Source organism: Eretmochelys imbricata, chromosome 2 (assembly GCF_965152235.1).
Source record: "Eretmochelys imbricata isolate rEreImb1 chromosome 2, rEreImb1.hap1, whole genome shotgun sequence".
Lineage (NCBI taxonomy): Eukaryota > Metazoa > Chordata > Testudines > Cheloniidae > Eretmochelys > Eretmochelys imbricata.
Window position 1 is genome coordinate 66,284,375 of NC_135573.1, and position 72,089 is coordinate 66,356,463.

At 42.3% G+C, this 72,089-nt stretch overlaps 1 protein-coding gene across 1 annotated transcript; it reads right to left on the minus strand.

Annotated features, from left to right (window-relative positions):
* Nucleotides 1-21,835: 21,835 nt before the first annotated feature.
* Nucleotides 21,836-50,029, minus strand: UBXN2B (UBX domain protein 2B). Its single transcript, XM_077808991.1, has 9 exons — nt 49,916-50,029; nt 47,342-47,445; nt 44,039-44,110; nt 41,619-41,784; nt 41,178-41,264; nt 37,250-37,359; nt 33,298-33,435; nt 28,323-28,484; nt 21,836-23,512 (listed from the first exon to the last, which is right to left on the minus strand). The coding sequence occupies exons 1-9, from the start codon at nt 50,027-50,029 to the stop codon at nt 23,350-23,352; spliced, it is 1,116 nt and encodes a 371-aa protein (XP_077665117.1). The 3' UTR covers nt 21,836-23,349.
* Between the last annotated feature and the right edge of the window lie 22,060 nt (nt 50,030-72,089).

The window sequence follows — 72,089 nt, forward strand, 5'->3', positions numbered from 1 at the left end:
CAAGCGGCCTAAAAATTAGACATTGCAATGCTGACCATTGCAACATCTGAGTCCCTTTGTAGATTTAACCCTTAGTCTCCATGCACATTCATTTCTCTGCCTCTCTGTGCGTACTCCAAGAGCACTAATAAGGATGCTAGTAATTGTGAAGCAGAATTTATTAGAACTGATGTCTCTCTTTCAGGTCAACAAAACAAAATAGCTACATGTGCTAAATAAAACATAGCGGACTGAGTGTGCCTGCAAACATACACACGATAGCACTCTGGATCAAAAAGTTATTTGATGATAGCATTCAGCCTTGAGCATTTAGCCTTGAACAGCATTTGTTAAGGTCTTCCACTACTCCAGCTATCTCTAAACATCAATACAACAAACTGCACTTTCAATTAGCCTTGAACCTTTGTGCAGGTGTTTTCCAATAAATAATTGCCAGAAAATATGTTATATTTCAAGCTTGTCAAATAACAGCTAACAGCAGCAGCTTAGGTAAGTATTAATATTTATTTAGTGTCATAAATAAAATATCTGGTAACTATAAAATAAATAAGATGACATGCAGTAACCATCTGATTATGATAAAGAGATGTTAATGTTTATGGTCCCAAGTTAGATTAATCTGACATTTAAAAACCAATTTAGAGGGTTTTTTTATAATCTTTTTTTACCCTCATGGCATCATTACAGGGCGGAGTTGAGACTGTCTGGCTGCTTTGACTGTACATTTCCAGACATTGACATGCTTGGATTTCTTTTACATTTAACCCTAACTCTGAATTTCCTTTGTAATGATTGTTGTAATTCTTCCCAAAAACATTCTCATGATTTTTTTCTCCTCTTAAATTACTGATACGGATGTTCAGCTTTAACTTCATTTTTGCATAGTTTTTTGCATGTGAATCGTTTATATTATGTACAATTGTAATAGACTTATCAAAGGCTAAGCCAATAAAGATAGACTGGATGAGTATGGCAATGAAAATAGGATAAGTATACATGCATGAAAAAAATATTATAAGATGCTACATGTATATAATATGATAAAAATATTGCATGATATTATTTAAGAAATAGTGTAAGATGCTGAAATTAAGGGCTATGGATAAAATTTTCCGAAGTCCCATTTTCACAAGTGACCAGTGGTGCAAGTAGGGTGGTCCAGTCCAGTATGCTGTACCAGTAAGCTATTTATAGCTGGTACACCGTAACGGAAAGACACAGGAGGAGCAGAATGTAGGGCCACGGGGTGGCCCCACTCCAGCAGCTCCTCTGGTGTGGCTGTACTTTCCCCAGCCCTTCCATGCAGCTGCGTCTAGTGTCTCCTGTCTGGAGTCTGTAGGCAGCCCTGCCGGAGGACAGGGCTGGGGGCGGTACAACCGTGCCGGAGGAGCTGCCGGTGCGCAGTCGCCGGGCAGCCCCATGTTCTGCTCCTTTCACCACTGCGGTTCCCAGGAGAGCCCTTAACCGCAGGGGTCTCCTGAGGACTGCAGCAGAGAAAGGAGCAGAATGTCAGGTGGCCCCATGCCGGCAGCTCCTCCACCTAGCCTCGCAGGCCCCGGACAGGACTCAGGACACACAGCTGTGTTTAAGGACTGGGGGTGAGGCTGGGGGCAGTACAGCCCTGCTGGAGGAGCTGCCGGCATGGTGCCGCCTGGTGGCCGCACATTCTGCTCCTTTCACCACTGCAGTTCCAGAGAGCTCTGTGGTTCAGAACTCTCTGGCACAGCTGGAGGAGAGCGGAGCCCCCTCCGCTCCCCCCCAGGTAACATGGGATGGATCATGGGGAGGGGTGGGGGAAGAGCACGGGGCCCTGGGCTGGGGGTGGAGTCACATGAGGTGTCATTTTCCATGGGTGTTCTGTGTTGGTCTAACTCAGCTCCACATGGGAGTTTTACCATTGATTTCAATGGTAAGAAGTCAAGGCCAATACCAAGCACTCTTTCAAATGCCACTTCTAACCTTTAGCGGAAAAACGTAGGTAGCATTTATATTCTTTTAAAAATCAGAGGAACACCCCCAGGTATTTTGGGAGCAGCATTCTTTTAATAATTTTGTATCTGTCCTTGATTCATCAGAACATGCAAAGACAGGCCACTCAGTTGACATTACACTTATGTGCACAGGTCACATGACTGCAGCAGCCATTGTCCAAGAAAAACAAATGTTGAAGAGTGGTGAGATGCACTTTGGATAACCCGTTTATGCAAAAGGTTGGAACAGCTCAGAGGTAGGGCTCTATCTTTCTTGTTTACTTTGAAATTTACCTGAAAAGAAGTTAAATTAAGGCCTAATCAAAAAGCAAACCCAATGATTGTTATTTCATTAGGCTACGGCTTTTGTTTGCTGTTTATAAAGATAAGGTACTCCTAGCTGATAAAATTACCTCTGTAGCTGCTGACTCACAAAAGCTTTCTGGGGCTATATAAGAGAGGAGATTTCTCCCTATTTGGGAGCCCCATCAAAGCTAGTGTCTCACAGAGGGTGAAGCTACCCCCATTCTGACTCCACCCTCTTGAGCTCATAGGAATTACATCAGACTTTGTAGGGAAGAATTTTAAACGAGTCTGAAGACACCAAGGAAGTCCCTGGCTGACAATTTCACTCTGCTACAGAAAACAGTGAAGGAGAAGAGTAGTATTGCCATCCCCAAAGGCTAAAACAAGCAGGAATCAGACCCCACCCACCCACCCAAAATCATGAGACTTAAAAAAAAATAATCTTATGATTTGGGGCCCAAAGATTATATTGTGTTTTCCTTTCTGACCCTCCCTCTGCCCAGCTCCAGTGTGTGCGCATGTGACAACATGGCCAGCACTCCCAGATTCAGAAACTATCACGATTCCAGCCCTGCTGCAGGTGCACTTGCTGGCTGCCCCAAAGTTCTAATTAATTAATACTGGGCCCTGCATCTCATTGGTCATCCCCCAGCCCAGAAGTTAATTCTGTACTCGCAGCCCCACACCTGTCCTTTGCCCCTCATAGAATATCAGGGATGGAAGGGACCTCAAGAGGTCACCTAGTCCAACCCCCTGCTCAGAGCAGGACCAATCCCCAACTAACTCATCCCAGCCAGGGCTTTGTCAAGTCTGACCTTAAAAACCTCTAAGGATGGAGATTCCATCACCCCCCTAGGTAACCCATTCCAGTGCTTTACCACCCTCCTAATGAAAACGTTTTTCCTAATATCCAACCTAAACCTCCCCCACTGCAACTTGAGACCATTACTCCTCATTCTGTCATCTGGTACCACTGAGAACAGTCTAGATCCATCCTCTTTGGAACCCCCTTTCAGGAAGTTGAAAGCAGCTATCAAATGCCCACTTATTCTTCTCTTGTGCAGACTAAAGAATCCCAGTTCTCTCAGCCTCGCCTCATAAATCATGTGCTTCAGCCCCCTAATAATTTTTGTTGCTCTCCGCTGGGCTCTTTCCAATTTTTCCACATCCTTCTTGTAGTGTGGGACACAAAACTGGTTACAGTACTCCAGATGAGGCCTCACCAATGCTGGATAGAGGGGAATGATCACGTTCCTCTATCTGCTGGCAATACCCCTACTTATACAGCCCAAAATGCCGTTAGCCTTCTTGGCAACGAGGGCACTGTTGACTCATATCCAGCTTCTCGTCCACTGTAACCCCTAGGTCCTTTTCTGTAGAACTGCTGCCTAGCTGCTCGGTTCCTAGTCTGTAGCAGTGCATGGGATTCTTCCGTCCTAAGTGCAGGACTCTGCACTTGTCCTTGTTGAACCTCATCAGATTTCTTTTGGCCCAATCCTCCAATTTGTCTAGGGCCCTCTGTATTCTATCCCTATCTTCCAGCATATCTACCACTCCTCCCAGTTTAGTGTCATCTGCAAACTTGTTGGGGGTGCAATTCACACCATCCTCCAGATGGTTAATGAAAATATTGAACAAAATCGGCCCCAGGACCGACACCTGGGGCCTTTTGCTTGATACTGGCTGCCAAGTAGACATGGAGCCATTGATCACTACCTGTTGAGCCCGACGATCTAGCCAGCTTTCTATCCACCTTATAGTCCATTCATCCAGCCCATCTTTAACTTGCTGGCAAGAATACTGTGGGAGACCGTATCTAAAAGCTTTGCTAAAGTCAAGGAATAACATGTCCACTGCTTTCCCCTCATCCACAGAACCAGTTATCTTGTCATAGAAGGCAATTCGATTGGTCAGGCATGACTTTCCCTTGGTGAATCCATGGTGACTGTTCCTGATCACTTTCCTCTCCTCTAAGTGCTTCAGAATTGATTCCTTGAGGACCTGCTCCATGATTTTTCCAGAGACTGAGGTGAGGCTGACTGGCCTGTAGTTCCCTGGATCCTCCTTCTTCCCTTTTTAAAAAGATGGGCACTATATTAGCCTTTTTCCACTCATCCAGGACCTCCCCCGATTTCCATGAGTTTTCAGAGATAATGGCCAATGGCTCTGAAATCACATCAGCCAACTCCTTTAGCACCCTCGAATGCAGTGCATCTGGCCCCATGGACTTGTGCTCGTCCAGCTTTTCTAAATAGTCCTGAACCACTTCTTTCTCCACAGAGGGCTGGTCACCTCTGCCCCATACTGTGCTGCCCAGTGCAGTAGTCTGGGAGCTGACCTTGTTCGTGAAGACAGAGGCAAAAATAGCATTGAGTACATTAGCTTTTTCCCCACATCCTCTGTCACTAGGTTGCCTCCCTCATTCAGTAAGGGGCCTACTCTTTCCTTGACCACCTTCTTGTTGCTAACATACCTGAAGAAACCCTTCTTGTTACTCTTAACATCTCTTGCTAGCTGCAACTCCAAGTGTGATTTGGCCTTCCTGATTTTGCTCCTGCATGCCCGAGCAATATTTTTATACTCCTCCCTGGTCATTTGTCCAATCTTCCACTTCTTTTAAGCTTCTTTTTTGTGTTTAAGATCAGCAAGGATTTCACTGTTAAGCCAAGCTGGTAGCCTGCCATATTTACTATTCTTTCTACACATCGGAATGCTTTGTTCCTGCAACCTCAATAAGGATTCTTTAAAGTACAGCCAGCTCTCCTGGACTCCTTTCCCCTTCATGTTATTCTCCCAGGAGATCCCGCCCATCAGTTCCCGGAGGGAGTCAAAGTCTGCTTTTCTGAAGTCCAGGTCTATATTCTGCTGCTCTCCTTTCTTCCTTGTGTCAGGATCCTGAACTCCACCATCTCATGGTCACTGCCTCCCAGGTTCCCATCCACTTTTGCTTCCCCTACTAATTCTTCCCGGTTTGTGAGCAGCAGGTCAAGAAGAGCTCTGCCCCGAGTTGGTTCCTCCAGCACTTGCACCAGGAAATTGTCCCCTACACTTTCCAAAAACTTCCTGGATTGTCTGTGCACTGCTGTATTGCTCTCCCAGCAGATATCAGGGTGATTGAAGTCTCCTGTGAGAACCAGGGCCTGCGATCTAGTAACTTCTGTGAGTTGCCGGAAGAAAGCCTCGTCCACCTCATCCCCCTGGGCTGGTGGTCTACAGCAGACTCCCACAACGACATCACCCTTGTTGCTCACACTTCTAAACTTAATCCAGAGACTCTCAGGTTTTTCTGCAGTTTCATATTTGAGCTGTGAGCAGTCATACTGCTCCCTTACATACAATGCAACTCCCCCAACTTTTCTCCCCTGCCTGTCCTTCCTGAACAGTTTATATCCATCCATGACAGTACTCCAGTCATGTGAGTTATCCCACCAAGTCTCTGTTATTCCAACCACATCATAGTTCCTTGACTGTGCCAGGACTTCCAGTTCTCCCTGCTTGTTTCCCAGGTTTCTTGCATTTGTGTATAGGCGCTTGAGATAACTCGCTGATCGTCCCTCTTTCTCAGTATGAGGCAGGAATCCTCCTCTCTTGCTCTCTCCTGCTCATACTTCCTCCTGGTATCCCACTTACCTCAGGGCTTTGGTCTCCTTCCCCGGTGAACCTAGTTTAAAGCCCTCCTCACTAGGTTAGCCTGCCTGCTTGCGAAGATGCTCTTCTTCCCTCTTTCCTCCTGCAGCACATGGGGTTCTTCACCCCCATCTTCCCTTTCCTGGTCGTGCTGGGGCAGGGAGGAGAGAGAAGTCTGACCCATTGTTCGCAGAAGGGGAGGGAGGAGGAAGGGGCAGAGCTTCCTGAAATGCTGGGCTCTTTCTGCTCTGTGAGAATAGTGTTGGCTGCCCCTTCTCACTTCTCCCCTCCCTGACACCTCCTCTCCACTCCTGAGGGGGGATGACAGCTCTGTTTGATTCATGCCTTCCCCACCTCCCAGGCAAGAGCAGCCAGGCAGGGCTGAAATACAACAAGCTGGAGCATTTTACATCACTGGGATATGTTGGCACCAGTAAGGGCCAAAACTCCATTACTCACAATGAAATTGTGCAGACTGGTACTACTGGAAGAGAGATCCCTCCCCTTAGGCTGAAGGTTTCTTGTACCCTTCCAAACCAAAATGATAATCAAAGAGTGAGGCCCCTCAAGGATTCAGATGGTTGGGGAAACTCAAATGGCAGAAAAGCATTGGTTGTAAGGTTCTGTGGGGACAGGACTGGAACCTGGATCTGTGAGGTGCGGGATGGCTAATACCTGCACACCACTATCCAGCAGCCATGGTAAACCTGCACGTGTTACCACATAGATCCTGTGCAGATAAATACCACAGGAAGTACTACCTTGGAAGGCTGGATTGACAGCCCTGATTGGTCCAGGCATCCTATTTAAGCCCAGGAGGAGTTTTAGGAAGTGTCTGTGTAACAAGGCGAACTCCCTTGTCAGCTCTAGCAACAGGGCAGGCCTTACCATGAGGTGAACAGAGGCGGCCACCTCAGGTGCCAGACTGTGGGGGTGGGGGGGGGCGCCTCTAGGACCCAGAGTGCAGAAAACTGTCTGCTGCTGGTGCATATGTATTCTCTCTGCTCTAGATGGACAGAGACGGTGGAGTGCTGTGCTGGAGGAAGGAGGGCACAAGGGACATAACAGGCAGGCAGGAGGAAAGGTGAGAGGGAATAACAGAAAGTAGCAGGAGCTGCAGGGAGAGAGAGAGGAGGAGGAGGAGCCTCTTATGGACCTCTCTAGCACCCCCAGGAGCCTGGGCTGATTAACACCAGCTTCTCAGGGAGCTTCCTGTTTCCTGCTGCTTCCCTGAACCCACTTGAGGAGAACAGGCAGTCAACTGAAGTAGTAGGAGCCAGTTAGGCCCTTAAGTCGCTGATATCTTTCCTCACTCAGGCCCGGCTACGAGCCTGCTTATTTGTCCCCTTCAATTGAGTGTTGAGAGTCACTATAGCTGGCACAAAACAGCAGTCATGCGTGAAAGAAGAAAACGCCCCTCTGGGGCGGCATTCAGAAAAAGAAAGCAAGCAAAGGAAGCTTTTCTATCTAAGCAGGAAGGAGCTCTCCTGAGATACATAGACACAAATGTTCTGGCCCCAGTGAGGATGTGAGTGGTGAGGAGATGCCTGATCTTCCAGTTAGTCAGAGTGCAGGTGACCTGGCAGCTACTGCAACATCCATATCTCCATCTCAAAGGGATGTAACCATGCACATTCCTGAAGAAAAAAGTGTAGATCAGAGAAGAGTCTGGTGGAGGCACAAGAAACAGCTGCTGCTGAGTTTAGTTCCTTAAGTCTAGATGATCCAGGACTGTGGACCCACTTGAGCAGTAGCCTGAGGGACTTCCTTGTACTGCATGGGCCACAGCAAGTGAAAAACTTCATGTTACCCAAAGACAATGAAAATAGAAGTTTCCATCCAACACATTACTGGTGTGAAATCCCCAATGGTGACAAAGTGGAGAGGCCATGGTTTATGTACTCAAAAACCACAGAATGCTGCATACTGTTTTTGTTGCAAACTCTTCCAGTCTAATGTTCCAGCCACATTGGGTTCTACAGGAACAAAGGACTGGAAAAATCTGGCTAGAAATCTGGCATGCCATGAGAAGGCAGCAAATCACCAGAGAACATTCCATAGGTGGAAAGAGCTTGAGATGAGACTAAGGTTAAAGGCCACCAGAGATGATCAGCATCAAGAGATGATTGCATCAGAGTCTCTTTAATGGCAAAATGTTCTGAAAAGGCTCATTGCCATTGTGAGAATGCTTGCTACCCAGAACCTAGCACTGCATGGCACTTCAGATCAGCTGTGTGTGCCAAACAGTGGAAATGTCCTTAAAACTGTGGAGCTGATGGCGGAGTTTGATGCTGTACTCCAGAAGCATCTAAGAAGAGAGTCACCACCCAAGAAAAGTGCACACCCCACTACCTTGGAAAAACAATTCAAAATGAGATCATGCAGTTACTGGCAACAAAAGTCAAACAGAAGATTGTGGCAGATCTGAAGTCAGCAAGATATTACTCTGTTATTCTGGACTGCACACTGGACATCAGCCATACAGAACAAAATGACTTTAATGGTGCGTTTTGGAACAACAGAACCTAGTGAAAATGTCCCTGGAATGGTGACTGTCAGAGACATTTTCTAGACTTTCGTGACATTGATGATACTACGTGAGCTGGTATGACAAATATGCTTCTTAAAAAGCTGGAAGATACGGGAATTGCGATAGCTGACATGAGAGGTCAGAGGTACGATAATGGTGCCAACATGAGAGGAAAGAACAAAGGAGTGCAGACACGGATCCGAGAGTTAAACCCTCGAACTTTTTTTGTCCCATGCAGTTCTCATTCATTGAACTTGGTGGTCAGTAATGCAGCATCAGCTTTTTGTGAGGCTGCTGAATTTTTTCACGTAATTCAAAGCATCTATGTATTTTTCTCTGCATCAACAAATCGATGACAGATTTTGAAGCAACATCTGGTAACATCCTCTCTGACACTGAAACCACTGAGAGCCACAGGATGGGAAAGTCGAGTGGAGGCGATAAAGCCTAACACACACACACACACACACACACCCCCACCCCCCCCAAATTGGGAAGATAGATGATGCCATAGTTGTCATTATGGAGGATAATGCTATGACAGGAACTGTTCATGGGAGAACAGTGGCAGTGGGAAATGGAATCACCAGAAACATACATAACTTCACATTTCTGTGTGGCTTAGTGTTGTGGCATGACATACTGTTTGAAATAAATGTTGTAAGCAAGAGACTCCAAGGTATTGATCTTGATAAATCTGGAGCAATGGAACAACTGGACAAAGCAAAGTCATACCTACAGTCTTACCGGTCAGATGAGGGATTTCAAAATGTTCTGAAGAGTGCACAGAAGTTGGCAGAGGAACTTCACACTGAAGCTATTTTCCCATCCATTCAGGAATACAAGAGTCACCCAAGAAGATGATATTTTGATTACGAGGCACAGGATAATCCCATAAGAGACCCCAAACAACAATTCAAAGTTGAATTCTTTAACCAGGTGCTAGGTTGTGTAATACAGTCAGTTGAAGAACGTTTCATGCAGCTCAAGGAACACAGCAGTATATTTGGGATGTTGTATGATATTCCAAAACTCCTCGCTATACCTGAAGAAGGCCTACACCAGTAATGCAGGGCACTAGAGACAGCGCTGACACATGATGACATGCACAATATTGATGCGACTGATTTAGAAGATAAATTTCAGCAGGATCAATTCCAAAGGCTGTTCTGGAATATATGTGCACAGATAAGATGACCACCCTCTTTCCAAATGCTTTTGTTGCTCCACACATACTTCTAACACTTCCTGTGGAGAACGCAGTGGAGCCAAGTGGAGAACGCAGCTTCTCCAAGCTGAAGTTAATAAAAACACATCTGCGCTCCACAATGACACAGGAGAGGCTGGTCGGCCTTGCAATCATCTCAATAGAGCATGAGCTGGCCCAGACTGTGGACCTTCAGCAGGAAGCAGTTCAAATCTTTGCAACCAAGAACGCATAGAAAGCACCACTTTGATATTCAAGCAGATAAAAATGCCAGTGTTTACTATGCAGACAAGAAAAGTTAACTTTCAAATGCCTAAACAGCAAATGTAAGTGTTACTTAAAATTTTTGAACAATGCATTTTTAGTTGTTAGTTCTCCTTTATTGGGGTAGGTAGCAGAGCAGTACCACGAGACGAGTAGAACAGGAAGAAGGCAGAATTGAGACCTTTTAAAGTTTTGGCCCAAGTGAAGGGACATGGGGGCGTCATTTGAGCTCCGCACCTCAGGTGCCAAAATGTTGTGGGCTGGCCCTGTGTAGCAATGGTCCTGCCTCTTGAATCACTCTTAGACTCCTGACCCCTTGTGCTGACTCCAGCTCTGATTCTTGGTTCCTGACTCCAGGTCTGACACTTGATTCTAACACCTGCTTCCCGACTTCAGATCTGTTTCCGGTTTCTTACTGCTACCACTCTGATCACTAGGTCTGACCTCCCAAGCTCCAGTAGTGACAGTTTGGATAGACCCACACCTAACCTCCCGCACAGAAATGGCCCCAATTGGGGGAATGAAAGCAACAGGCTTCCTACTAACCAGGGTATTCCAAAGGGCAACAGAACTACAGGAGTGGGTTGCCCACCTCCAGGCTGAAAACCGTGCGCTGCAGGCTCAGGTGGCACAACTGTGGCTGAGAATCAGGGCCTTCGAAACAAGTGGCCTGCTTACACAAAGAAAACACTTCACTCTAGGCATGGATCATGATCCCATCTTCTGAAGAAGCAGCATACTCACCATGTTAGAACCATCCTAGAGAGATTGCAACAATGCAACCTGAATGTGAAGTTGGAGAAGTGCGTTTTTGACCAAACCTCCAAAGAATTCCTACGGTTTATCCTACCTCCACAGAAAGTATTGAGATGGATCAGAAAAAGGTGGAGGCCATTCACAACTGGGCAATGCTCTAGTGCACCTGAGACCTCCAACACTTCTTTGGCTTCATCAATTTCTATCAGTGTTTTATCACAGACTTTGGGCAAATAGCACCTATGACCACCTTCCTCCATAAAAATGGAAGATTTATCGAGCCCCTGAAGCAAAACATTTTGCACAACTCAAACTTACCTTCATCACTGCCCTAGTACATCCACATGTGTGAGTTGATGCATCCAACATGGCAATTGAGGCAGTGCTCTCTCAGAGGCACGGTCCCCAACAGTTACTACACCCGCGCACCTACTACTCCAGGAGACTCACTGCCATAGAGCAAGATTATGAGATCTTGGATGCAGAACTCCAGGCAATAAAAGACGCTTTTGAAGAGTGGTGTCACTACCTCAAAGGAACCCCATGTCCAGAACAGGTCTATACTGACCACAAAAACCTTGAACATGTACGCAAGGCCAAAGTACTGAACCAGAGACAACTCAGGTGGGTTACATTCTTCTCACACTTCAACTTTATCATTACCTATCTCCTGGGGGACAAAATGGTAAGGCCGAGGCACTATCCCAAAAGGGGGAATATCACGTAGGCCCAGAAAAAGCCTAGCCAGAAGCTGCCCTACATTGTCAAGCCCCAATATTTCCTGAATACCATCATTCAGCAAGATCTAATCACCTTAAACTGTCTGGCCTCAAGGAAGGGGATAGCTCCTGAAGAGCTACGAGCAGGGGGAAAGGGACAACGCTCTATGCAGGATAGGATAATATATGTGACTGGTTGCATATATGTCCCATTGGGACTTCCCCGGAGAGTGGTGATGCGTCTGTACCATGACACTCCAAGTGGGGCATTTTTGGTCATTTTAAAAACTATTGCTTAGCCTTCCATTTCTTCTGGTGGCCTCACATGCAAGCCGCAAGCCATAATACAGACTTACATTGACTCCTGTGACTTGTGCATCCACTCCAAGACACAATACCACAAACTGCTTGGCCTTCTCCTGCCCCTAGAGACCCTGCCAAGGCCCTGGATGTCATCATTCATTGTCAAACTCCCTGAAGCCAGTGGCCTCACAGTAATCCTGACTGTTGTGGACCAACTTACCAAGATGGCACACTTCATCCCCTGCATCCACTACCTTTCTCTGAAGAAACAGCTCAGCATCCAGAGAAACATGTGATCTGCCTTCATGGGCTCCTGGACCATGTTACTTAGGACTGAGAACGACAGTTCATCTTATGCTTTTGGCATGAAACTTTCCTGCTCTTTGGAGTCTGCGTTTCCACCTCTTCAGCATACCACCCACAGACAGATGGCCAGGGTAAGCCAAATATTACAACAAATACCTACAATGCTTCATCATTTACCACCAGATCAAATGGTCTGTATTCCTGCCTTACATGGAATGCACATATAACACTGACCATAACTCCACTGGGCCAATATATATATATTTGGTGGCCAATTATGGGTTCCACCAAGCATTATGTGTGACTTCCCCAAACTTAGCAGCCACTGACTGGATTCAACAGATTTACCATGCCTCTTTGAGGAAGCAAACACAGCCTGCAAGTGATATGCAGACTGTTGCTGAAGGGAGAGACCAACACTTTCAGTAGTCCAAAGGTGTGCCTTGCCACAACACCTGTGCACAGATAGGCCATCCCGTAAACAAAACCACCAGTTCCTTGGGCCATACAGAAGGAAGAAGCTGTTCTAGATTTGATTTTCACAAATAGAGAGGAACTAGTTGAGAATTTGAAATTGGAAGGCAGCTTGGGTGAAAGTGATTTAAGGATGATTCTATGGAATGGTGGAAGGGAAAAGAGCAGAATAAAGATAATGGATTTCAAGAGGGCAGACTTCAGCAAACACAGGGACTTGGTAGGTAAGATTTTATGGGAAGCAAGTCTAAGAGGAATAACAGTTTGAGAGAGCTGGAAGTTTTTCAAAGAGACATTATTAAGGGCACAAGAGCAAACTATCCCACTGTGTAGGAAAGCTAGGAAGTGTGGCAAGAGATATTCAATGATCTGGAGTACTTTTCTTTTTGCGAATACAGACTAACACGGCTGTTACTCTGAAACCATTCAATGATCTGAAACTCAAAAAAAGAGCCCTACAAAAAAGTAGAAACTAGATCAAATTATAAAGGATGAATATAAACACCACAAGCATGTAGGGACAAAATTAGATAGGCCAAGGCACAAAAAGAAGCTAAACTAGTTATAGACATATAGGGTAGCAAGCAAACATTCTACAAATACATTAGAAGCAAAAGGAAGACCAAGGTCAGGGTAGGCCCATTACTCAATGAGGAGGGAAAGACAATAACAGAAGTACTAAATGACGTTTTTGTTTCAGTTTTCACCAAAAAGGTTAGTGGTAATTGGACGTCTAACATAGTGACCGCCAGTGAAAATGAGGTGGATCAGGGCCAGATTTCCAGGTACAGTAGGCACGTGCCTAGGGATGCCAGTGTTCTAGGAGCACCTAAAAGTTAAAAGTGGGTTAAAAGTTTAATTTTTTATGGAAAACATGAAGATCAGCTATAGGCAGGAAGGGTGCTGAAGATGCTGTGCTTAGGGGTGCATAAGGCGTAAATACGCTCCTTGGTAGGATCTGAGGATAAAATAGGGAAAGAACAAGTTAAAAATTACTTAGACAAGTTAGATGTCTTCAAGTCAGCAGGACCTGGTGAAATACATCCTAGAATACTCAAGGTGCTGACTGAGGAGATATCGGAGCCATTAGTGATTATCTTCGAAAACTCATAGAAGACGGGAGAGATTCCAGAGGACTGGAAGAGAGACAATATATGCCCAGCTATAAAAAGGGGAATAAGGACAACCCAGGGAATTACAGACCAGTCAACTTAACTTCAGTACCCAGAAAGATAATGGAGCAAATAATTAAGCAATCCATTTTGCAAACACCTAGAAGATAATAAGGTGATAAGTAACAGTCAGCATGAATTTGTCAGGTTTGACATGATTTGTTCTTGACTAATTCATGCTGCCTGTTACTTATCACCTTATTATCTTCTAGGTGTTTACCCTGATAAGGCCTCAGCTGGAGTATTGTGTCCAGTTCTGGGCACAACATTTCAGGAAAGATGTGGACAAATTGGAAAAAGTCCAGAGGGGAGCAAAACAAATTATTAAAGTTCTAGAAAACATGACCTCTGAGGGAAGATTGAAAAAATTGGGTTTGTTTAGTCTGGAGAAGACAAGACCGAGTGGGGACATAACAGTTTTCAAGGACATAACAGGTTGTTACAAGGAGGAGGGAGCAAAATTGTTCTTCTTAACCTCTGAGGATAGGACAAGAAACAATGGACTTAAATTGCAGCAAGGGAGCTTTAGGTTGGACATTAGGAAAACCTCCTGTCATGGTAGTTACGCACTGGAACAAATTGCCTAGAGAGATTGTGGAATTTCTGTCACTGGAGCTTTTTAAGAACAGGTTAGACAAACACCTATCAGGAATCGCCTAGTTATTATGTAGTCCTGCCTTGAGTGCAGGGGACTGGACTAGATAACCTATTGAGGTTCTTTCCAGTCCTACACGTCTCTGATTCTATGGTATCTCATTGACTGGTGAGGTTACAGCCCTGAAGAATGGTCCTGGGAACCAGCTGCCCATATCCAAACATCTGACCTTGTGGATGCCTTTCATAAAAACGACTCATACAAGCCTGGTTCAGCAGGGCTTTAGGGGTGCCCCGGGAAGGGTGATGTGAGGTTCTAGAGGGAGAACCAGGGTCTGCGGAATGGCTCACCCCTCCATGTCGCTATCCAGTGGCCAAGGTAGGGTTGCATGCATTACCACATAGACCCTGTGGAGATAAACACCACAGGATGGACTGCCTCAGAAGGCTGGACTGACAGCTTCCCTTGTGGTCTCTCTTAGGTCCAGGCACTCTACTTAAGCCCAGGAGGAGTTCCAGGAATTGTCTGTACAACAAGGTGGACTCCCTGCCAAGCATAGCAATGGACCTGCCTCTTGGCTTGCTCTCAGACTCCTTGTTCCTGATTCCAGCTCGGAACAGATGCTGTTCCTGAGTTCTTACTGCCACTGCTCCAACCACTAGCCATGACTGCCCAAGCTCCACTTGTGTCAGTGCAGGGGGTGGGCTCACAGCTCTGATCCATTATGGGAATGCCTGATTGCCAACTGCTTCTATGCTAACTCATGTCTTCCTTTTGGGTCTAATAAAAGCCCCCTCCTTATCTCTAATACCCACTGTAGCCTTTTGCAAGCCACTTCACTTGGAGATGCCATTGGTTTTCATGCTGTTTGGACCAAGAATGAGTGAACTGAGAGGGTTAGGTTCCAGGCACATCTTTTACTTTCTCTACCTCCCCTTAGTGGTTAAAAGACTTTGCTCTCTCTGGGGATGGATTATGTGAAACACCCACACAACAGTCACTTGTTTAAAACAAAATTTATTAGATAAAGAGAAGCAGATCAAAATAAAAGAAATTATTCACATAATATACCGCATCCCTTAGCTTCATTAAAAGAGAAGAAAGGAAAATAGAACATGAAAGCAGGTCCTATCTGTGACCCAACCCTGGTCAAAACTGAAAGCCTTGCATAGCTGATTCTGGAGAGAGAATCCCCCCCTAACCTAAACCAGTTTTCTCCAGCTAGATACACAGAATAGAGGAGTTGGTGAGCAGTTGCATTGTCTAGGGGATGTGCCACTGAGGATCAGAGGACACTTTAATGGTGCTAATGGCGGTCTTTCAAATGCTTAACCACCAAACTCAAGTACAGCCTTGCGCAGTTCATTTGGTCTGGCTGTCTCCAGTTTATCCAGGCTCCATCACTTTTCCCTTGCTGTGAAGTATAAATTATTGATAGAACCCAGACGCTCCATCACACAGATGAACTCAAAGCAAAGCAGAATCAGCCTAAACAGCCAAATTTTGACTTTTTTTGAACCAAAGCCATAAATCAGCCCCAATGTGCATGACAACTAGCCAAACTTCAACAACACATGCACAAGCCTTGGCAAATCCTACCCTACTTTAGAAACAAAACTCTAATCCAGTTTTATTTTGCCTGGTTGAGAGTTTTATTACAAAACCAGCATACTGTTTTGATTGCCTTAAACAGAAATACAAAATACATTCATACAGAATGCAGTACAAGAAACAGTATTACTGAATGGAATGTCATGTTATTATATGGGAAAGGTTATCTGTAAATACTCTGCATAAAAATAGATTTCAGTACTCGTAAAATACAATCTACTTCTCTATGATAGAGTTAGACCTCTATCGCAGCAACATTTAATGAGGGTTTAATTACTGTACTTTTCAGAGACTATTCAGTTAGAGTATCTGAGTTTGCAGCAGATGGGGCTTTAAGAACTCTACTCCATATGCCACAGTTCTAGGAAAAGTCCAAAAATGAAACTTGTTTGTAATTGGCCTTGGCCACTACTGAAGGTCATTTGGAAATCACTAACACCAGGTCACCTCTACCTGCTCTGCTTGCGCAGTAGATTGGGTAATAGCTGCCTGTATAGGCTTTAAGGCAAACAGACCTTGCCAGGTTGGCATTTTCTGAATTTTTATGGGCTGAGCTAAATGATCACTTCAGAAAAGAGTAAAAAAACAAATGAATAAAGCAAATGAACAAACATTTGGGTTTATTGGAGAGCATCACAGAGATAGCTCTTGGAGTATAATATACACTGTTGTTGGCTAATTTTGCTTGCCCATTAACAGCTACAGATGGAGAAACTAAATAAAAAATTTAGTAAACTGTATTGTTTAATAATTATATTTTAGTAGCATCCAGAGGTCCCAATCAGAACAGCAGAGCCACTGTGCTAGGTAGTGTACAAACACATACAAAGACCTGTAGAAAGGACCAGGTCTTCAAGGATATCAATGGGAGTTAAGCACCTAAATAACTTTGAGGTGCTGGGCCATACAGTTGACAATCCAAGCTCCCAGTCCTGCAAACATGCCTGATTTATGCATGGAAGTGGTCCCATCCATTTTAATGGAATTACTCATGTGTGTCAACTTGTGTGTGTGCATAAGTGTTTGCAGGATCAACATCTATGGAAACAGCATGAATATTGAGCCTGTTCAGCAAGTCAGGTATAGCTGAATATCCACCAGAAAATATTTGGCTGTATAACAAAAGAAATAGTCAGTGTGGAATGGAGAAAAGATTTGGAAAGTAAAACTTCTCTTGAAATATCTTATCTGTATTGTGTTCAAAATCCTCTCAAATTTGTCTCCTGACAAATGTGGCCACACCCATATTTTATATATGTATAAATAAAATATACAGATCTGACCAGCTATTTACTTACCTTTTTAATGTAGTCCACAAAGTTTTACAAGAAGGGATAAAACCAAGCAGAGCTTTCCTCATCACCTCTAAGGCTCAGATCTCAGAACAGGGTTTGCTTAGATCTGCAACAACGGAAATATAAGCACTATATCAGTAATATTAGTACTATATCAACAAAGCTCTTGCCCTGCTTACACATCAGTGGGGATCAAAGTCCAGATTTATCGGATTAACTAAAACAAAATTAAGTATCAGCTGTCAAGTGAGCTGTAACAGGGTGTAAAACCAGCACTGTATAGTCTGGAGTACAAAATGTATCTAACAGGGTATATTGCCATCCAACAATGCCAAAAATGCTTTTTAAATTAAATTTTAAAAATGTTTTGGGCAGCCATCTTTTAAAATAACTCAAAGGAGCTTCTTTCAGCCAAGGTTTTCCCTTGCGTATGTAGAGGGTCTGGTTGCTATAACAGGCAAGGTTGAGAAAGTGAGATTCTGCAGATGGGACCTAATCCTTGATAAAATTAAGATTGACTTTAGTTGGCATTATGTCAGACCCATAAAACAGGAGGAAAACTCCTGTTTACTTTTGTGGAAGTTGGATTGGGGCTGTAAACCCCTTCACCAGCAGAAGCTACATGACAAGATCATTTAACATTTTCAGCCCTTAAAAATTTAGCTTAATCGCCTTCCCATCATGAAGTTTCAGAATTTTGCTGAAAGCTACAGAAATACAGTTTTGTAAAACCTTTGGCACTGAGCAAATAAACTACTAAGTTATTGCTGTATTTCAAAGAGCTTTATGGTATATTTTAATTAGCCTGTCAACCTACTCCTCTGCTGTTCAGTTACTCATGTCTGGCTAAGGAACAGTATGCTTTTGTTTGGGGACTGGCATGCTTAACTAGCCAATGGGAACAGGGTGGGAGTCTGCTGGACAGACTATATTGTCTGTAGAACTACGCAAATCGGACATCGTGGTGGCTCCAGCTAACTGAAGTGTTTATACGTCAGCTTCCTAGATTCATGAGTAAGAGCTAAATAAGCAATTACATTGACAAAACTCCCATTCTGTCCATCACCTGTATGTATACAACTGCTGCTGTAACATCCTTGCACTTGGCTGCCTCCTGTCCCCACCCTTTGTAAGCTGCTGTGACAGACCCAGACCAGTGGGGTACAAGAGTCTGGTAGAAGGCAAATATACTGGCCACTGAATGAATAGTTTTCTCTAGTGCAGCCCCTGTTCTGGTCACTCAGTGAACAGAAATCAGGAACCTGCTAGAACCAATTAAGACAGGCAAGCTAATTAAGACAGCTGGAGCCAATTAAGAACATACTAGAATCAATTATGGCAGGCAGACTAATTTAACCTGGTTTAAAAAGGACCTCACATGGGGAGTGAGGAGTACAAGTGTGATCAGGCTTCAGGAGGAAGATCCTGTGGTGAGGATAAAGAAGGTGCTGGGGGGAGGCCGTGGGAAGTAGCCCAGGGAGTTGTAGCTGTCATGCAGCTAATACAGGAGATGTAGACAGCGGCTATCCACAGGGCCCTAGGCTGGAACCTGGTATAGAGGGTGGGCCTGGGTTCCCCCCAATTCCTGATCGGACACAGGAGTTGACTTGATCTGTGAGCAACACCAGAAGGGAAGGTCTAATTTGGAAAGGGATCTGGCCTGTCCCTGATCCACTAGGTAGGGCAATAGAGAGACTGAACATTGTTCTCTATTTCCCCCATGCTGGCCAGTGATGAGGTTAGCTGAGTGAATGGCAGGTTCAAGCCTCTAGCAGAAGCAGCCAAACTGAGGGCTGCTGTGAACCTCTGAGATGAGCAAATCTGCCAAAAAGCGCAGGACAGAGGAAGAACTTTGTCACACTGCATATAAAGAGCATGTACAGTGGCCTATTGTACAGCTGCATGGTTTCTACTTGCTGATCACAAGGTTCACTGAATAGCAGGCATGCTTGAGGGGAGACCAAATGTCTTTCAGAGCAAAAGTATGAGACTAATAATAAAGGGGGTTGGATTCCTTAGCAGCTTGGCACCTATGACTAGATGTTGCTGAGCACACTGCTAGCCAGTGTCTGGGCTGCACACATGATAGGGGCCAGGGTAAAGAGAATCAAGGTGTGGTGTGCAGGGGACTTCACAGATGTTTAGCAGTAAAATTTCCAAGTGTGCCTACACATTACCTGAATGTCCACGGGTAGACGATCCCACCCCCTACAGGTGTAAGCAGGGCCAAAAGAAAGCCCAAACACCCAGAATAGATATCCTCACTGGGAAATGCTTGTTGTAGCAGATTAAGTATTAGTGTCCTGCTCCAATAAACTCTTTGGAGAGAGAGAGAGAAAACACAGAGAGATGTGGTTGAATATTGTGGTTCAGATCTAAGATGCACAGTGGCCTGAAAGAGGAGCCTCTACCCATATCACACTGAGATCAAGGAAGACCCTCAGAGGGTCTTAGACCTGGTTTTAGGGGTAAAAGCATCTCCTCCTATCCACCTTATTCTCCCCCTTGTCAGACTCCTTTCCTTTATTTACCTCCTAGCATACAGAAGTCCAAGCACAATGATGTGTTGCAATGCAACCTTGCTCCCTGATGCTGTACTCTCTATACCCACCCCCAAAGCACCAGTATGTGAGCTCCCCACCATTTTCACTCCTCCCCCACTTATTCTGATCCCTGCCTGACTCCACCACCTATCTCTATAGTATTTATAGCTACTCTCAGCTGCATGTCTGTGTGGATCCCTACTCCATGCACTGTCTGCTTTAAGTGTGTCAATACTCCAAAGCAGCCAGTGAGACACGGCTGCTTGAACACCTTAACCTGTGCCCCTTTACTTAGTTATGCTTCAGATACAATTTCGATAGAGAGTACATGGGATGAAACCCAGTGCCTTGGCAGCCCTTACCCAGGCCATTCTTGAACATCCATCATTACAGTACTCAACTTGCTGGGCACCCAGACAACTTAGTCAAGAGCAGCTACCTGCAGTGTAAATGTGCTGGCCAACCAACTCTAACTGTTATCCAGAGATAGCTGGCTAAATGGCTATTTATGCCCATACAAGCTTTTGAAAATGCAGGTGTTTAGTAAAGGTTCTGTGGCTTCCAGGTATGGCACTCAGCTCCCATAGGGTGGGGGAGATGATGTTATTCCCAAATACAGAAGTTTTTAAACTGACGCGTGGCCCTCCAAGGGGTGTGTAACAGGACACACACCCCTCTTGTGAGCGCCCCCTTGGCCAAGTGCATGTGCCTGCACTCTGTTTGTGGTGAGTCTTCAGTGACTCAGCCCTCCAGCAGTCTCACACAGTTGGTCTGTGAAAGCAAAGCAAAATCCCTTCTGGGGTACAAGTCCTACAGGGGTGTATCTCAGTGCTCTCTGTAACATCTCCCTCAAGTTGCCCAGCTCTGGGATAGAGCGGTACTAGTCGTGCTGCTGCTCTAGTTCCCTGGGCCACTTCTCCGCGGCATCTTCACCTTTACCTCAGGGCCTTGTCCCGATGGAGTCCCAGCAACCCTCTCGGAGCTCCTCGCTCTCACCAGCTTCTGGCAGCACTGCCTCATCCAAGGTCCTGCAGGTCCCTCAGCCAGCCACACACCATCCATGCTCCTCCAGCAAGGAACTGGCCTTACTCTAGTCCTGCAGCTCCTCTTATACTGACCTACTGGGCTCTGATTGGCTGTGTCCCAAACAAACACTCTAGGCAGTTTCTGGGCCCTTTTCTGCAGTGGAGTGTGGCAGGGCTGTGAGGCCTTCAGCAGGGGGCCTCAGAGGGTCTGGTATACTCTGTCACAGGGGGGCATGGAGGAACATTTGGGGAGGAGAGTGTGAGTGGCAATGCCTACCTTGTGCAGTGGAGCATGGGGAGGGAGTACAATCTCTACCCCTTGACTTACCTCAGCAGGCCATCCAGCCCGTGGGTCAGGGCCACATCTGCTGTGGCCACACCCAGCACTGGCTCTGGCCCCAGAGACCATTGCATGCACCTTCCCCAACCCTGAAAACCTGAGGGGGGAGTGGCAGGTATTGGGTCTATTTTTGCCTGGGTTGGGGGGGGCACAACCCCAAATTGTAACTCAAAGTGGGGGGGGGCGGGGCGGTGCGCTCAGCTCAAAAAGTTTAAAAAACGCTGCCTGAATACCTCCAAAGATATTAATAAATACAAATGCATGCTGTATTTTCTCTGAGCGCTTTAATCTTGAAGTAAAGACTTTTACCCAGATGTTACAAAGCTCTTACATCAGAAGTTCACTGGCTATTTAAAATAAAGAAAGGGTGACAACATGTAGTTAGTGATGTCTTAGATTCTCATTTTTCAGGGTTGTTCAATTTTTTTATGTAACCACAGTTCCTTATGCATTAAACTGTTCAATTTGTTATTACCTGAGCACTGCTTATATTTTATTAGGTATGGACGTGAAGCTAATCCTTGATTCCAAACACGCCCAAACTTTGTAGTGGTTCAGATCCACATCAGAACTCTGACTCGGAAATCTATATTTTATGTACCAAGTATTTACGTCTAGTATATTGTTTTAAACATATATTTCCTTCCTCCCTCACCCCAAATACACAACACTCACCATGCAAAACACACAAACAACTCGTTTGTCACAGCGTAAAAAATAAGAGAATATGAAAAAGTTGTCTGGAACATTTTTAACTTAAAATGTTTTCTTTATTGATTAGCACACACAATGTATTTGTGATTGTTTAAATCATGCAGATATTTGTCTTACAAAACATTTGACTTCCTAAATGGTTGCAAATGATTGAAAATTACTTATAGTTGGAAATGCCTACTCTGAGGTAAGAACTTAAAATAAATTCTACTGACCAAGGGTGAGCGAAGTATAGTGAAATAAGTTTTCAAGTTTTTGGGAAATAATATTAAAGACAATATTCTATACATACTGGCACATGGGAGGCAGCCCATTCTCCTCATCTAAGATTTGATCCTCTCTTTTGACTCACGGTATGCAGATTTATAATATCTGTGGCTGTATAAATACAGGACCCCATTTTCTATTTCACGCTATTTCTATCTGCATAGCAGAATGAAGGATTAAACTCTTTGAAAAGAATATATTTTCAAAGAATTGTCATGGTTTAATCACGCAGCTGCCAGTGAGAATAAAGAAAATTGCATAACTAAATTCCCATTGTACTACTTTGAAAATTTAACACTTTTAGACAAAATATCAAATATGAAGAGCTAAAGTCCAGGTGCAAAACTGCATGCACAACTGCACATCTTCTTTTGTGCATTCAAATGACTACATAAACAAGTCTTGTGTTTGTGCACACATGTTATTTGAACACCTAAATAACTGCTTGTGCATGGAATTATGTATCTGCATAGGTCTCACTTGCACGTGTGTTTGAATGTGATCATCAAGCCAATTCTTTGGAAAATATGGAGCTTTGTTTGTCCATTAGTTGCTATTACTCTCTACCATTTCTATTTAAAGTAAATTCTTTCCAACATGAGAATTACACCTGGAGCACAAGTGAGAAAAATATTAAATATGAGTGAGAACAATATTAAATATATTCAGAAAAGGCTGAGATTTGTTTTTCTTTTGTTACGGATCCATTCATAGTGACGGTTATAGGATAACTTACAGGAAAAATATTTATAGGTTATTTTATGTAATTATACTGCACCAACAAAACACTACAAACAGAATATTTTAAAATCATATTAGGGCATGTAAACATGTCAACTTACAAAGAATACTTGAAAATCTATGTGCTAAGGGAGGTAAACATATCTCAGCCTACTGGGTTAAGTTTTCAAAAGGCTGTTTGTCAATGCAGCATAAAACATTTCCTTAGTGCAAGACTTACCAAGTGTGTAAAAAGACACTGACTCCCTGAAAAAACTCCTTTTCTCCCCTAAAAATATCTGAATAATAAAGTGATATCTGTGTTTCTCAAGTAGCTTATTAGTTCTTGCTGAGTTTTGGAACATACCCATTTATACAAGCTTAGTTTTAAAACTGTAAAAACATTTGGTGAGAAATCACTCTAAAATCTGATTCAAATATGCTATCGTTGGAAGACAGAACAGAAATAAAAACAAAACTGATCTGTGCAAGTGAAAGAAGACGTTGATTTGATTCCCTCCCTCCGCACCACTGGAAGCATCCTTGTATGACAGTTTGGCACATTACCTATCCACAAAAGCTATATTGGACTGACAGGTGCAAGGTTACTTTAGTTGTTGAAGAATCACAGTGTTAAGTATATCTGCTTCTTGTAGTGTCAGACTTTCATCTGTTAGTTCTTTATTTGGAAATGTAGTCACAAGAACAAAGTCAGATGCTGCAAATGCAGGACGGGACTGGATAATAAAATCTCGAACATCCATAATCCTGTTGAAATAAATATGATATAAACACTGAAAATTACTAATGATTTAATTTATACAGGAATCAGCTGCCAACACCAATAAAGGCAAAAAATTTGAATACTGCAAATACATCATGCACTATTTACGAATGCACTTTTGATTGTATACCTATATTTTGATTATATTCGCCAGATTAGGATGATAATCTAGGGATTCTTGCTTTCTGAATACAAGGACTGAAAAGAAGAGTAGATGTATGGTTTGTCTTATATAATAGAAAGTTACTCATCTTGTAAAATCTTGAGCTGTCTCCCTCTATAAGTGCTCCACTTCAGGTGTGCAGGTGCCTCTTGAGTCATTGATCAGAGATTTTCAGCTATCAGTGTCTGTTTAGCCTGTGCATTCGCCTATGCCTCCTTGTGCCAGACACCAAGGCTATATAGGTGTGTGCAGGCAAACTGGCCTCAGGTCCTTCTCTACCCAACTGTCCCCCAAGGAACAGTGTGAAGCACAAGGGAAGGAGGGCAGGTACTGGAGCACCCAAGGGGACACACATCTTGAAGACTGTAGTTACTGCACAAGTTGAATAACCTTCTCTTCTTCTTCGAGTAGTGTCCCTATCGGTGCTCCACTTCAGGTGATTTCTGGACAGTATCCCCAGAAGGAGGAGGGAACTTCAAAACAGAGTCCAGAACTGAAGATGATACTGTAGAACCTATTGATGTATCAGATCTGACCACATGGATAAGGAAATGAAGCTGGAATACAGGGTTGGTTCCACCACTGTTGATGACCAATACAATCCTCCCTGGGACTAGCCAAAAAGGAATTCCTGAAGGGGCAGGTTGGTGAACCCCTGACCAAGACAGAGGAGACTGATTGAAAGTCTCCCTCTTTCTTTTTTATGTCATCCCATGGGGTCGGGGGGCACCACTGAAAATGGTGGAGATTCCTACGGTGCCAGAGGACAGTAGCCCAGAGACTGGTGTCTCAGTACCAAAAGGCACTTAGTACCCATAAGAAGCAGGGACTCTGGTCCATCAGATAACATAAGGTCCTTAGAGTGCTGGAATGCTTGTGATACTGAGAAGGGATCCAGTACTGAAGCAGTAGCCCAGGCCATGGTCACCAAAGCCAACGGTACTGATGATGATTACACTCCAGGTGAAGAAGGGGGTCATGCCAAATGCGCTGGCACTGATGGCTGGACAAACTGAATCAGTACCAATGGCTGGACTAAGGGGAGTAATGGCACTGCTGGCTGGGTCGGATGCATTGGTACTGACTGCTGGGCTGAACTCGACAGTACCCCATGACTGCTCTCCTTGTGGGTAAAGGATACTGGCATCCTGCCAGAGCAGTGTCTTCTTTCCTTGGAGCTCCAGTGCTTCACAGCCCCACCAGTCCCCATAGAAGAGTCTTTGGCCTCAACAGTACCCTCGGAGACCGTAGACTTGGTGCGGAGACTTGGTCTTTTCTGGTGCTGGCTCCTTGGATTGAGAGTCTGCACTTCTCTTTTTGGGAGCCTTCCCAGAAGCCTCCAAAAATCTTCCCTTCCTTGGGGGAAGCTTGCCCCAGCGTGCTCTGGGTCTGTCTGAGGACAGGCATTCTGGAGGTGGGAGGTTTCTTGTGACCTGGTTCTGGCTGCAGGAGTGTTCTGTCATGAACAGTCTTAGCTTGGTCTCCCTGTTCTTCCTTGGCCTACACTTAAAGGTCAAGCAAAAGTTGCACTTCTGAGAGATATGGGACTCCCCCAAGCAATGAACACACTTAGAGTGGCCATTGTTTACAAGACTAGCCTCATTAGGAGAGGCAGCATTTGAAACCTGGTGAGCCAGGCATGTCCTGCCAGGAAAAATGAGTCTCCCAAAGGAAAAAAGGGTAAGGAGAACAAAGCAATCCCCCCTCACTAACTACTAGTCTCTCCATAGTAGTCGTCCATCACTGATAATGATGACAATATTGTTACAGTTCTCATCTATGGCCATGCATATGACTCTGAAGTCCAAACCCTGATGCAGAGTCAGCTGCACTGAGGGTGCAGGAAGTCCGTATCCATGATATTTGACGATGCAGCTCTATGGCATCTTTCATATGCAGCCTGGAAACAATTTGGTCAATCCTGCTCAAACCCATGGCATGCTAATCTTGTCAGAGACTACCAGTGAGTCCTGTTCTGAGCGGTTTGCTCAAGTTCTTTGAGATTGATCCCAGCCCACAACAGACCGCATTTCAAGTTATCTATGAAGCGCTCATACAGATGACACTTCTTTGTTTTGCCCTGCCTCAGCTCCCCATACAGGATCTGTTTTGGGAGGTGGTGGTCTTCCATTCTGATGACATGTCCAGTCCACCTAATTTGTGCTCTCAATAACATTTCCTCGATGCTGGTTGTGTTTGCTGTAACTATATACCACACTAACTATATTACCAACTGCTAAACTAAGTATCTTAACACTAAGGAAAAACAGAATGGCCAATGTAGATACACTAAGGCTCCGTCTCAGGCTGAAGTGGTTGAGAAAAAGCTAAGGGCAGTTTGCCTGTGCACCCATATATAACCTTGGTGTCCGGCACAAGGAGGCACAGGGCGCATGCAAGAGCTGAACGGACACTGCTAGCTGAAAATCTCCAATCAAGGGCTCGAAAGGCACATGAGCACCTGAAGTGGAGCACCCATAGGGGACATATCTTGAAGAATGAAGGTTGTGGCACAGGAATTCACTAGATAAACTCCTTTTATTTTTCAACGTAATTTACTCCTTCAGCAGTTTGAGTACATGTGTAAAATCCAATACCCCACATGTAATGACAAAGCCAAGCTAAATTAACGCCAGTTCCTTAATTAGCTTCAATTCTGAGTGATCAGTGCTGTCCCTACTTCCCAGACATGGCCAAATCTGAATGAAAAAAGAGAAGCATTACACTGTACCCCTGTGGTGTAGCTAGGTATCGAAATTTGGGTGGGCCCCAAATTCTGATGGAAGGGCAATGTCTAATACCTGAGCTCCCACCTTCACGTTGCATGGTTCCAAAATAAAGCCCATTAATAAATTCACTTAAACTTGGCATTCACACAGACTCTGATTCTGGTGGGCCTGAGTGAGCTACGATCCATGTCTACACCAGATCCATGTCTACACCCTTGATGTACCCTGAAAGTCAGCAGACTAGCTCTGACAGAAAAATGGTGGTTGGGGACAGGAATGTGTTCCAAAACCAAAAAGTTTTCTGCTGAATACCCTATCAACCACCCACAATCTAAAAACTGTCAGCAAAAGTACTTCAGATGACATCATAAGTAGTGTCAACACACAGAACAAGAAGTCATCTTAAGACAGCCAAGATGCAAATTATATAGGGCTCGAGAACAAATTTAATGCTGCAAAATTGTTCCAGAAGAAAATAATAAGCCTGTGCAATCTTTGAAGAGTTAGTGTAAAATGTCCTCTTTAACCAATAATTAAGCAAGCAGACAGCAGCATCCTGCAGTAGCTGTAGTTCCTTACTGATCCTCTACCGTACACTGGGCTGTGAAGTGTATTCTATATTGACATGATCAGTGCTTGGATAACTACGACAACTATGTGAGAAAAGGGTCACTATTGCCTAACAAAATACATGGAAACAAGTGCTTCTGGCTATTGATGCTATCTGGGAACCTAGGAGCAGGTTGGAGTCCAGAATCCCCCTTCCCCTCCTGGATGGCAAAGTTCCTTCAAGACTGGAAATACTCCCTCAATAATGGGGAAAAGCAATATCCTGGGTCACACCTTGTATCAGTTTCCCCGCTTGAGCTGATCAGGAATATTCAATGCAGTGGTTTGTCACAAAATACTGATTTGCCAAAACTTTTTGCAGGAACATGCCAGTTTAAACAAAAAACTTTTGCCAGGAAAGGTTTCCTGGGTTGAGGAGGGAATTTCTGGTCTAAATGAGAGAGACACCTTCCTCCTCCACCACCACCAGAATAGCCCATTGGTTAGGGCATTCAACTGGACGTGGGAGATCTAGGTATGAGTCTTGCTCTGACTGATTCAGACCAGGGACCTGAACGTAGCCTCCCACATCCCAGGTGCGTGCCCTATGCACCATGCATTGACTGTTCTGGAGTGTCTCTCTCTTCGGCTCTTTGCAACTACATAAAATGTCACTGTTTTGTCCATATGCAGAATGGGAGTGTTTTTGAAATCTCAAAAATTTTAACAGGACAGGAAATCTGTTTCCTGCACAGTTCTATTCCCAATCTATCAGCATCACCTTTATTTTAATTGGACTAAGCCTCAGCCACCTTGCTCTCAACCAAATACTGGGAAAGAAGGAAGGTTGTATTATTCATGTCTGCTAAAATAAAGAGACCTAGCATTGCAAGTCCCTCTGCTCACTGATTGTACCACAGCCGAAACTGTCTCACTCTGCCCACCACAGTTCTCACATACATGTAGAGCAGGAAATGTGACAACAGTATAACTTTGCCAAACTCTGCACAAATGCACTCTTAGAATGGATAAGTAATTGCATAACACCACACATCAAGCAGCCAAACAGAAGTAATTCTCAAGGCTATATCCAAACTAACAGCCAGAATGATATGAGTATGGACGATGAAAGTTATATTAATTTTACAGTTACCAAATGCCTGATCACCTCCAAAAGTGTAATTCTACATCTAGCGTTCCTCTACCGCAAACATTCATAATTAATAAACTGCTTATACACTTTACCTTTGTTACCATCATTCTTGCCTTTTTATATGCCAGCTGCTATTTTAGTTCTTTTTTTATCTTACTGAAAGAAGTGTGGTTACTTGTATCTCTGTGGCATTAGTTTACCTGTGTGTTTGATTGAACCTTTGTATCAAACGGCTTCCATCCGCTAGCCTAATCTGAATTTTAGTTGTTGCAATGGAGTCATCAATCAGAACAGTTGCATTAAGAATGGATTTTTCCTCTTCTTCTGGGGAAGAAGGTGTACTGACAATTTCAGGTGTGAGGCTAAAGGATTGAAATATAGGTGTTACTGAAAGAATTAAACCACAACTGAAAAGATGTATTTTAGAACATTTCTTATCTTTTTTTTCTATCTGAAACCAGTATCATGCACTGTATGCTAATTGACCTGGGTATTGAAAACAGTGTCAAAGCTGTCTGCATTAATACATGGATAAGATTTTATAAACATGCACTTAGTTACACAAGAACATTTTCTCCATACATGAGGTTTCTTGTACATATGTTTTTATATACAGAACTATTTCACACAGGGATATAAATATTGTTTAAAAAGTTAATCGTTTAAACGATTAAAATTTTTTCACTTAAATGGTTAACCGATTAAAGGACCAGACTGGTGCGGCTGGGGCTGCTCCTGCCCTTGTGGCTGGGGCCGGCGGGTGGGCTGGTGTGGGGTTAACGGTTAAGGTGGGTTAACCAGTAAGACTAATGCTTACAGGTTAACTAGTAAACATTTTACATCCCTAATTTAATGCACATCACTACGAAAGAGGGAAGGCTAATACAGTTGCATAATTTTATATATATGGACAGATGATTATAAAACAACCCGCAGGTTGCAGGTTGCCCATCACTGGCTTACACTGAAAGCTCCAAATCAAAAACCCATGCAGTTAATGGAACCAACTTTTGACACTTACACCCCACACACCTTACCTGCAAATGAAAGCTTTTTCAGCAAATTCATTTGAATATGTCAGTTAAGTGCAAAGAAGGAAGACTTGGAGAGTGAGAATCTGAACAGGAGTTTTGAAGCAACAACAACATGTAGCTATTGCCTGTTGTAATCAAACAAATCTGCTTATGTGATCTTAGATGTGTTATATATTTATTTTAACATAGTTAAAAATTAATTACCATATATACTTGTTTATAAGCCGACCCCCCGCCAAATGGATATGTAAAAATAGTAAAAACTGCATGACCCTTTCATAAGCCGACCCTATATTTCAGGGGCTGGCAAACTTTGGCTCCCGGCCCGTCAGGTCGGGACCTTTTGTTCACTTGGGGCGTCTGCAGGCACAGAGCCCCTCACTCCCAGTGGCCGTGGTTTGCCATTCCCAGCCAATGGGAGCTGTGGGAAGTGGCGCCACTTCCTGCAGCTCCCATTGGCTGGGAACGGGAAACCACGGCCACTGGGAGCTGAGGGGCTCTGTGCTTGCAGACGCCCCAAGTGAACAAAAGGTCCTGACCACCAGCAGCTTACCCTGACTGAACAATAACTGAACAAATATGTCTTCACTTTCAAAATTACAGTCAACTGCATGCCACTTCCCGCACCTCCCATTGTCTGGGAATGGCGAACTGCGGCCACAGGGAACTGAGGGGCGCCATGCCCGCAGGCTCTCCAGGTAAACAAAACGACAATGTATTAGATAGTCAATTCAATGATTTCATAGAGTTTAAAATCACCACATTTTGGTGTAGACCCGTTTATAAGCCGACCGCTGCTCTTTGATGCGTCCTTTTTTACCAAAAATATTTGGCTTATGAACGAGTGTATATTGTAAGCTATTTCCAAAAAGGTATCAGAACTGCCTTGCTGACAAAATTAGTACACATTATATAACGTGGTGAGCATCAAGCAGTTGAGATGTTTACTATTCAACTGCTAGGCATTATTGAGTTAGTCTATAAGATTGCTCTGGAGCCTATGATTCTGTGTTACATAAAAGCTTGAGGACAGAATGTTACACGTATATTTTTTTCTGCTTCTTCTTGCTGAGTTACCTTGAATAGTTTTTTAAAGCCTTGTCTAAAAAGGTATAATATCTCAAGTCTGATTAGGGATGCAAGCTGACTGTCACATCTCAGATGCTCAGTCACTAGAACATATTTTGCAGTTGCACTATTATGTAACTGTTTAGAATTTTATCATCTACATATTCTTGCCCCCAGATACCAGATTAAGCAATTCAAAGGCAGGTGTCACATTCTTTAACATTATTGCTTATGTTTCAATTACTATTATCTATGTACTTCAGCTTTTTGTGGCAGCCTTTGAAGCTCTCACCAGGATTTCATTGGAATTCAGGTTTTAACATCATGCAATTTATTGTTCATATTCATTTTGTGTAAAATAAATCAAGCGGGATTCTCAAATTAATATCTCTTCTGTTTAAGGATACCGGACCTGTCAATTGTGTAGCTGGGAGTCTTATATTCAAAGGTGTCACCAGTTCATATACTATATCACAATATTTCTGCCACTGGCATTTCAGCCAATAGATACTTTAATTGCTGCCATACAGAAATCCTATCAAGAACTTGGTCAAGTATCAGACTATGAAAATGTCTATGGCTAAAAGCAGAAAATGACAGAGAAGGATGGGGGTTGGATGGTTCAGGGAATTAGTAATGGAATATACAGTTTGCTATTTATACTGAACGTCATTGGATTAAATACAGACCAAGTACTGACGGCTATAGGGTTGAATGAATTAGTGGTCTCAGTCAAATTCCTGTTGAACTGGTGCCTTCTTTAAAATCTCCAACAAAGTAGGCAAAGTTTTTGGCAGTCTCACGTGAGACAGCAAGGAATTAACAACGATCAAGACTTAAGTGTGAAGGACTACGTATAAAGAGTGGTCCTTCCAGATCAGGGTTGAGGCATATTGGCAAGGTTGCATGAGGAATCCTATACTACAGCTCTCGGCATTCTACCCATTCAAACAGTAAAATAAGGGCTTCAATCTGGTTGGCAATCAATCCATTACTTTTAATCAGCTACATTTCCTTAATAAAGGAAGGACAGGTCTTTGTATATATTAATTTATCAAGTGTCTAGGTAAACTGATCTGGCAGACTGGAATGACATTCCACTATGAACGTCAAATTCCACTTCATGATTCTCTAGAAACAGTAATAAAGCAGCAAGTTTAAATTTGAATAGAATAATCTTAACATCCTGCATACATTTTTTTCCGATGATTATAAGCAGAACTGGTAGCACCACCCTTCGTTAAAGTTGCCCAAAAATGTTCCATTATTAGGATGGCCATACATCCTGTTTTGGTGGGACAGTCCCCTTTTTAAGCCCTGTCCAGGATGTCCTGACATTTTTGGCAAAAGTGTGCATTTGTCACAAAAGCTAATGGGTCAAATGCACAGTTTTGCCAAAGCAGAGGAACGTGGCGGGGCAGGGGTGTGACGATGTCAGACCTTGGGCTGTCAGCCCTAGCCCTGAGTGGTGGGGCTAGGGTTTTCAATCCTGTGCTGGGGGCAAGGCTTGGGTGAGCCCCACACCGGGGGTGGTATGGGTGTGGGATGGTGGTGGTGTGGAGTGGTGGTGGAAGACTTGCTACGTCAACCCTGGGCAGCAGGGCTCAGGCTTCAGCCCCAGCCCTGGGTGGCGGGGCTAGGTCAGTCAGCCCTGCTCTTGTGGGGAAAGGCTCGGGCAAGCCCCACATGGGAGATGGGGAGAGAAAGGGCCTTAGGCTTCAACCCCAGTCCTGGGCAGCAGGGCTCAGGCAAGCCCCATGCGGTGTCCTGTTTTCCCTTTGGGAAATATAGTCACCCTATCTATTATAAGACCCTGTTTTTAGTTGCCTATAACTTGGCCAAATGTTAAGCATTCAGGCTGAAATGTTCCATTCTGGGTGTCCACTTCAGGCTGAATTTTTTGTAAAATTTTAGCAAAAATGGTTGAGCCACATCTGAGAATAAAGATAAGGGTAAAATACATTGTTTTCCCAGTGTTAAAAAAAAATCTTACAACTTTGGCAACTCCATTCTTTGAAACAGGGACTTGAAATTCGGCAGGGGTATCACCCTGATTTCAAGGGTGCAGCTTCTGCTGTTCCCACAAAAACCCCCTAAATTTGACCAATTTATACAAAAAAACCCCCACAGTATGTGATCATGTAATTAAGCAGGGCTGCCCAGAGATGGGGGGGCGGGGAAGGGGCAGTTTGCCCCAGGACCCCTGTTTCAGAGGGCCCACAAAATGACAGAGGGGCGGCTGAGCCAAATTTGAGTGAAGAGGTGTTGCAACATGGTGAACGGGATTGCAATGCTGCTCAGGTTTGATGCCTGCCATCAATAATGCAGGGAGCGAATTGCCCATCTCATTCAGGCCCAGAACCCATAGTCAAGGTTATTGGCATCTTTATGCCAGGCTTGAGGCAACCTGCCACGCTGACAGCCCAGAAGAAGGAGTAAGGTCAGGGATACTGTTCCCGCTAGTGACAGGGCTAGAGTTCAGGGAGAGGCAAGACCTGGCTACATGCAGAGAAGAGCATCCCCATTCCTGTGGGGAAGGCAGCAAACATACAGGCCTGGGGCCTCGCTGACCCCCTCCGCCTGTATCCTTTCCCCTCTTCCTAAACTTTCATTCCATGGTAATTTTTTTTTATTTGGATGGGGACATCAATTTCAGATTTTGAACTGGACCCCCAAAACCCTCTCTGCAGCCTTGAAGACTGTAAAATAAGGCATGCACACAATGGGACAGAATTACATTGCAAAGGCAACCTTAATTGGTTTTCTAACTTCTAAGTTTTGACATATTTGACTTGTGATATTTTGGATTAATAAAGTATTTGTTTTCATTCACTACATTCTTTGAACAAGATTGATCAGTAAACGCTTCCGGTATTAACTGCCATAAGTGGAAAGTGCACTGAGTTACCTTCTCCAGAAGTCTCCTATAACTCAATTAAAATCAGTGTTTGAAAACATTACAAAAATAAAATGCATCTTTTGCGGTCATCCTGAGTCCTACTCTTCTCTTTAATTGCAAATTACACATGCACATGACAGAAGAGAACATTAATTTGTTTACATTTTTTTTTACCTTCCAAGCTTTTGTCCTTCTCCACTGAAAGCTTTGAATTTCAATCTAGGCTTTACATATTCCTGTTCTTGGTGGTCTTCCATATCCAAGTTAACTTGGCCACCATGCACCAACCGTTGAAGTTCCAAAGGAATCTCTCTTAAATGCAAAAATAAACCATTTTAGCTGTCTCCTTAAAGTACACAATAGAAATTCCCAAATACAGTAGAGTAAAACATTTCAGTATGGATCCTACAAGAGCCTAAACAATATTTTAATAAAGAGTGGAAACTACTGCCCTATCTGTATCAAAATGCAGAGGAATCCAATTGCGCCTACTTCTTCTAGAAGCTAGAGTTAAATATAAAGACTAATGGAATGTATAATTAATGTAGTTCATTATTAAGTCACAAGTTGAAATCTAGGGTGCACTGATAAAATTGTACACTCATTCATTGTAATAGCTACATTTTGCAAATGATGTTCAAGCAGATGAAGTTACTGGGGAGTTCTGTGTTTAAAAAAAAAAAGTGAGATGGAATATTGCCCATACTTAGATATTTTTAATATTTTGGTTGAGAATTTAAAAAATAATCCAGAGGAACAGAATTAGAAATGTCTAAAAATAGTTGCTGTAACTTTAAATTTATATTATAATTTTTCACTAATCAAACATTTTTAAAGTTTTCTCAAGTAATCTCTAATGCAGGCGTGGGGAAACTTTTTTCTATCAGGGGCCACTGACCCACAGAAAAAATCAGTCACAGGCCACACACAGCCCCACAAGCCGGGGGGGGGGGGGGTGTGGCGTGGAAGCTCAGGGCTTCCCCCACAGTAGCGGGAGCCAGCTGGGGGCTTACCCTAGACCCCTGGGTGGAACTAGAAATGAGGGGTTCAGGGTGCAGCAGTGGGCTCCGGGCTGGGACAGGCGGTTGGGGTATGGGATGGGGTGAGGGTTCCGGCTGGGAATGCAGGCTCTGGGGTAGGGCTGGGGATGAGGAGTTTGAGGTGCAGGAGCAGGCTCAGGGCACGGGAAGGGGATTGGGGGTGCAGGTGGGGGTCTGAGAGGGAATTAGGGTTTCAAAAACTGGGGTGGGGGTTGGGGTGCAGGCTCTGGGAAGAAGTTTGGGTGTGGGAGGGGGCTGAGACCTGGGGGTTGGGGTGCGGGGTCTGGGAGGGAGTTAAGGTGTGGCAGGGGGCTCAGGGTGCGGGCTCCGGCCAGGTGGTGCTTACCTGCGGCAACTTTGGTTGGCTGTGCAGTGGGGCTAAGGCAGGCTACCTGTTTGCCCTGGCCCCGCACTGCTTCCGGAAGTGGCTGGCATGTGCAGCCCCTAGGTGGAGGGGCAACCAGGGAGCTCTGCACAGTGTATGCTGCCCATGCCTGCATCGCCGGGCCCGCAGCTCCCACTGGCCGTGGTTACCGGCCAATGGGAGCTGTGGAGCTGGTGCTGGGGGCATCATGCGCAGCTTCCCTGATTGCCCCTCCGCCTGGGAGCTGAGGGGAGAATGGGGGGTGGGAGGGGAGGGCGCAGAGGCTCAGGGCTTCTGGCCCACAGCACAGAGACTTGCTGTGAGCTGGATTAAATTAAGTAGTGGGCTGGAGGTTCCCTACCCCGGCTCTAATGGAATACATTTTTTTTGCCTGTCAATCACAGTCCTTAACAGGGATCTTACTCCAACTGAGGGGAGGAAAAAGGCCTTGAGAAATAATCAACTGATTATTATATTGCAGTAGCACCCAGGGCCCTCAATTAGTAACATCGCCCCACTGTGCGAGGTGCTGTACAAATACAAAGACACAACCCTACCCTCAAGATCTTACAATCTCAAACAATCAATATGTAAAGGGTGGAGGGAAGAGGGATGAAATCTAATATATACATATACAATAAGAGGTATAACATGGATTTTGAAAACTGGACTTGCAGTCACTGGAGTAATTTCAAGTGTTCAAAATGTATTTCATTTTATAACTTATAACTTCAATATTCCTCCTCACAATAAAACTTGTAACCCTACATAAACAAAACTAAGCGTGTTGAGTAAATATTAGCAATACTATATTTTACTTTTGCATAGTGCCATTCAATTCAAAGAATCAGTCCTTTGCAAGTCTTCATACATTTATTTATTTATTTTATATACCGCCAAAATGCATCCACCTCTTCGGTGGAGCTCAGCTGTTTAAAAACTTATATCAACACTTTTCCTTCTATACTGTTAAGAAAATACTTTTGCTAAGATTGCCTAAGATAGCAAATCATGCTTTTCACATACATAGTGGACACTTCACAGGTATTAAAACTAGGGCTGTTGATTAATCTCAGTTAACTCACACGATTAACTAAAAAAAATTAATCATGATTAATGGCAGTTTTAATCTCACTGTTAAACAATAGAATACCAATTGAAATTTATTAAATATTTTGGATGTTTTTCTACAGTTTTTCTAAGTGTATATTATTTTTTATTACAAATATTTGCACTGTAAAAATGATAAACAAAAGAAATAGTATTTTTCAATTCACCTTATCCAACTCTCTGATGCGGAAACTACAAAATCTGAACCACCAAAAAAGAAAATCAACCTTCTGCTTGTGGCATCTGACTCATATAATGAAAATGCATCGGTCCGCACTGCTTTGGATTCTTATCGAGCAGAGCCCATGTCTGCATGGACACATGTCCCCTGCAATGGTGGTTGAAGCATGAAGGGACATATGAATCTTTAGCACATCTGGCACATAAATATCTTGTGACGGCTACAACTGTGCCATGAAAAGGCCTATTATCACTTTCAGGTGACATTGTAAACAAGAAGTGGCCAGCATTATCTCCTGTAAATGTAAACAAACTTGTTTGTCTTAGCGATTGGCTGACCAAGAAGTAGGACTGAGTGGACTTGTAGGCTCTGAAGTGTTACATTGTTTTATTTATGAGCGCATTTATGTAACAAAAAAAAAAAATCTATATTTGTAAGTTGCACTTTCACAACAAAGAGATTGCACTACAGTACTTGTATTAGGTGAATTGAAAAATACTATTTCTTTTGGTTTTTTTACAGTGCAAATACTTGTAATCGAAAATAAATATAAAGTGAGCTCTGTACACTTGTATTCTGTGTTGTAATTGAAATCAATATATTTGAAAATGTAGAAAACATCTAAAATATTTAAATAAAAATTGTATTCTATTATTGTTTAACAGTGCAATTAAATCGCACAACTAAAAAAAAATTAATCGCTTGACAGCCCTAATTAAAACATTATTCATGTTAAGGAATAACTACACCTGTTTTGCTCAGCCCAGCATAATATGAATATTCAAACAGAAGGAGGCATTTGTTGCAGTGAATAAACCGTGAATTATTTTGAATCACAGTTGGCACTTCTGAGCCTACTACTGCCCAGCAGGAACTAAAAGCATACCCCCTATGGAGATTATTTCTGTTTGAGCATATTCGCAGAAATACATTGCGTGGAGTGGCAATGTGTGTAGGCCCCTTGTTGCGTCAGAGGGCGCGCGCGCACGTGTGTGTGTATATGCAGATAATGCTAGCTAACATCTAGGCTTCAGAGGTCTCCTCAGTGCAGCTATAGCATAATAAATAGACAGTCTATGGAATAGTCCCATACCGCAGTCCGTCTCCCATCACAAAAAAAGTTTTCAAGATAGGAGGAAATTAAGAAAGCGTACAACATCAATCCTTATAAAATTGCAGGAGGCATAAATGCCTTTTGATCCATTGCAAAGAGGTCCCTATGACAATATACACTGTCTGTATCTCTGCAGTAACATTAATCAGCCTAATCTTGTTTCTGGTACAATGATTATTTAATGTTTCAGTACTCGGTTGCTTTACACTGCAAAAAGGTCATATACTTTAATATTCATCACTGTTTTATTACTATTTCCCTTCTCTCCAACTGATTGCTCTGATATAGTCAGCAAAGTAACCACCATTATAACTTACCCTCTTTTAACAGACTCAAGAAACTGAGCATTTGTTGGGTCTGTGTAAGATCTCAACTCTCCATCATCTAAACTGAAACCATTCCTCCACAGTTTAAGCAAAATTTGAACCTATTGAGCAAAGAAAGTATAATAAAAAACTAAATGAAAAAATTTCTAAGCAATTATCTGCTGATCTTTTTTGTTAGCTTTGTACATATTGGCAAACAGAGTACTGAATCTAAAACACACACACATTTTGGAGCAAAACATAGAAACATAAGACAGAAGGCAAAAGAAATAAAAATACTGTGTTAGTTTTTGTAGAGAGATTTTGGACTGTCATTTTTAGATTCCCCCCCAAAAGTGATATAGACTTCTAGTAACATTGGCACTGTTGCTACAGTTGAAATTACAAATTCAATGGTACTGAGACCTCAGACAGATTGGCACCCTTGAACTTCACAATAAGCCTTGACTTTTAACAGTGACATAGCTAATAGATAAAATACAAGGTACACAGAAAATATATGCCAACAATAGTGTACTAGGCTTAACAGGTGATGCAACTGCTTTCAAAATAGTGAATACTGTTTTTGTTTAAAATTGATATAGCACCCATAAACTTGCAGACTACTACTACTATTCTAATCACTTGTGGAATAAAGCAAGAGTTAGAATTAGTAATTCTGATAACTGGTTTTATCATTGTTATTTTTATTGTAACACCTAGGAGCCCCAAGTCATGGACTAGGACCCCTCTGTGATAGGCACTGTACAAACACAGAACAAAAATACACACCCTGCCTGCCCCCAAGACCTTACAATCTAAGTATAAGATAAGAGACAACAGATGGGTACAGACAGACTGACCGGGGAGTACAAGGAAACAATGAGACATATTGGTTAACATGATAGGTATGTATGTATTCTCAGCATACCCAGCAACATAACGATTGCCATATTTTCTGTAGGCTTCAGGGCAAAGGAGAATTTTAGAGGGATTCAAAATAGGATAATGAGTTTGTTTTGTTTTACAGGGAGCTTCTCCAAGGCACAATGGGTAGCATAAGAGAAAGCATGAAGGTACTTGTCTGCCAATTTAACAAGTGGGTGATGGAAGCTAGCATCATGGGCTTATTGGAGGTAGGAGTCAACCTTTCAATATTGAATGAGAGATGACAGGTAGGGAGGCAGATAATCATGAAAGGCCTTGAAAGTGCAGACAAGTAGCTTATATTTGATACAACAGAGAAGAAGGGAGCCAGTGAAGGGATACAAAGAGAAAGGTTACATGGTCAAAGTAACGAGCTAGGAAAATGATCTTTGCAGAAGCATTCTTAGTGGAAATAAGCAGGGCAAGACTGCATTTGTCAAGGCCAGAGAAAGGATGTTTCAGTAATCAAGATGCGATTACTTAAGCATTTATACAACACTAAACAATTATGCAATGTTTTATAAAACATAAAAGACGACATTCCTGCTCAGAAGAGCTTGCATTCTAAAACAGACGAGGAAAAAATTCAGGAAAATGTCTGGGTGAGAGTGTGACTTACTGCCAGGGAAAGTTGGTAAGAACAATTCAGGGTAAACAGAAGAAATATGTGGAAGTCTGGATTTACAAGAAGCAGCAAGAGAGTGCGCACAAGTTTAGGAAAAGCATAAAAAATGAGGTATAGAATAAGAAAAAGGAGAATGAGGGAGCAGCAGATACAGATGATTATAGCACAGAAAAGGAGCATGCAGGAGCATAGGAAGAAAAAAGAGTAGAGATAAGGATAGGGCAAAATTATGCAGAACCTTAAAGGCAAGGATGAAAAACCTGACGCAGTAAGAAAAGAATCCAGCAAAAGGGCTGAAGGGGACAATTATAAGGGCAGAGTAGACACAGATAAAGATGACTTTAGCAATGGTATTTTGGAAAGTTTGGAGGGAGGTAGAGGTGAGAATTCCAAAGACCACAGAGGAAGTGGTTGCAAAAAGGAAGAGGAAATATGACAAAAGCATAGACAAGGGTTTTAACAGTAGCTATAGCTGAATTTTGGTTTTTTAGGGCTTGCAAACACAGGACTTGTGCAGAAATCCAGGGTGTGAATGTAGAGCCCACTAGCCTACTGCACAGTAGCAGGCCATGTGGACCCTGCTACTTTGCACTAAAAGTTCTGTAGTGTGCTTTGATTTACTGCTGTTTCTTACAACCTGTTTCAAACAGCAGTATGTCAAAGCACACTACAGAACTGTTAGTATGCAGTAGCATGATCCACACAAGGATTTAGTGTGCAACAGGCTAGTGTGCTGTTCATTCACACACTGGTTTGCCGCACACTAAGTTTCTATGTAGACAAGCCCTTAGAGAGGAAGAAGTGACAGAACTTAGCACTAGTTATGGTGGGGAAAGAGCAGAAGTCAAAGATAACACCAAGGTTGCAAATATGGGAGAGTAGGGGAGTGGAAAATGGTGTTAGAGAAGAAAAGAAAATGAAGAAATTTTAGGAGAAAAGTTCAAGGTTGGAGAAAATGGGCTTGAGATGGCAGGAGGACATTCACATAAGTATATCAAACATAGTTGAAGAGGTGGACAGAGGGATGAAGATTAGAGAAAGAGAATTAGATTTGTAAAATTATTTCCATAGAGGTGTTAGCTGAAATCAAGTGGAGCTATCTTGAGCACAAACGACAAAGAGGAGATGACCTAGCACAGGACCCTGAAAGGCACCAGAGAGAGAAAGATGCTTTAGTGTTAATTTAGTTTTACTGATGATATTATAGTGTAGTTTTACTCTGAAAAGTGACTATATAAAATGGCATCATCTTAGTTCACAATTCTATTCCCTGTGTATATTCAGGGTCACGTCTGCTCTCGTTAGTGGCAAAAGTAAGTTTGACTCTTCTTTACTCCTGTTAGCACTGCCGACCAAGCTCAGCTAAGATTCAATTACTGCTGATGTTTTTTCCATCTTGTGCATCAACTAAGTTGTTTATTAAGCTCCTATCAGTCACACCTATCCAAGTCTGATGAAAACAATGGCAATCAGGAAACAACTCTTCTATTCTATTCAATTTGTCATACTGATCCCAGCACTTTCACAGGTGTAGCTGAAGGCCCAATTTGGATGTTAGAACATTTATTATTGGTGATGATGCATGGTATGGAAAGAACCCTGTTTGACTCTCACTGTGCAAATAATATGAAAGGCTGCCAGGAAAAGACACCTCTTTCTAACTATAAACGGACACAGAAATCACTGAGCTACAACAACACAGAACACTATGAAGCAGGAAGAGATTGAAGCCTCTTCTACAAAGTAGAACCATTCTGGTTGTTTTCTCTTCACCCTAAATAGGACTTAAAATTAGTCAAATATAATATTTATTTTCTTTCTACACAATATCAACTTTAGAAGGATCTTATTTAGCTAGGGAGTATTCCAGTAGCTTACTATCAATGACACTCAGTTTTCTATCTCACAGGGAATATAGACAACACACAAAATTACAAGTTATGAATTGTTGTGAGATGCTTAATAGGGCTGAATCAATACAACTAATTTCTACAGAGCCTTTAAATATTGTAGGCAACTCCTCACAAAATTAAGCTTTTAATTCCAAAGGAGCACTTTGCAACTCAGATTAGAGTCACAGAGCACTCACAGAAATACAACCCTTTCTTTTCACAACACTGAACCCAGTCAGCCAACTTCTTTGCCAAACACCTCTTTCCTCTACCTGCAGAGCTTATGTACTTCATAATCTATGTATTTTTGTCCATGTAGACCCTTTGGCTTTAAGAAATTATTCTTAAAATGTACATTACATGGCTCTATAGCTATTCATTATAAACAAAACTATTGTTATATAAAAACATTATCTTGAAAACTTGGGCTTCAAACATTGCCAACCAGTGGTCAGAATGTGTAGCCCTATTTTCTGCTATTCAACATTTTACGTACATCTTGCCCATTCTGATTTTCTCCATATATATATTCAGAGCGCTTCCATGATGAGTCACCCAATCTGTATCCACCACCTGAAAATGACTGATAAAATATTTTAAAAGAAAGTTAATTAAAAAAATTAAACAGCCAGAATAGATACATGAAACAAGTTACAAAAATATTTAATGGGGTGCAAGCATATAAATTAAAATGTGAACAAGCCTGCTTTTTTAGTTAACACAAACACATAATGTTCTAATTGATATGCCTTCTAATTAGCAAATTAGGTAGTTAGAAATTATAACCATGCAAAGCAGTCAGTGTACTATGAAATGTTAAGATTGGAAATTGAACATTTGCAAGCATTAGTAATATAATTCACGAGACAATAAGCCATTTAGGCAAAAATAACTATAATTCATTTGGTTTTCACCAAACTATCTTTTTTATACTTACTTTAGCTTTACTAAAATCACCTGAGGCTCTTGCGGCTTCATCCAGTGGAACTGCCCCATGTTCTTTCGCCTCTTTGAAAAGTTCATCAACAATTTTACTGGGATTCTTATTATCAGAAGGCCCAACAATCTGTAGTCCGCTATATTCTGAGTCACCTGAGTAAAATCTTTAAACAATAATGTACATCAGTGACAATCCTTTTGAAGTAATTGATGGACACCCATTTTTCAATAAAAAAGCTCAGTAAACAAATGGAGCCAAATTCTGGCACAAGACCTCTTCACTTTGATCACAGAAGCATTCATCCAGTTCTGGCTTTTGCAATACACAAAGAAGCACTGCTCAAAGAATTGTTACAGTATTGGACCTCCAAAGGTCTAGAGGTTCCCAGAGGTTAGGAACCATGGTCATATTTTATAGCGAACGCAGTCCTGACATAGCTGTGGCTTTACATGCCTTATCTTGTGTGGATTCCACCAGCTCCTGGAAAGAATAATCTCCACTGGGAGGTTCTGTGCATGAGACTATGGCTGGTCTGATCAAAATAAGGATGCACAATTAACATTGCCTTTGTAGAATTAAACATACAACTGTTTGGGGGAACAACTAAAAATAGCACCAAAGTCAGATTTTAGGCTTAATGGTCAATTATGGTCACATTTCTAACAATATTAGTTCTTTTTAACAACAATTAATTTATATTCTGAGGCACTTTGGAGTCTGCAGTAACTTCAGAGAAAACCACTGAATAAAAGAAACAGTAGTAAACATCTAGTTTATTTTCAAAATAGACTAATTTCTAGCCATTGCAGGAGATCCATTTCATAGGAGTGTATTATTTAGTAGTTTTATTATCTATAATCAGAAGTTATATACATGCCAGATAGTAAGATTAAAAGACTAGAAGTGCTTGGGGCTAATATGTGCTTAGACACCATGGTGATGGATGCTATCCAAATTTAGACAGATAGATATGACATACTGTCAAGCTGTAGCATCTTTAATGTCTGTTTGATTTGATTTTAAACAGATAATAAAATGCTGAATGCTTCCTATTCTCTTTGGGCATACTATTTAAGTATAGGAGGCAAGGTGAGTTGATTCAGGATAAAACAAGTCAATCTGCTGCTGCTTACTAGAATAAAACTGATTCTGCTATCTCAACACTTATGTCTATAAACTAAGGGTGATGTGATGAAGTGGAGCTGGAGGTGATTGTTCTAACAAGTTAATAACTTATTGCTAGCAGTTTAAGGATTAAGTGTTACCTTTAATATTAAATACAAGATTCACACAACTGAAGGTAACAAAGGAACAAAGTTAAGCTGTGAAACAAGAACACAAACACAGAGAAGAGTTGCAAGGAAAAGCGGGGAAAAGATTCATTAGAAAAGGTTTTTTGAGTAATGGCCAGAGTTAGATTATTCTAGAGGAAAATTACTCAATATGCACCTGTGTAAATCTGACTATGAACCAAAAACGAAACTATTAAATAAAAGGTGCTCGAGTGGCTTACCAAACATAATGGACAGTAATGCAGATGTAAAAAATAAGCATATTTGGAAGAGCTACTAGCACATTTTAATGCCTCTACATCATATTCATTTCAGTTCCAGAAATAAAATCTAAGAAATATATAATTATTTACAAAATATGTAACATATAAATTTGATTTAATTCTAAAATTTATTTTCCTAAATTTGGCCTGGGCATTATGGATTATCAAGAGCAATACTTTGCCAGGGGGCAGGGAGGTTATAACAAATATTACATGTAAAACCAAAGAGATTAAGAATGGAAGCCTACAGTTCAGAAAGATTCAGATTATAGGTTGAATGTTGGACAAAGCATTTTATTTTAAATAGGAAAGGCTATCCTCCATACCTTGTGTTGCCATTTCCCTCTAATGAGTCACACAACAGCCCTTATGTTAACACTTAGAGCAGTGGTTCTCAGCTCTGATCTGCCGCTTGTTCAAGGAAAGCCCCTGGCGGGCTGGGCCAGTTTGTTTACCTGCTACGTCCGCAGGTTCAGCCAATTGCGGCTCCCACTGGCTGCGGTTCACTGCTCCAGGCCAATGGGGGCTGCAGGAAGGGTGGCCAGCACATCCCTTGGCCCGCGCCACTTCCCGCAACCCCCATTGGTCTGAAGCGGCGAACCGCAGCCAGTGGGAGCCATGATTGGCCAAACCTGCAGACGCGGCAGGAAAACAAACCGGCCCGGCGCGCCAGGGGCTTTCCCTGAACAAGCCGTGGACCAGAGTTGAGAACCACTGACTTAGAGGAAAGACTAAGATCAACACCACTATGAAGAAAGAAGAAAGGGAAAAAAAAATGTATGAATGAAAAAAATAAAAACTAAATTAATATATTCATAATTGTTATAGATAAATAAGCTTCTGTTTTCTGTTTTTACAGTACCTTTGGTTTTCTTTGTCATCACTCATGCTTCTTTCTGGTTTTCTCAAGCTTCTGAAGGAGTCAATTTTTAGACTGCCAACAAATATTTTAAAAAAAATTATTTGATGATTACTGATATATACACTGCATCATATATCCATGGTGACAAGAACTTCACACTTTATGACTGTCCTATGTAAAACAGTTTTGTTTTTTTTTAAGTATACAAAAAACTAAGAGAAAGAGCAAAAATAAGGTCTCTCAAAAGTTCTGACCTGATGGGTTCCAACAGCCATTCAGGCTCACTGTTTAAGCATTTTATAAAATAATTCTAAATCGTTGACACACTGTAACAGCATATGTTCTTTTGACCACTGTAAATAGTTCCAAATATTTGCCATGTAGCAAGGAAAGAATGGAGGGCAGCTCATTTAGGACCATACAGCAATACCCTTATGCATGCTGAATGACAATTTACTTCAAAAGTGGCCTCACTGACATCAATAGGTAACATTCAGTGTGAATAAGGGTTGCAGAATCTGGCCCTTAACCTTCAATTATATTTAAAAACTGGTTTTGTAGTACAGTATCTCCTCGCTTAACGTTGTAGTTATGTTCCTGAAAAATGTGACTTTAAGCAAAACGATGTTAAGCAAATTCAATTTTCCCATAAGAATTAATGTAATTGCGGGGGTTAGGTTCCAGGGAAATTTTTTTCACCAAGCAAAAAACTATATATAAATAAATAAATAAAAATATATATAAAAACACACACACACACACACACACAAAATAAGTTTTAAAACAAACCATTTAATACTGTACACAGCAATGATGATTGTGAAGCTTGGTTGAAGTCGTGAAGTTAGAGGGTGGAAGAGGGTGGGATATTTCCCAGGGAATGTCTTACTGCTAAATGATGAACTAGCATTCAGCTGAGTCCTCAAGTGTTAACACATTTTTGTTAATGTAGCCTCACACTGTACAAGGCAGCATGAATGGAGGGAGGGGAGACAGCATGGCAGACAGAGACACACACCCTGTGTGTGTGGGGGGGAGAGAGAGAGAGATACGCATTGCCCCTTTAAGTATGCTGACACCATTCTAAGTACATTGCCTCAAATATCAGGAAGTTGAGACAGCAGCTGCGGCCAGCGTCCTGAGCCCTGTCCCCATATAGAGAAGGGGTAAGCGGGGGGGGGGGGAGTAGAGGAGTAGATGGGAGGGGGACACCCTGACATTAGTCCCCCTCTTCCCCCCTCCCATACACAGCAATCAGGAGGCTCCCGGGAGCAGCTCCAAGGCAGAGGGCAGGAGCAGCACATGGCGGGGGGAGGAGGAGGAAGGCAGGACAGCTGAACTGCCAGCAATTGGTAGCCTGCTGGGCGGCTGCTGCACAGGGAACTTAGGGGAGCGGGGAGCTGATATGAGGGCTGCCGGTCCACCCTGGTTCCAAGCCCCCACCAGCTAGCTGCAACGAGCTGTTCTTCCTGCAAGCGGTGGACAAAGCAGGCGGCTGCCAAACAACATTATAAGGGAGCATTGTGCAACTTTAAACGAGCATGTTCCCTAATTGATCAGCAATGTAACAACGTTTACCGGGACAAGTTTAAGTGAGGAGTTACTGTACTTGAACCTGCAATCGGACCAACCAGCATTACTATTATTTATTTGTATTACCAAAGTGCTAGGTGCCCCAGTCATGGACCCGGACCCCATTGTGATAGGTGCTGTACACAGACCAAAAAGACAGTCACTGGTCCCAAAGAGCTTACAAGCAGTAGTTTCCCCAATCCTTACTGTTTATTATATGAATTCAAAAATATTCTTAAAGCCAACATTGCAAAAGTTTACAGTAAACATTTAGAATGAATTTAAAAGATACTTTGTAATAGGGAATCAGAACCACTGCACTAGCTTCACATCCATGGGATAGGTCCACCACTGGTGCAAACTGTCCTAGCTCCACTGACTTCAGTGGTACATTGACAATTGATGTAGACTACAATCTATCCAAATTAGGAATTATTTAACATTGTGTAGTTAAGGGGGCATCTTTTCTTTCCAAAAATGATTCATCTGAGCCCTGGTATATGATTGCCAATAGAGAGCCAGAGTTTGCCAACATATACCATTCTGAAGTATTCAAGATACACTACCAACCTATTCCCTACTTGAAACAGGAAGTAAGTATAACAACTTTGTGGTATGTATTGGCACGCAGATTTTTAATAGTGATATCCATAGATGGTTAACCATCCTATATTGGCGATCTCAACCAGAAACAATTATTAGTGTCCCCCAAGTATCCGACCCTTGGGTGAATTTTATCTTTCCAGAGATCCATGTGCACAAATGGATTGGAGGTTGTCCAGTCGTGGAGATGTCCACTGGTATACACCCATTTTTTAAAAAATGAGATTCACATTGACACATCTGTGTGGATGGGGTCTTTTTGGAAAGCCACAAAAGCCTTGTGTTTGGTTCATCATGTCCCAGTCACTTGCCACATATAGATCATTTTAAAAACAAAACACATCTTACTGTTCAGTTGTTTTGTACTTGATTAATTTAAACTTGGCAAGATTTTTTAGAAGATTATTTGAGAGTGCTATAATGAGTCTCCATATATTCTGTTATGTGTACCCTAAGTACTTAAAGCAAATTCTTGTTGGCTGCATGCACCTAAACATGCCAGAAAAACAGAGAAATATATTCAATTTCTCTACCACACAGAGGTTGTCCACCCAAGTTCTTTGTTCCCATGAAGAATCTTAGAGGATATTTGCCAAATCTCCTATGGTAGATGCTGCTGAGGGATAATTTTGGATAGGGCTTAATGGTCACGGATCATAGTCCTCATGTTGACATAAACACTGTGGTTTCCTGACCCAAAAGAGGCACCTATGCATAGTCCTCCATGTGAATTGCTCCTGCTCCTAACAGTTGTTGCCCTTAAAAAAGAAAAACAGGTCATATGTCCAAATCTGTGCGACAGCATAACTACTTCTGCATTTAACTTTGAGTCTTTTTCCAGCATCTAACAGAAACATATAATGGTTGGGAACAGCTGCAGAATGAAGACTACTCAATAAATAAATATATGCTACAAACACTTCCTAAGGAAGCAGAGTGGGCATAGTATTATAGGGACACCCATTTTACTCTTCTGTGTTGTTACAGTTTTTTAACTAAGCATTGGAATATAATACTTCTTTGAGCTCAAATTTCTGAATGTTGTGACAAAAGCAGGGTTAGTAAACTGAAACAGATATTACAGATGTCAAATAAATTACAAATCCTAATATACAAATCACTTCTTACCTCTGAACAGGTAGTCTTGGGTTACCGACCACTGTAGCTGGTGGTCTGTCAGAATGGGATAACTTGCTTTTAACTTCATCTTCATATAACCCAGCCAAAGCCAACTACATACAATACCAGACTTTTTAGAAAATCGATAAGACTAGAGATATAAACTATACAAAGAACAAGAGAATAAACATTGTATTCATTGTTTTAGAAGCCCAGGTTCCTTATTGATTTAGAAACACGAGTGACATTATTCAAATACTCAAATATTTGTCTGGATACTTGTACTCTGAAATAAACACACTTGTATTTATTTACATATTAAAATAAACACAAGTCTGAATTACCTCATTAAATATGTAATAAGGCTACATTAGCACAGAATGACTAGACTTTTATAAAGAATACATAGAGAGCACTCACATTACTTGTAAAAGGTTAAGACAAAGATATTCTATGTTCATGTGAAGCAATAAGCCACATTACTTTCAATAAGGTTGTTAGAGAACACAACAGTAATAGCTTTTGATTTATATTTTTCAGTTTCTACATAACAGGTTTATAACCAGGACAGAATGTACTAATATTAAGACCCAATTTAGCAAAGCACCTTAGCATGTGTTAACACTGACTTCAGCAAGTGTTTAAAGGCTTACACCCAAGCGTAATAATCTGTATTAGAAAGGCTTTTCCCAAGGATAGTCCTAGATGCTGCCATTTCTCTGGCAGATTCAGCTTTAAAAACAGTATGCGAAGGTATACCAAATACGACGTTTTTAGTAGCTTGATTTCTATTGTCTTTAACAATGTTGTACTTTGGTTCTGAGACAAAAAATTTAATGTTTTTTAAAATATTAAAATTTTTGTCTCAGAACCAGAGTTCTAAAATTTGATTCTGCTGTTCCCTGGAGTGATATTAACATTTCACCACATGGTGCTGCAGGGCTGTAATTCTACTATGGTTTGGCTTACAAAACAACAAACATTCAAATAAGGAGAGCCCTCTGCAAGACAAACTGTTTTAGAATCACAGTATTTAATACTGTAATAAGTGTTGTCATGAGATGCTTGTTATCCAGGAAAGTAAACTAGTTGAAGAATTGAGGCTATTAAGAAAATTGTACAGAGTAGTTAGACTGCAATAGAACTTTTAAAAGACATCCAGTGTCTCAAACTTAATATGCATTCTACAGATTTGTGCTAGTTAAAAAGGGAACTTTTATTTCAGATACATTTAACACCATGAAAGACCATCTACTCAAAAAGCCTGCTTAACTACAAGTCCGATCTTCAACAGCTGGAAACCTGAAGATGAATGTAACTACTGTATGCTTCAATTAAAAATGTTATTCTCAATAGACTCATAGGCTTTATCAACAATAATTAACGTGCCTAATATTTAGTAAGTAGAAAGGAAAAATGGTAAGGACTGGTCAGCAAAGTACTGGCCTTGTGTGTAATGTAAACAAAAACAGTAACACTGCCTAGAGTTTCATGTTTCTTTTAGTTAAGTAATAGCTAAGGGTAGGTCCACACTTGTGTATTGTGTAGAGTACACACAGCACGCCCAATCAGCAAGGGTATAAAAATAGTAGTATAGACAATGAGGCATGGTTGAGTAGAGCAGAAGGCCCTACATGCCTGAATGTTAAAAGTATATACCCTACACAGCTCTTTACATGCCCAAGCTCTTTACATACCAGTAGATCTCTGCTGGAGACTTTCATTTCCACAGCGAGTGTGGACATCACCTGCCCTTCGTTGCGGCATGTAGCTACATGCAGTGGCATTGGAACTATTTTTATTGTGGGGGTGCTGAAAGCCATTGAACAAAACGGTATACCCTGTATATGATGGAAACCACTTCAAGCCAGGGGTTGCTAGTACACCCGCAGCACCAGGACCCCTGGCTACACATACCCTTCATGCCGCTGCAAGCATGGTCAAGCATAGACATGGTTTTAAAGAATTTTATTTGGAAGCCTTTCATAGTTTTAAAGTTGGTGGGGAAAATGAATGCTGAAAACGAAATGGTTACAGCTGAGAAGATTTTATATCCTTTCTTTGCAGGAAGCTAGAAATGGGAGCCAAACTCTCTCCAGGCTGGGGCACCTCTCCATTGCTCCAGTGTTTGAAAGCCAGGCTCATCGGTGCAACAAGAAGGTTTTTGGATTAAGCAGCTTTATTCTGGCCCTGCAAACAAGAGCGGGCAGCCTCATCGGGCCGGGCTATTAAGTCCTGAAAAATGTGGGTCTCGTGAGAGAAGGGGTGTGACACAAAGCCGCCTGGCGGATCACCCCACGCCCTATGGCACGTTACGGCCCCGTGGGGAGGAGCACGGCGGCGGAGGGCCCAGGGGCAGGGTGCCAGGTGTGTGCATGGAAAGGGAAGGCAGCAGCCCCGCGCCAGCGCTCAGCTCCCAGTGCCCCGCTCCGCCGGGAGATACAGCCCGCCGGGGAGCGCCCTCCGCGCGCCTCCCACCGCAGAGACTGGCCTTGCCCAGCCCCGCCTCCCCCGGCCAGCAGCCCGGGGCAGCCTCCGGGCTCTTGTTCGTCGTTCCCGGGTACCGCCCCGGCCCTTCCGTACCTGTAAGTCCCGGGCCGTGGGTGGCCGGGCAGTAGCCCGGGGCCCTTTTTCCCGCCGCGGCCCGTCAACCGCCGCCTCTTCCCGCTGGCCCGCGGCTTCCCCGCCGTCCGCCATCTTCAGCAGCACGGAGGGAGCCGCTCCCCGCGGCCCGGCCCCGAGCGGCGCCCTGCGGACCTGGAGGGAAGCGCCGCAGAGCGCTTCCGTAGCCAGGCTGCCATAGCAACGGGAGGAGCGGGACTGGACCAGTCCCCGAGCCCTAGCCCCGCCCCCTCCGCAAACGTGTGATTGCGCGCGTGCCTGCTCCCCTCTGTGTGCGCGCGTGCACACACATATGGCCTCCCCACCCCGGCCCCCATGTGTGCAGGGCCCAGCGTGCCGCTTTGTATGATTGCCCAGCTTCCTGTTGTGGGCATGCGTAGGTGCTGGGGGTGCTGCTACACCTCTTGGCTTGAAGTGGTTTCCATTACATACAAGGTTTACAGTTTGGTTCAGTCACAGTGTTTTCCCCAGGAATTGAAATTAGGGGTGGGTGTTTGAATTTACAAGGGAGTGGGGTCAGGGCCAATGAGGGGTGAGACTATGGGCTGTATGGCACCATAGTAAAAACTGAAAAAATGTTTCAGGACCATTTTATTAGATTTAACTCATGTTTTAAAATCATCACACAAATTAAAGTTGGCTACTCAAGCCTTCTAGGAAGCACTAGATCTACATCCTTCTTGGTTTCTTGTTATAATTTTGCACAACTCTGTTAATAAACTTCTTGAATGCAATGCGTTCATCTTTGGTGGCTTCTCGTGTGTCTGGTACTTTCATTCCTTCAACTGATATTCTTATTAGTTTATTCATATGATCAGGCAGGAGGCAACTTCTTTCAGAACACAAAATTCTATTCAACGATGAACAAGAACGCTCAACTGTTGTGACTGAGAGTAGCAAGAGATGAATTCCTACTTCTTTCAGCCCAGGAAACATAGCACAAAGATTGGGTCGAGCCACTAATGATAAAAAAGAAGTTGAAGTCAAATCTTCATTCATTCATCGTATGATATTCCACTCTGTGTTCAAATTCTCTGTTCTGTCCTGAGCATGGCAGCCCCATTGCTAGTAGTGCCTCATTCCACTCAGCTGTCGGTGTTTTATAGGACAGGGATCTGTAAAAGCTACGTAGAGGTTGAGTAGAATCTAGAAATCACTCTTGTAGATTTGTAACAATCAAGTCTGTGTACTTTTTCAGTTGTCTTGACAAACACTTCTTGTCCGCTTCACTTAAGGATACAATATAAATGCCTTCATTAGTCAACTTCTGGACTGAAGTCTTTGCTTCTTCCAGCACTTTTTCAAGGGCTAGCTCTCTGATTGATCCAAATATAGCTTCTATTTCTGGACAAAGTTCTACTACTGTTGTAGCAGATGCCTGGATGCATTGTTTAATGACCCAAGTGGTTCAAGTGGTAGACTTATAAGAGAGAGAGAGAATGGCAATGATCTTCTCTGAATGTAGTAGCAAAAGTAATCCCTCAGCCTCACTACTTAGATCCATCCCATCTTGGTAGATACTTTCCAAAGCCGGTAATAATGGCTAGAGTAATTTTAAGACAACAGCCAAGGATCACTCATGAGAAAGCCAGAGGGTTTTCCCAGGTTGGACTAATTTGAACTTTAGTCCCAGTGTAACTTCTATATTTTCCAAGATATTCAGTCTTTTTGGACTCTTGCTGAAAAAAGAATATACTGAAGACATTAAATTTATAGCTTTTTAAATGTCTTTTGAAGTGTAGTACTTGTGGCACCTTAGAGACTAACCAATTTATTTGAGCATAAGCTTTCGTGAGCTACAGCTCACTTCATCGGATGTAGCTCACGAAAGCTTATGCTCAAATAAATTGGTTAGTCTCTAAGTGCCACAAGTCCTCCTTTTCTTTTTGCGAATACAGACTAACACATCTGTTACTCTGAAACCTTTTGAAGAGTATGCAGCTCGTACTAGTGCTAGTTGGAGTAGATGGCCTCTGCAGTGTGTATAGGAGAAATTAGGGTTACACTTTTCTCTGAGCAAAGCTTGTGCTCCACCATGTCTTCCAGAGAAGTTTGCAGCTCCATCAAATGCATAAGCAGCCATCTGTTTGGGATCCAATGGACAAGCATTTAACTCTTCTAAGATGTGGGTTGTCACAGGTGCAGCCAATGTGTCTTCTATAACTTGAACATCTAGAAATGCATCAAGATAACGTACACAATGACTTAATACTTGATGCCCATTTGCATTGGTGCATTCATCAGCCATGTATGCTGTCAGGGTTCCTTCCGCACCCTGAACTTTAGGGTACTGATGCGGGGACCTGCATGAAAGACCCCCTAAGCTTATTCTTACCAGCTTAGGTTAAAAGCTTCCCCAAGGTACAAGCTTTGCTTTGTCCTTGGACAGTATGCTGCTACCACCAAGCATTTTAAATAAAGAACAGGGAAAGAGACCACTTGGAGACGTCTTCCCCAAAAATATCCCCCCCATGCCCTACACCCCCTTTCCTGGGGAAGGCTTGATAATAATCCTCACCAATTTGTACAAGTGAACACAGACCCAAACCCTTTGATCTTAAGAACAATGAAAAAGCAATCAGGTTCTTAAAAGAAGAATTTTAATTAAAGAAAAGGTAAAAGAATCAGCTCTGTAAAATCAGGATGGTAAAGACCTTACAAGACAATCAGATTCAAACCATAGAGAATCCTTCTAGCCAAAACCTTAAGTTACAAAAAGACACAAAAACAGGAATATACGTTCCATCCAGCACAGCTTATTTTACCAGCCATTAAACAAAAGGAAATCTAACGCATTTTCTAGCTAGATTACTTACTAACTTAACAGGAGTTGGAAGGTTGCATTCCTGATCTGTTCCCGGCAAAAGCAACACACAGACAGACAGAACCCTTTGTTCCTCCACGCTCCAGATTTGAAAGTATCTTGTCCCCTCATTGGTCATTTTGGGTCAGGTGCCAACGAGGTTACCTTAGCTTCTTAACCCTTTACAGGTGAAAGTGTTTTGCCTCTGGTCAGGAGGAATTTTATAGCACTGTATACAGAAAGGTGGTTACCCTTCCCTTTATATTTATGATGTATGCAAATTTTTGGAACTTGGTAAAAGAATTCTTCACTTTTTCAACTGTTGAGTCTTTCACTGTTGCATCGCATGCTTCTAGCCATCAGTTCAGTTTCTTGCAGAAAGATAGTGAGCATTTGATGGTCTTGTTTGGAACCAGTGTTCAACTTCAGGATGAACAAGTGACAATGCACTTAACATTGGCCTCCAGTTTGTAGTGTGTGGTATCTCTTGCTTAAATAGAAAGTATGATGCCACAGCCATGTTTGTTCTCATGAACTGTGTTGTGTCTCCAGCATTCTTAACAGCCTCATTAAGTACTTCTAAAATTGGCTTTGAAAGTGGGGTTATAAGGCTTTCTGCATGTTGATGCAGTCCAGAGGCATGGTGTTTTGCAGCCTTTTCACATAAAGGGTTAAGAAGCTAAGGTAACCTCGCTGGCACCTGACCCAAAATGACCAATGAAGAGACAAGATACTTTCAAATCTGGAGCGGGGAGGAACAAAGGGTTCTGTCTGTCTGTGTGTTCCTTTTGCCAGGAACAGATCAGGAATGCAGCCTTCCAACTCCTGTTAAGTTAGTAAGTAATCTAGCTAGAAAATGCGTTAGATTTCCTTTTGTTTAATGGCTGGTAAAATAAGCTGTGCTGGATGGAATGTATATTCCTGTCAGCATTGGCTTTGCTGATCAGTCTGACAAACCAAGCTCCTCCACTTTTACCAATTATAGCATTGGAAAGCTTTCTTTCTTCATCAGCTTTTTTGCAAGGGTGCACCAGTAGCCATCTTTTGTAACTTCAATAAATGGGAACACTTTGACTGACAAACATCAGGCCTACTAGGAAACATATTTATATAAGTTTCCATTCCCAGTCACAAATCTAGCATTCTGGAGCAAAGTCACTAAAATATAGTCCAACAAACAAATATTTATTTAACATACCCCTCACTTTTCCCTCCACTGCACCCCACTCACCGGTGTTGTCCTTGGTTAGTGGAGACTCAGAGTTCAGAGGTGCTTTCACATGAGTTTACCTCCCAGGTGGGGGGCAAGAAGGCACCTTGCTCATTCCTCCAGCTGCTCACTGTTCGCTCTGGCCACTGTTGTTTGTTGTGCCACCGTTCACTCCATCACTCTGTTGCCAATGGCCCTGCACCATCACCTTCTGCTGCCACCTGCCACTGTGACCTCTGCGAGTTGGTCTCTTGAGGGTCCACCCAACTATCAGTGATTTCAGTTGAGCTCTCAGTGGGGGAGCCTCACTGCTTGTGCAAGCTGGGCCGTCTCTTCCACAGAAACAGTGTCCCACGGCAGGTCTAAGTACTTTGACCTGATAATCAGTAATTTCAGCTGTAGTGGTCACTTAACAAAACAAAAGACTATCTATGGAGCCTAATCAGATCTGTATTTAAACAGCGGAGAGGGGCAGGTCAAATAGTACTTGTGACTCAGGCAGACCATAAAGCAAAACACCTGTCCCCACCCTCTCTCTTGATGCCCTCAATCAGCACAGGCTAAGTACACTTCTACTGCCCTTTACTCATACAATATGAATAACATTTCATTTCCCCCCCACCCCATTCAAGTGATTTGTAACCCAACCCCAGCCAAAATTTATCACTTGGGCAACACAGCCCTGTTTGCTGGATACCTAAGTAGATTAGGTGTGAATGTAAATATAATCTGGTCCTGAAGCCTTTCTGCCAGCCTCCAGCTCATCACTAGCTGTCAGGGAGAGCTCATTTAGACTTTGTTACAAATCATAATTTGAAATTATTAGGTTGGCCAACATTGCCAAAATGAATGCACTGACATTGTCAAAAAAAAAACAACAGCTGTATAAGGAAGCTAGTCTATGTCCATACTTTTCAAATCAATTATACTTTTTCAGATACACATTTTATCATACACTGTATATGCTTTTAAAGTGTGTATTAATATTTCCATTTCAATTCAAATTTCCAAAAAATCACTAAATTGGCAACACTGCATGTAATTAGTTCACAAAACTGAAGTGGGGGTCTAGGGAAATCGCTGGTTCAGTGGCTCTCAGCAGCCCCACTATACAAATTGTTCCAGCACCTGTGTGCATATGCCCACCTGCCCATGTATGTGCACTCACTCCTGTGTGTGTGCCCACAGGCACCCATGTATGTGTCTGCCTACTCATGTGTATGTTTCTGCCTGTCCCCATGTATGTCTGCACATGTCTGCCCCTGTGTGGGCCTGGGTGTGCTTCCTGCCCCCCAGAGTGCATGGGTGTGTGCACCTGCCTACCACTGTGTGTGTATACATCTGCCCACCCCACGGGTGTGTGACTGCCTGCTCCGTGTGTGTGTGTGCTCGAGTGTTAGAGTTGCCAAGTATCCGGTTATTGACTGGAACACCCGGTCAAAAGGGGACCCTGGCAGCTCCGTCAGCACCACTGACCAGGCCATTAAAAGTCCGGTCAGCGGCACAGCAGGACTAAGGCAGGCTCCCTGCCTGCTCTGGCTCTGCGTGGCTCCCAGAAGCAGCCGGCATTTCCCTGCAGCCCCTAGGCCAGAGGTGGGCAAACTACAGCCCGCGGGCCACATCCGGCCCGTGGGACTGTCCTGCCCGGCCCCTAAGCTCACGGCCGGGGAGGCTAGCCCCCGGCCCCTCCCCTACTGTCCCTCCTCCCTCGCACTCTCAGCTTGCCGTGCGGGTAGCACGGCTTGCGCCTGCCCACCTCCCAGGCTTTCCAATAAGCCTGTCCTGCCACTCTGAGCGGCCTGATAAGGGGAAGGGGGGTTGGATAAGGGGCAGGAGGTCCCGGGGGGCAAGTCAGGGGACAGGGGGTGGTTGGATGGGGTGGAGTTTCGGGGGTCAGGGGCTGTCAGGAGACAGGGAGCGGGTGGGGTTGGATAGGGGGTGGGGTCCCGGGGGGTTGGAGGGTCCTGGGTGGGGGCAGTCAGGGGACACGGACACTAATTAGGTCAGCATTAACTTGTATGGCTTCCCATCCTACTTAGAGAAACTCCCTAGCAAAGCATAGCTGGGTGAACATCAGGAGGAAGGGAAGACATAGGGGACTAAAAAAGGCAGTGGGGGCGGGAACAAACCTATTCTCTCAAACCCACAGAGGAAAACTGATAAGGGAACTTGGCAATCGGAAATGTACACCATTTCTAGTCTTTCATGTGGGAACGATGTATGTAAGGGACAACGTGGCTCTTTATTTCCAAAATCCCCATGGAAGTTTGTGCCATGAGGCTTGAAAGATTATTAAAATACAGTTAATATGTATTTTTAAAAGTATTGAAAGACAGCACATGAAATTGTTCTGATTGTCATTCTGAAACAAATCATTTTAAAGATCTTCCGTAAATTGTGTTGGGATTTATTAAACACTCTTGTAAAAATTTCCTGTTTATGGATGGGCCAATACTCCTTTTAATTGTTTTGGTTTCCTTTTACTGATTTCATTTTATGTATAAATGTGTATATTCACATGTGTGTGCACTATGGAAGTTTTTGGGGGGCTGATCATGCATTCCCTGCACACCCAATATTTCTGTTGATTCCAAAAGTTGTGAAAGGAATATAAGATCAGACTCGTGGAGTGTTTGTGAGCTACAGCCTGTGAACTCTCTTGGTGGTTTGTAAATCTGACAATCTTTGAAGAAACTTTCAGTTATAGTCCCAAACACAAATCCATTTACTTTTTTCATTCTTAACTTTACCTTCCTTATTTTTGCAGCTCTGCTGCCTCCAAGATTCCTAATAATTTCAGGGATAATAATGCATGTCTAGGCACAGTAAGATCAGGCCCTCTGTGCACTGTAGCATCCCCTCCTGTGAGCAGAGGGTACAAGAACCTGGAAGGATTCCCGCTGGGAAGGTGTGAAAAGGGGCACACCACCTACATGACATCAGTTCCCTTGATCCCTTTGCCTGACCCAGCAGAAGCCCATCAGTGAGTGCTCTATAGAGTTATGGTTTCATACTGTGGGAATAGGAGGCTGGGGTTTATCCTTCAACTAATGTGGGCTTGGAGTCAACTGGAGTTTTTCCATCAACTTCAGGCTCTGGATCAGACCCTGAGTGAATAAAGTAATGCAGGCAAGGTCAAAATTCACTTCCCCCCATCTCTAAGAAAGGTTCTGGAGGCAGCGACCAGGAGAATATTCCCTTGTAGTGTGGCTTCCTCAGAAGCTATGTTGCCATAGGGCTTGAGATAGAGAAGGTAAAAGGAGGTCCTGTATGCCCTGTGTCTTTGTCATTCTCAGAGAATAAACCCTGATTTTGGGGCCCGAACACCTTGGCACTTCTTGGAGGCTAGAATGGGAGGGAACATGTGCCTCCCACCCCAGCAGAAGAATTACAAGGAAACTGTGTTAGAGTGGCATTTCTTGTACTCTAAATTGTTATAGGCCATGTGGTGAAGATAGGCCCCAGCACCCAGCACTAGTGGCATGTGAGTCAGCTGACCCGTTTTAGGGAACATAGGAGCTGGAATTAGGGGTGCTGGGGGTGCAGGAGCACCCCCTGGCTTGAAGTGGTTTCCATCATATACAGGGATTACAATTTGGTTCAATAGCTCTCAGCACCCCTGCTATATAAATTGTCCAAGGACTCCTGTTAGAGAACCGTGGGCTTAAGCATCTACATTGTATTTTAACCCTATGTTAAGACTTCTGTAGCTCGTGCTCAAACCTAGGGCTCTGGAATCCACACTGCAGTGCACAGACCCAAGTCAAATTAACCAAGTTATGATTTGATAAATATGATTATCCTGTTTATATGCATGTATCATTTCTCTATCTAAAGTTATGAATATTGTCCATGGACTTGTATCTTGTACATGTGTTGTATTCCAGGGTAACTCCCATAAGATAAAATTTACATCAAGGCTAGACAACTGTGTTGATGGCTCATTAAGGTCATTTCACTCTAAGATAGAAGAAACTCATCCTGGCCAGTAGCCTTCCTGCAGACACCTCAGCAGTCTATTCCATCACTGTTGCAAACTTGATATAGGGCCTTTGCAATTATTTGTATGTGTATGATCTAGTAAACATTATTAACTCTCTTATTCTTTTCTTTCATTATTAAACCTTTAATTTTTAGTCGTCATGGTTGTATCACCACAGCCGTGCAGCTAAAAGTTGTGTAGCGTAGCCACTGTTTGTTGACTCTCCTGCCAACAAAAAACTTCTACTTCCAATGAGCAGCGTTTGCATTGTCGACAGGAGAGCGCTCCAACAACGCACTGTTCACACTGGCACTTGTCGCGGCAAAATTTTTGTCTTTTGGGTTGTTTTTTTATTAACACTTCTGAAAGACAAAAAATTTATTGTTCAATTGCCAGTGTAGACATAGCCTTACTAAAGGATTGGCATCAATGTGATTATTGGGTAAGATCTGAGTTATATATTGACCTGGCTATGTGGCTGATTTTCTGGGATTAGAAGAATTCTATTTTTGATTAAATTGGTTTTCAGTAACTACTCATCTTGGAGCCCAGTGTCTGAGTGGTGAGAGAAGGGTTGAAATGCCTAAGGAGACTGTGTCTTTAACTTCTTGTTAACCAGTGTGGTGAGACAGAAATTTACTTTTGTTACTGGCTTGGCATAATCTAATGAGATAATCACCAGTTTGAGGTGAGTCTGCCCTATTTCTCAGCAATTTGTCCTGAATTTGGCATCCTCAGCTGTGACCCACTGAGAAATGGTGACAATCGAGTCAAAATATCACATCCCAGAGTCCCTAGCACCAACTGCCCACCTACGCCTGAAATGCAGCTGCGAAACACTAGGACCGTGGTGCTCCGTGGAAAAACTTTACTGCTTGCCCTGGATGTTATCAGGAAGTAGCTTGCTTTGCAAAAGGCTTGTTCGGTTCACTCTCCATTGCAAATCCAGAAGACTCTCTGACAGTGTGCTTGCAGATCGGTGATCAGAAGAGAATGGGTTAATGTTGACCTGAGCTTCTGTTGTTTGCAAAGGAATGGGTGGCTTCTGTTTTCACTAGAATGGATTGCAGATTGTTGGATAAAGAGGACTAAGAAAGTTGTCCTACAGAATTGTGGGATACTCCTGGGACCTGAGTCAAGTGGGGCTGTGTCTACAGTGCAAAGTAATAAGGACTTGGACTGTGGATCTGGCTTAACTCGAGCTTGGACCCTCCAGCCCTGAGATCTGAGCCCTGGGTTAGCATAGTTACAGTGTTAACGCAAAGGGAGTTAGGCTTGAGCCTGGGCTCAAGCATGGGCTTATGTTGCAGTGTAGACGTACTCATTGACTTCAGTAGGGCTTCATGTAGAAGGGTTCTGCTTCCATGCAACAAATTCAGCATCAGGGTCATAGTCTTTTGTCAGTCACAAAGCCATTTTTGTTTTCATGAGGGTTTGCACTGTTCTTTGGTTTTCTGCAAGTGTTCCAAAGACTGAGCTGTCTTTGTGCTGGTCATATTTGCCCACATTATTGAAAATACATTTAATAATGTAAGTTCAGCTGTGGGATATATAAATGAAATGTAGTTGACCTTTACTTGACAAGACTTGTGTGTCTGCAAAGTTTTCTAACATGAAATAGAAACAGCAGAACAAAATGAAGGATAAAGAAGAGAGAACAGAAAAAAAAAAACAAAAAACCCTAGAACTATCAATGTTGTTAAAACCCTCACAGAACTGAACTGGTTTTAGCAGCAATGGACAGGGTCAAGGAGAATATTTAATGCCTTTGAAATGAAGGCATAGTTCATTTGAACTCCACTCTGCCTCATCTATGCACCTGACTGAGTAGAAGCACACCAAGGGTTCAAGAATACCCAAAAGAGAACAGATGCACAGAGAATAGATGAATCATTCCACAGACAATCCATTGCTGCAAAAGAAGTAAGGAAAATGTTTCTTTTTGATAAATATTGTAAAGGTATTTTTTAATGATTACATTCTTACAGATTTTGTAGATGCTTTCAAAAATCATGGGACAAAGTTAATCTTAGTTGGGCTATTCCTTTTTTCTGCTCTGCTACCCAGCTCCCTCTCCTCCTCAGGGCAGCTACCAGCGGAGAGAAACTTGGGCAGGCATGGAGAAGGATTAGGGAGGTGAGGTGAGAGTTGGAGGTGGACTAGGCTCCACAGGCTACAGAAGAGGTTTGGACAGTAGGCTGCAGGAAGGAAGCAGCAGCGTCTTAGAAGAGCAAGAAGGGCACGTTTAAGATGCTGGCAGTTAGTTTACAACAGCACTCCTACCAATGCTACCACCAATGGAGCTGCAATGATGGAAACATTTAACACAAGGCTAGTGTAGTCACAATCTGCATTAGACTATGCAGAAGACTCTATGCACAGGTGCTAAGTGCCAGGGCTTTGACTCTTTACTGTTTTTTAAGCAGAACTTATCAGGCCAGACGCAGCTACTAAGATGATTACGTTCTACCTAGAGAGAAAATAGTCCTAAAAATGCCATTTTTATCATATCTGAGTAACAGGCTTTTTTTTCTAGGAGCATTGATATTTTTCCATCAGGTTTATTTGTATATGTTTTCTTTTTAATATAGCATGCTACGAATATCCTCCTTTAAATATGTGGTAAAAGGAGAGCAGCGGGAAAATTACATGTTGATAGGCAAAACCCTGCTTGTCTAACTCCTTTGAATAGTCTAATTGAAATCAAGTAGGTGTAAAGCAAACAGGACTTGGATTAATATATGTAATATAATATATCTTCTGTGACTCACACTTGACAATATCTATGAAGCAATAGTCCCACAGCTATAAAAAAATTCAGTTTTCTAAAATGAATGGGTACAGTGTTTTTATAGATATTCTTAATAACTATGGCTTCAGTCATGCACAGCCCATGGGACTACTCACAATGTGTAAAATGACCATTAATCTAATTCTGCTTAGACTGTACTTTAGAGATGCTGAATTAGACTACATGGAAAAGAATTAAAGTTGTGTAAAAGCTCTGACTCTGAAAAAGATTTGGGGGTCCTGGTGGATAATCAGCTGAACATGAGCTCCGAATGTGCCCCTGTGGCCTAAAAAGTTAATGCGATCCTGGGATACATAACCAGGGGAATCGCAAGTAGCAGTAGAGAGAGGTTATTTTGCCTCTGTATTTGGCACTGGTGCGACCACTACTAGAACACTGTCCAGTTCTGGTGCCCACAATTCAGGAACAAAGTTGATAAATAGGAGAGAGTTCAGAGAAAAGCCATGAGAACAATTAAAGGATTAGAAAACATGCCTTATAGTGATAGACTCAAGGAGCTCAATCTAACAAAGAGAAGGTTAAGGGGTGACTTGTTTACAGTCTATACCTATCTACATGGGAAACAAATATTTGATTATTTACTCTTCAGTCTTGCAGAGAAAGATATAACATGATCCAATGGCTGGAAGTTGAAGCTAGACAAATTTAGACTAGAAATAAGGCATACATTTTTAACAGTGAGAGTTACCAACCTTTGGAATAATTTACCAAGGGTTTTGGCAGATTTTCCATCACTGACAATTTTTTAAATCAAGATTGGATGTTTTTCTAAAAGATCTGCTCTAAGAATTATTTTGAGGAAGTTCTATGGTCTGTCATACAGGAAGTCAGACTAAATGATCATAGTGGTCCCTTCTGGCCTTGGAATCTATGAAAAACAAAGAGTCAGGCTCTGGAGCTTTTGTTCAAGTTTCAACGTGAATTTTGCCTAAGTCAGCCTTTCAGGATTTGGCCTACTCATTTCTTCTAAACTTCATAGAATAATCTGTGCAGAAAATTATTTGTTTTATGAGATCTGCATACAGTTCAGAGCAGGAGTGCTGGAACTACGGGTGCTGGGGATGTGGCAGCACCTCCGGTTTGAAGTGTTTTCCAGCATATACAGGGTTTAGTTTTGTTCAATGGCTTTCAGCACCCACACTATAAAAATTGTTCCAGCACCACTTGTTCAGCATTAAGAAAACAACAGTCATAGGTTTGTCTTTCACTAAATTCTTCTTATAATGCAAATAAAAGGCAAAAGCAAAATAATCTTACTACAAAAGAGAAAAATGTTGGTGATGTGATTTACCACTAGGTGGCACTCATATAACAGTAAGTAGTAACTGTGAAGGGAATATTTGAAAACTTTGTTCCCAGCTATTACCTTTTCTACACCACTGTTTACTATTTAATATTATTATCATTTCATATTTGTATTGCCATAGTGCCTAGGAGCCTAGTCAGCAACCACGGCATCACTAGGCGCTGTACAAACACAGAACAAAAAGAAAAGTGTTTTGTTCCTCCACTATTTCCGGTTACAGGGCGGTTACATGCCACATAGGACACTTGGGGATTTCCAGGAGTCTCGTTAAAATTCTACCAATAAATTGAAGATCAGGTGTAGAGGATTTACCTATCTCTCATAGAGCTGATCCTATATGGATACCATATCAGATGCAGAAAGACCTCATCTCGAGAACTGCCAGTTACACCAATTGGCAGGCACTTCAGAAAATAATACCCAGGGGGATATTCCCCCATCAAGGTATCTTACCCGCCACTTCAAATTACGAGTTGAACGCTGTGCTATATTTTTAATGTACTCCATATATTTTTTTCAAGGCAAAGTAAATTTCCAGCTTTTAACGTAAGCATCTCATCTACTTCCTTGGTTATGGAAAGCATTTCTGTTTAACTTGGAAAACAAGTGTACATATTCTCCAGTCTTGCTCCCCTATTCATCAGACCAAGGGCTTTATCCCAGGTAAAGGGAGAATAATTTGGGGGGAACCCCTTGCTGAAATATTGATAGCACGTCACAGCCAAAGCTGATTTCTTCCTTGATTTGCTAGTAGCAATCATACTGAATTCATCCCTTTTGAGATTAATTTGCAGGTACGGTTTTATCATGTGCCCCAGGCTGCTTTATTTTTATGGTGTTGCTAAGTCTTATGACTTTAGCAAACAATATTTGGCCATTTTCTTAAACCTCCAGCTTCTGGAGTCACGTGAATACCTGAAAATCTCAACTCTCAGTTTTTTTAAAAGCTTTCTAGACTTTGTGGTGGTGGAAAAATGTTTGAAAACATGGCCCATGTGCACCCTAATAATAATAATTAATAATATAAAACCAACAATCCAGAACACAAGTAAAAAGAATCCCAAATATATTTTAAATTTAAATTTCATGATTTTAAGCTAATATTATGATTTGGGGAGTCAGGAGATGGGTGACTCATAAGGTTTGCCTGCTTGGGATTAACCATTCTGCTTTCAGGAGCTCAAAGAGTTGTGGCTTTTAGATCTGGAAACACTTGCTCTGAGAGTCTTTTTTGTTCTTTCTGTTTCTTTTATCTCTCTTATACCTATTTTTTCCCAGGACAGATTTGAGTTGAAGTTGGGGCAGGGGGGAGGGGTGCGGGAAGAAGTGGGAAAGGAGCTGGGAAGTGCATGAGATGGTCTTTCTCCATTCACTTGCACATTCAACTTTTACCTCATTGTATGGCGTAGAGTATGATTTTCTGCGGGGGTTTTGTCAATGGCGCCTCTTCTCCATCCCCATTTCCCTGAGCAGTGTTAGCCCTGTTCCTTCTTCCCTGGCTGCTGTCTGTGCTGCAAGAAGCATGGCAGCAACTGGTAGGAAGAGCAGTGGGACAGGAACCCAATGACAAGAGGCAGGTGTTGGCTGCTGCTCAGCAGCCATAACAGTATCCCCATGATACTTAAAAACAAACTGTAGGAATGCACAGCTGCAAATCTCCTACTGTTAATGTGACTTTATCGGGTTCTGCCATCAGTGGGGTCGAGTAACATGAGTAACCTCTCACAGCCTGCTACCTGAGATTTGGTTGGCACAAGCCATTATGGTGAGACACATCAGAAAAACACCCCTGAAGAAATGATCATCAAGCAAGCCAGGTGAGTTTCTGTATTGCTCGGCCCAGGGAGAAATTGTGGCCTTAGCAGGGCAGAGAATCCAGTATAGCTGTGCCTGGGCCCTGACCCTTACTTCTCTCTGTCATTGCACTGAAATGGTGTTTTAATGTATTTTTTAAGATTTCCCATTGACACCTGCAAAGTTCAGACCCAAGTAAAATATTACTGCCATTCTGAGGAAATGTTTTGACATATTTCAAATCCAACTGCCCTCCAAGTTATGTATGTCCCACCTCCAGTTTTGTGGAACTGAATTTCAGACTGTCTGCTAGGAAATGAATATTCTTGTCAGATAAGCCAAAGGTTAACCTTTTGTAATCTAGCCAGGGGGAGAACTCAGCATTCACATTCCAAGAAAGGACTATGACAGAGATATGTGTTCATCCCACTCTTATATCAGGCTGTAAATCCATTCAATCAGTCATACACGGTTACAGTAGCGAAGGGTTGCTGGCTGACCCTACAGTTCAGATAAGCGGTATTAACAGAATGCAGACTATCCGTTAGGATTAGTGGAAGAGTCAAGATGTGCATTCCCAATTTCGTGTTTGTGCGGCTGAGTAGCTTCTTACAATTTACATAGTGTTGCTAGCTTAGCCTGATTTCAGAAAACAGGTGCTGATTGCTGTGAGTTTCTTCTGGTACTTTTACAACAAATGCTGATTTCTCACTCTCCCTGAACTGTTTTGCATCTACATGTAAATTCTGTACAATGGGATCTGTTCTCCAGCCACTCCTAGAGTACTAAGCATTGCTTTTTATTTTCTACCGAGTCCCTACATTATGAGATGCTAACCACAGGCAAGGTTCTTCCTGGGCCAAGCATGCAGATGCAGTGAGGAGCTGAAGGGTTCACTTACAGAGAAAGACATGGCTCTGAGAATGGCTTCATACACTCCTGTGTCTGTCAAAGTTTCCTTGAGCCAGTGGCTCACTGGGCTGTGGATGAGACTCCCAAATAGCCATGTGTGTGGTCTATGGTTGTATACACACATGTGGCTTGAATTTTCATTTGCTTTGTGCACTGTTCACGAGTCTCATGTTGATTATTATTGGTGGTATTACATGACTGTAGTTCCCTACTCTCATCAGCGTCAAATCTATGCAGGTAGATATCCTACTAGCAAGAATGTATTTGGCTATTAGTGGGAATGGGGTTCTTTTACATGTCTTCTCCAAGGTCTGTGGAATTGCACCCAATGTTTTTGATTTATTGCTCAGTTGCTCCACTAGTCAGCTGGTATTGGCCACGGAGGGAAAATATGATTGAATCTTGGCACTTACAGACAAGTCATAATTGGTTTAGTAGAGTTGGAAGGTAGGCTGCGTAATGTAGCTCAGTTTGCCAAGGATACAGGTTCTAATGGGGAAACAATAACAAAATAAAAAGAGATCTTTGATCAACAGAATGATCACTTCTCATGTGATAAAAGTGGGACAGCGTCTTCATGAACCAGTTACATTTTACTATATTTGTGTCAGGAAACTAATTAATCCATTTCATCTTATGCTAAAAGAAATAGGGAAAGAACATACTAAATTAGCCAACAGATAATTGCTAAATTAATTAATTAATAATGATCCTGCCTATTTGTAGCACCATTTGGCACTTTTCTCATGACTAGGGATATTAAACCACATTCTGCCTATCCAAACGGCTCCTGGATTTTCAGTGTCATAGGTATTTTCACCTCCGGCCCTAAGCTTTTGTATAGTATTGCACTGTGTTGAAGAACTGCTAGTGGGCTGCCTTTTGGTGGTGGATGAAAAGATCACTGTGTAGAATTATATAGCACTTGAAGGGCTTGTCTACATGGGAAAGTTATGTTGATATAAATTAAGGTGTGAATTTAAAGAGAAATAATACCATGGGATAATGCTGCATGTGAACACTCTTATTCTGGTGTAAGAGTGCCTTTTTTTGGTTTAGCTTATGTCACTTTGGAACAGATTTAAACGAAACCAAAAATACCCACTCTTATTTTGGAACAAGCGAGTCCACATGGGAGTTATATAGGTATAACAATATTGGTTTAACTGTATTAGAAATATACTGATATAACTGGTAAAACTGTCCTGTGTAGACAAGCCCTCCATTTTCAAAGTGCTTTCAGAGTCTTGAGGATGTAAAGTTCTCTATACATTTATTATAAAATTCTTAGTTATTATGCTTATTATTTTCCCCTGGAAAGCAAGCATGTTTGAAATAGAGATGGAGCCAAACCAAAACCCTGAATTGGAACATAATACCTTTGGGAAAGTTCAAATCCAGAGAGAAACATCATATCTTTTTGAAACAGATAAAACAAGTTCCACATTGTTTACTTTTCAGAGGCTGTCCAGCCGAAACCTTAAAAACTGAGGTCCTGTCTGCGCTGCATAGACATAAAGGAGTCCATGGTTTGTTTTGTTGGATTGGGAATATGCCCCCGTTGTCTTTGGCCTGAATTTCCCTTTTCTTCCCAATTTTGTGCAGGACCTCAGATGATTGCCTCCCTCTGTTGTAGAGGGTGCATTTGAATGTGTCTGTAAAGGATCTTTTTTAACCTGGTTTAAGACATTGCAAAATTATTAGGCATGTGAATCTGCTGCTGTTGCTGCTTTCCCAAAGTTGGTGATCTAGCAATTGTGAGGGAGTTGTTTCTGTATCACTGTTTCTGACTAAGAAACAATTATCATAAATTCCATTTGCAGTTGTATGCTAGTGATACGCTTATTCTTTTCCTTGGACAGTTGATCTATCTTTGGTATTTATATGGCCCCCCATTACTGTACTATCTGAGCACTTCACAGTCTTTAATGTGTTTAGATTCATGTCATCCTTGGCAGTTTGGAGGTACTATCACCCCATTTTACAGATGGGGACTGAAGCACAGAGATTTTTTTTAAGTATTTAGGCATCTAAAGATGTAGATAGGCACCACCATAGAGGGACTTTGAAAAGTGCCTAGGCACCTTAGCTTAAATATCTTAAAAACCTGGCCCTAAGTATTTTGTCCAAGTCACACAAGAAGTCTGTGGTAGTCATCCAAATTCTGGGCTAGTGTCCTTTGAAAAAGTTCAGATCCAGAAACAAACTTCATATCCTTCATAAATAGTTAAAATGAGTCTACTACAAGCAATGCTGACATAGTATAAGTAGATCTGGTTTCAGCCAGGTGAGAAAAACAGAAGACAAAACAGCTAAATTCCTATTAAACCAGAATATCACTTTGCATCTAGCAATCTGAAATTAAATATCACGTTTCTAATTTGGTTGGATTTTACATTCATCTGTAGTCTCTATAGTTAAAATACTTGTTGGAATTCGGCTTTTGTTTTGAGCAACCAGAATGAGGTTGCTTCTGAGTAGCAGTCAGAAGCTTAAATAATGGAGTGTGTGTGTTTTGTTTAAACTGAACTCTAACGTTAACCTTATGTTACACAATTAGGTTAAAAATTAAGAGAAGAGTGGAAAGTAAATTACATCCCTCCTTTGGCTCTGTGGGGCCTGGCTATATACCTCATAAGTAAAATAAATCTAGAATTAAAATTTATTAACAAACCAATGTAATAAGGCTGAATAAATTAAGCTGTCAGATGCCAGTCATTACATATTCTTCTGTGATGCATGGCAGCTGGAGACAAAGACTGTGAATATTATGCTAATATTATTTAGTCTACTCAGTATCCATGACATCGTATCCTGGTGAGTCTAGGCTACAACAAAATTATTCCTCATAGGGAAGAGAAAGAAAGAAAGTTAATGAAATTGCATTTTAGGATCATGGCGAAGTAAAACACATCTCTGACTAGAGTACAGAATAGTATTTGGGATATTCATGAGCTATTCAGTGGGCTCTCTGATTCACATTAGCATGTGTAACATAGAATCGCCCTGTCAAAGGACACTTATTCTGTTTAACAATATAAAAAGGGATTTACTGTGATTGTTGGATTATAGAGTCCAACTACTTAGATAGATTTTTGGATTGTGCACAATGTCAAAATTACAGTAAAGGCCTAATTTTTAAACAGCCTCCAGAAATACAGCTGTCATTTGAAAATATTGCCCTAAAGGTATGAGTAAAGCCTGGAAATTTAGCATTAAAAGTGGACTTTTCATTTCAATTTGCCTTGTTATTCTGTGGTGTTTTAAGTGGCTTCTGATTTCACTCAAGACAAACTTTCCATTTCCAATCAGGATCTATTTATCTTAAAATAAATGAATGGATCTAGATCAGTGGTCCCTAACCTTTCTGTGAGAATAGCATATTCCTATTCCCAGACGACTGTGGGAGTGCCAAACACCCCGCTGCCAAAATGCCGCTGAGAAGCGGCAACGACAAGAAGCGGGCGCACACAACTGACCCGGCGGGCGCCATTGCGCCTGCAGGCACCATGTTGGGGACCCCTGATCTAGACCAAAAATCTATGCATTGTTTCTATTATAGGGCCTGATTCTGTCACCCGTACTGAAGCTGAGTAGTACCTTACAATCAATGGAACTACTGAGCCCCATATGGCAGGGACCATCTTTTTGTTCTGTATTTTTACTGCACCCAGCTGTCCTGGTCTATGACTCGGCCTCCCATGTCTCAACAGCCCATGAAAGTGAGCCTCCCAGCCCAGGTAGACAGATTTGGGCTAGCAGGACTCACGTTAGTGCTCTAACAATAGCTATCTAGGTAGTTCTTTGATGTTGCAACTCGTGCTCTGAAGCTGAGGGCTTGGGAGGCTTCACAGACTGATCTCCAGCCCAAGCCATAACTTCCAAGTGCTGTCTACACAGCTATTGTTAGAGCACCAGCATGAGCCTTGCTAACAGGAGTCTGTTGACCTAAGCTGGGAGGCTTGCTGCCATGGGCTGTGTAAACATATCCTTAGGTACTATGGTAATACAAATAACAATATTCCAAGAGTAACATACTACTCTGAAAGTATGGGTGGGCCCATAGTTAATTTACATATTTAAATTTTTTTGTATACTACACACAGTCTTAACTACAGGAGAACAACTGTGTCCCTTCTAGTAAGCCTTGAATCCTAGTATTACTGGATGTTGAGTCTTCCTAATGTACCATATAGTGTATAGTAACAGCTAAAGATATTGATACCAGAGGACTTAGTGACCCATCGTTGGTCTATGTTTAAAAGGAAAACATTGTTATGATACTAGCTACTTTAACTATTTTTTAGAAAAGGATAAAGCTTTTAATTTATCATAGTAAATTTGACATTTAGTCTAGTATTAGCTAACTAGTACAATAATACTATTATCAGTAATGTAGAGTCTACAGTATGGATGTACACGTGAGGCTGATGGTCTGGTAATAGTGTAATGTGCTATTATGTGGGGTTTCTGAGTGTGAACTAGTATTATGTGGCCTTCACTCTTAGGTCAATACCAAGGGCCAAGAACATTGCAGAAAGTAAACAGAAGAGAACCTCACAATTCTTGATAGCCACCTTTCAGACCCTTTCAGGAATGGTGTTGATATTTTCCCAAAAGATCTATGGCCAGCTCTCGTTAGATAGAAAAGCTGGGGCAGATCCTCAGCTAGTATAAATTTTAATAGCTCAAATAGAACTATGGCAATTTAACCTTATTAAGCATCTGCCTAAGGGTACAAGGTATGACACAAAAAATACAGAAGGTTTGGAAGAGTGAAAGTGAATAGTCGAAGGAGAGGGCAGGAGGGAAGAGTGGAAATCCTCGGGATTCTGAAAAGGTATACATGTCACTAAGAGACAGCATGGACGTTTAGTAAACGGTCAAGGAAAAAAAGGAAACATACAACTGAACTCATGCTCATCTCTGCAATAACATAGCTGATGCCTAGACAGGTTCTGAATTGAATTATGTAACTAATTACAATGACATTTTTCATGGCCTTGGTGTGTACCTTAGACGCTAGATTAGGATTCAGTTTGATGTGGATGTTTTTCCTGACAGAAAGTAGAATTTTCTAGATGAGTGGCCAGAGACCTATAAGTTAACTAGAATGGCAGTGGGATGATGGTTCTGTTGTAGCATAAAGTATAAGGAATCAGTTGAAAGGGATAAAAATCCAGTTTGGGGATGAGGTGAACCATTAATTGTTTCAATTAGATAAAACTATAGAAGACAACAGATCACATCTGGAGCTGTGAAGTGCAATGAATTAATTTATACATGATGTATTAATATTTCTGATCAGATCAGCACCGATTATCCTCAATTTGCTTTGCTGATCAAAGTATTTTAACTATAATAAATAGGGGGTCAGAGGATTTAACCAAATTTCTAGAAAGCAGTTTCACACCACATTTTAGCAAATGGAAATTTGGATAGCCTCCCTTCCCCCTCCACCCTCAAAAGGATCTAAAATATTTAATCCTTGTTATCAACAATACATCTAAATATATTATTTAATTAAGTTTAACTTCAGAAATGAATAGAGCAAAATTAGAGCTAGCTAAATGAGACCAGTTAAAATTTAGCATATGGAGAAAAAAGGGTTCATTTAAAATAACTTAGTTTCCAGAATACTATATATACTCAGTGCATTACTCATGACTATGCCTAATCAATACTTGCTGATTTTAACAGTCAGTTTCAGAATGTTATCTGGGGAGTGGGAAAAAAATCTCCAAATTTCATTTTTTAAATTGGACATCCACTGCACTTCCAAAGGATGGAAGATTTGGGAACATGAAAACAGACTGTGATTTATTTACCACTAGGCCAATTATATACTGATTAAAAGAAAAATTCCAGGATGAGTTGGACATGGCAGAAGGGAATAATGCATGGAACCTATCTGCCTAGAAGTGCTTCTGTGCAAGACTCAGACTAGCAGATTATGCCTTTAGCCAGATACTGTAGATGGATTTCAGAATTCAAAATAGGATTTGCAAAAAGGGCTCAGCCTTTACCTAGCTCTGCTCCCATTGAGATTGCAGATAGAATTTCCACTGGTTTCAATAGCGGCAGATTTGTCCAATGCTAAATGCTTTTGAAAATCCCACCTTTAAAGTCTTTAAACACTCACCTAATAACATTTTTTTTAAAATCAACTATGCCATAAAACAAACTGAAACCCCCCACAATGTGGTTGAAGCTTGCATCTCTCCCTGAAAGAAAATGCCTCTGCAGAACTCCAGCATCTGTGTTAAGATTGCTATTTAACTCAGGCCACAACAACTTGCTAAGCCTCACATAGCAATATAAGACTTTACAAATGCTTACTGAACAGGAAGATGTCAAAAACAAAGCAATATGATTTGTTTGCCAGGCAGATGGGAAAGACATTCAGCATAACAGCAATCTCAACCCAAGGCCATTTAATTTAATGAGAGAATCTCCTAGCTCTTATTCAAGTACTCCTACAGGAGAGCCTGGGGAGCAACAGGTCAGCTTATCAACCAGTGTTGACCATACTCTTGCATTTGTGTAACTGTGCATGTTGTCTTCTGTTTAATCTCTGCCGATACGTTTGTTCCTATGTTGCTGCTGTTCGTAGCCAAATGATGCTATTCTCTATTGCTTTTCAGCCTGGACTAAATTCTACCAGTTACAGACGCTATGTCCCTCTTTCTTAATGTAATACTGTCAAAAATGTTAGTCATCTGTTTACAGTGCTGACAACTCTATGTTGTTGATTTACAATTCTGGCACAATTTCTGTATTGGTATGGGTGGTCCTGACCCCAGTAGAACCATCCTATTCCACTGCGTGAGAATGGCAGGGGTAGCTTGAAAGTGGACCTTTGGTATTGAATCCCAAATAGGTTATGCAAAGGTGCAACAGGGAGGAGAGGATGTTCTAGGCATTGCTTGGGGTGTGTTGGGGAAAGGTATACAACAGGGTGACAGATTCGGGGACCTTGCAGAAGGATACATGGCTCTTCTGTTGAGTAACCTAATGTCAGGTGCTTGTACAGTTAATAGAGACATAGAGGTATTTTTGCTCAATTACTCCAAGGTTTGATCAGTTTTGTCTAGCTAACACTGATCTAGGGCAAATAACAGGGACTGAAGTATCTGTCTGAAGCAGAAGGAATGGGGTGGGGAGAAAGGGGAGGATGGACAGACAGAGTTTGCAGCTAGGAACAGCTAAGGTGAAGGAGATAGGTTAGGCTGACATGTATGTTTGGTGGCTGTTGTAGGAGTAACCAAAAGAGTCACACTCCAGAAGGGGCTAAGTCTGGACTAGGTGCAGTGACT

Coding starts and splice junctions, on each gene's coding strand:
- UBXN2B (XM_077808991.1), bottom strand. CDS start 50,029: ATGGCGGACGGCGGGGAAGCCGCGGGCCAGCGGGAAGAGGCGGCGGTT. Junction 41,785..44,038: donor GATGACAAAGAAAACCAAAG/GTACTGTAAAAA, acceptor TATTGTTTAAAG/ATTTTACTCAGGTGACTCAG. Junction 28,485..33,297: donor GAAGGACAAAAGCTTGGAAG/GTAAAAAAAAAT, acceptor TCAATCCTTTAG/CCTCACACCTGAAATTGTCA.